The 57,702-nt window shown below is 34.7% G+C and overlaps 5 protein-coding genes across 6 annotated transcripts; 2 read left to right on the top strand and 3 right to left on the bottom strand.

The window, feature by feature from the left end:
• Positions 1–14,451: 14,451 nt before the first annotated feature.
• Positions 14,452–19,162, bottom strand: BOR4 (HCO3- transporter family). Of its 2 annotated transcripts, XM_078978454.1 has the most exons (14): positions 18,957–19,162; positions 18,742–18,847; positions 18,525–18,607; positions 18,224–18,416; positions 18,010–18,148; positions 17,742–17,907; positions 17,485–17,651; positions 17,233–17,406; positions 16,702–16,797; positions 16,501–16,617; positions 16,092–16,414; positions 15,733–16,012; positions 15,506–15,643; positions 14,452–15,074 (listed from the first exon to the last, which is right to left on the bottom strand). In XM_078978454.1, the coding sequence occupies exons 1-14, from the start codon at positions 18,973–18,975 to the stop codon at positions 15,042–15,044; spliced, it is 2,034 nt and encodes a 677-aa protein (XP_078834580.1). In that variant the 5' UTR covers positions 18,976–19,162; the 3' UTR covers positions 14,452–15,041. The 2 variants fall into 2 exon arrangements, 1 of the variants encoding a protein (XP_078834580.1); XR_013676589.1 differs by lacking the exons at positions 18,525–18,607; positions 18,742–18,847; positions 18,957–19,162 and having other exon boundaries at positions 14,452–14,856; positions 14,977–15,074; positions 18,224–18,423.
• A 4,244-nt stretch (positions 19,163–23,406) lies between these two features.
• LOC145030016 (uncharacterized) lies at positions 23,407–26,670 on the bottom strand. The gene is made up of 7 exons (XM_078978460.1): positions 26,112–26,670; positions 25,560–25,695; positions 25,311–25,392; positions 25,047–25,225; positions 24,652–24,789; positions 24,417–24,556; positions 23,407–24,063 (listed from the first exon to the last, which is right to left on the bottom strand). The coding sequence occupies exons 1-7, from the start codon at positions 26,227–26,229 to the stop codon at positions 23,843–23,845; spliced, it is 1,014 nt and encodes a 337-aa protein (XP_078834586.1). The 5' UTR covers positions 26,230–26,670; the 3' UTR covers positions 23,407–23,842.
• A 2,781-nt stretch (positions 26,671–29,451) lies between these two features.
• LOC145030029 (putative histone H2A variant 3) lies at positions 29,452–30,774 on the top strand. Its single transcript, XM_078978467.1, has 2 exons — positions 29,452–29,755; positions 30,329–30,774. Exons 1-2 carry the CDS (start codon positions 29,636–29,638, stop codon positions 30,623–30,625), a joined length of 417 nt encoding a protein of 138 aa, XP_078834593.1. The 5' UTR covers positions 29,452–29,635; the 3' UTR covers positions 30,626–30,774.
• A 32-nt stretch (positions 30,775–30,806) lies between these two features.
• Positions 30,807–33,896, bottom strand: LOC145030023 (alpha/beta-Hydrolases superfamily protein). Its single transcript, XM_078978465.1, has 7 exons — positions 33,259–33,896; positions 32,784–33,091; positions 32,073–32,708; positions 31,858–31,986; positions 31,560–31,763; positions 31,105–31,305; positions 30,807–31,017 (listed from the first exon to the last, which is right to left on the bottom strand). The coding sequence occupies exons 1-7, from the start codon at positions 33,527–33,529 to the stop codon at positions 30,904–30,906; spliced, it is 1,863 nt and encodes a 620-aa protein (XP_078834591.1). The 5' UTR covers positions 33,530–33,896; the 3' UTR covers positions 30,807–30,903.
• A 12,159-nt stretch (positions 33,897–46,055) lies between these two features.
• Positions 46,056–48,582, top strand: LOC145030034 (caffeoylshikimate esterase-like). The gene is made up of 2 exons (XM_078978474.1): positions 46,056–46,895; positions 48,004–48,582. Exons 1-2 carry the CDS (start codon positions 46,071–46,073, stop codon positions 48,451–48,453), a joined length of 1,275 nt encoding a protein of 424 aa, XP_078834600.1. The 5' UTR covers positions 46,056–46,070; the 3' UTR covers positions 48,454–48,582.
• The last annotated feature ends 9,120 nt before the right edge of the window (positions 48,583–57,702 follow it).

Consider the following 57,702-nt stretch of genomic DNA (forward strand, 5'->3'; position numbering starts at 1 on the left):
GTGATGCCAGCTTTCAAACAGACAGAGACAACTTCCATTCTCAATCTGGCTAGGTGTTCATCTTAAAATGGAGGAGCGGTAACCTGGAAAAATTCCAAACAAGAGACAGTGGCTGATTTTGGTTGTAAATCAGAGTACATAGTAGTGAGCGAAGCATCAAAGGAGGCAATTTGGTTGAAAAACTTCGTTGGAGACCTTGGAGTTGTTCGAGCAACTAAGGAGCCAATGGAAATTTTATGTGATAATGAAGGAGCGGTTGCCTTAACTAAGAAACCAAGAGATCATGCTAGATCAAGACATATCAATAGAAAATACTATTTCATCAGACATAGGGTAAAACAAGGTCACCTCATCGTGAAGAGGGTATCATCATAGGAGAATCCTACAGATCCCCTTATAAAGGGTCTGAATAGGGTCAAACACATTCAACATGCTAGGAGTGTTGGTCTAAAAGATGATATTAGTTTCAGTAGTTAGATAATTAGTTGAAACTTGTAACAAAGTAAAAGTAATTGACTTTTGGTGATTAAATAATAGATAATTATTTATGAGTTTGTTTACTACATTTTTTCAATTTTTTATTATTATGTTTCATTTTTCATGTTTTACTTCCCAAATAATTCAATTATTCAAAACTCCACAGTCAGTCATACTTTTGGAAGTAAGTAGTGAATTAAAACTGTAATGAATTGAATTGTAGATTGTCTAAAGAGTTTTAGACATAGCAATGGTATTGTTGCAATGTTCATGAGTACTTTGAAATGGAGATTTAAGTATTGGATTAACCCACACTCAGAGAATTACTTCACATAATTTATCACGAGTAATTCTGAGATGATTATACCTTACAATCTTGAAATGAATATATATATTAGTTTTTGTTTACAAATAAGTTGTGCATTGATGGTACGTAAACGCATCAGTAAATTGATGTTATAAAATGTAATATTGTGCATGATTTGATGCATAGATGGTGCAAGCATATAAGTTAGAGTTTATTTGTTCCTGTTGCCTTAACAGGAAAAACAATATCATTGGGTCCCTCGGTGATTTGGTGTTGACTTATAGTGTCGGCCCGGACTAGGACTTAATGGATGTGTTCGATTAGATATTCTATGTCATTACAAATCAGAGATCGGGAAACAAAGTATTGGACAATGAGATTGATTCTATTCTATATCTCATTTCCAAATGATGTCTTGTAGAACAGAGGATTATATGATTGCTTATCTTAGGACGTGTAACTGACTGGGTCAGAGTTCGATAATGACTTTTGGAAGTTACAATTTGCTGACTAATTTAGAAGTTATACAGACAAGTATAGTTATAGACTTATCCAACTAGGAGACTATTGGATTAGGTGTCTAATCTCATAATTATAATTGGTATGAACTTGAATTGATATTAACACAGTCATTTTACTTTGCCCTCAAGCCTAGCAATTGGACATGATATTTTTGGAAAGAGAGAGAGAGATTTATTTATTTTTTGGTTAATAAATTGAAATGAATAATTTATTAATATATTATGAAGATAATGTATTAGAAATAGTAATATTTAATTGATATTTAATCAAAAGTTAATTGGAATTAATTTGCGATTAAAAGAATTAATTGAAAGTGCATGGACTGAGGTGTATGTCTCACCCCCAAACCGAGATGGCGAAAACGTTCGGGGGTGGAGGACATCATGTATAGTATAACATCAATTACATCATAGTAATCAAAGTAAACACAACCATTACATTGAATATATAATGTATTTACATCTGTTTGATACATAATTTGTATACAACAAAAGTATAAAAAAAGTATAAAAGACGCGACTCTATATGCTCTGTCTTCTCAAAAGCCTGTGGGTATACCTATCTAATGGTTCCCTGAGAATACAAGCGATTTTGAAAGTTTATCAAAATTTAAGTTAGTAAGTTCATAAGAATGTTTTTGTAATGAAAACTTGTCTTTGAATATGTGAAAATGTTTGTGTGTTTCTCAAGAAAATCCAATATTTTCTTTAGTATTGAAAAACAGTCTTAGCCCTAAGGCCCAAAATGAAAGTTTGTTACTGTGTTCTGTAGTGGTATATGAAAATGTTAGTCTATATGCCTGGTTACACCAGGTGTTTTGTATAGTGTGTTATGTATGAAAACCTTAGTTTGAAAACCTAGCTACCACCAGTAATGTATATTGTGTTCTGTATGAAAACCTTGGCTACCACCAATATGTATAGTAGTTTTATTACTTAAAATAAAACCATGTATTTGTATTCCCTGGAATCATCCAGTGTAGTGCGTAGTAGTTCTATTGATAAAATAAAAATAATGAAGAATGAAAACCCATAAACATATGTTTAGTTTATATGGTTGTTAGTTTAGTATAACCATGCTTGATATGACCTAGTGACCTCTACGACACTCTTCAGGTGTCAAAACGGTGTGATATTTGTCACTAACTGTAGCTTGAAGTTTAGGTGTGGGATTGTCAGTCCCGATTAGATCTATTCACAAATCTCACGCTCTCCCTCCAGGAGACTCTGGTTATACTATGGTAGGATTTAATTTCGCACCCTGAAGGGTACAATTGAAGTAGTGCCTCATAACCATGTATTAACTAGTTTATGTGTAGTGTTGTAGTGTTCTCTTATACTTGAAACTGTATGTATACTTGTAGAGTAAAAATAATTATACTTAAATAATTATTTAGTGTTGTACTCTTGTGTTTAGAAAATAGTATTGTATCTCATAAACTACATTTGTCATAAGTTATATGTTTGTTAATGTATAAGCTCTGGAATTGATAAAGCCGTGTGTTGAATCCCATACTATACCTATTATAGTTTGCATGTATGTTATGTATTTAATACACGTATTATCCTGAAAACTTTCCAATTATGGTTGTAAGTTGAAATTTTCCCTTATGCTCAGCATGTTACACAAGGGATAAAATATCTAAATATTTTATAAAGCGTAATGATCTCTTGGTTATATCAATTGCATAAGTTTTAATTCTGTTAAAATCCTTTGTATAAGAACACAAAAAATCTTTGTGTTTAGCTTGTATCCCCCCTAAAACCGTTAAAAATAGTAAAAGCGTAGGGGTATGAACTCACAGTTGATTACGTGCACGTGATCGACAATAAAGCCAGAAAGATGACCCTCGAGTTGGAGTATGCGGAATTTAAGGTATCCTAATGATAATTAAACACATAATTGTATTTTAATTAGCGAAACCATTAATTAAAGTGGTAGAAAACACTTGTTTTTGGGTTAGGAATGTTACCAAGACTTGTTTAAAGTGGAAAAGAGGTTTTTCAGCGAAGGTTCTCGGCTCAAGGCTGCTTTCGGTTGGGATCCAGGGTTTACGGCCATGAACTGGGTTTGCAGCCCTTGAAGATATGAAGGCTATTCTTGGTGTTCTTAAGGAAAAACTTGAAGATTTAAAGGTTTGTTCTTAAAGATATGAATGTTCTTAGGAGGTTCTTGGGAGCAACTTGAGAGTGTTTTCGGGTGAAAAAGGTGAGAAATGAAAAATCTCTTCGGGAAAATCCTTTATACCAGTTGGGTTTGCGGCTGCAAATGGGTTCTTGGCTGTAAACGGTTTTACAGCCCAAGGGGTTTACGGCCGTAAACGTGTGGCTGGACGAGTTTGTTGATTTTTCGAGGGAAATCTTGATTTTTCGAGTGTTTTTGGTTCAGAAAACTTATATAACCTCTATTTATATATTTTAGATTATTTTCCAACCCATAAGAACTTAATGGAACAAATAAAATTCGAAATTTTATTTAATGAAAATTGGCTTTTGTTGAATAGAAAGTATCGGGTTGTCACATCATCCCCCCATTAGAGGGAATTTCGTCCTGAAATTCTTTCTAAAATGAATACAATTATGGACTAGGGAAAGAGCTGCGGATACTTCTGTTGCATCTGGCATTCTCGCTCCCAAGTGAATTCGGGTCCCCTCTTGGCATTCCAGCGAACCTTCACTATCGGGATGCGACTTTGCTTCCTTCATTTGACTTCCCTATCCATGATTTCGACTGGCTCTTCCACGAAGTTAAGACTCTTGTTGATCTTGATTTCATCGAGTGGAATCACTAGAGTCTCATCAGATAAACACTTCTTAAGATTTGACACATGGAAGACGGGATGAATGTTGCTAAGCTCTTGGGGTAACCAAAGTTTGTAAGCTACGAGACCGATTCTTGTGAGGATCTCGAATGGTCCAATGTATCTTGGATTCAGCTTTTCAAAGTGTATCATGCCCTTCCAGGGTGAGACCTTCAACAGAACGCGGTCACCAACCTGAAACTCCAAGGGTTTACATCTTTTGTCGGTGTAGCTCTTTTGTTTATCCCTAGAGGCTTTTAGCCGTTCTCGTATTTATATGATCTTTTCGGTGGTTTCTCGGATAATTTCTGGGCCAGTGAGAGTACTATTAGGGACTTGACCTCTAGCTAGCTTCGTGTCACCCACCTCAGCCCAGCACAGAGGGGATCTTCACTTACGACCATAGAGAGCTTCGAATGAGGCAGCCTTTATGCTAGTGTGATAGTTGTTGTTATATGAGAATTTGACTAGTGGAAAATGGGTATCCCATGACGTGCCAAAGTCAATAACGCATGCTCTCATCATGTCTTCAAGGGTTTGAATGGTTCTCTCATTATGGCCGTCAGTTTGAGAATGATATGCTATACTCATGTCCAACTTAGTTCCATGAGCCTTCTGGAGTGACTATTAAAATCGTGAGGTGAATTTGTTATCTCTGTCCGAGATAATGGATACGGGAACCCGGTGTAGCCGTACTATCTCTTGGATATAGGTTCTAGTCAGTCTCTCCATTTTGTATGTGTGGCAGGAAGTGGGCGGACTTGGTCAGTCTGTCAACAATTAGCCAAATAGTATCATGGCCACTCGGGGTTTTAGGCAACTTGGTGTTGAAGTCCATTGTAATTCTTTCCCACTTCCACTCAGGTATTTATGGATGTTGAAGTAAACCTGAGGGATTTTGATATTCCATATTAACCTTGGCGCAAGTTAGGCACTTGCCGACGAAGGTAGCAACTTCTGCATTCATGTTTAGCCACAAATAGAGCTTTTTAAGGTCCAGATACATCTTATCTGAACCTGGGTGAACAGAGTATCGAGTTCTGTGAGCTTTGTTCATGAAAATCTCCCTGTAACCACCGAACTTTGGGATCTAGATTTGGTTCATGAAGTAGTATACTCTGTCTCCCTTGATCTCTAAGTTCTTCTTGTTGGATTAGTGTCTAAGTCCATAACTATATTTTCTATGTACTTGACCTGGTTGTAGCATGGTCCTTTTAGGTTGCCTTCACCAAGGCAACTTGACTGGATGGATAATAGAGAAAGAGGTTATTATGGTTTATTAATGTATTATATGAATAATATATTAAATGAGAAATCATATTTGTTTAATTAATATTGGTCAAGAATTAATTAAGATGTAATTTTGTGAACAAAAGAGATTAATTAAACTAAGGGGGCTGGAATTGCAATTATAAGATAAATGCATTGTGGGCTAAGGAAACCCTAAAGATAGGGAGTGGATGAAATCCTTATGGATAGCCTATAAGATTTCGTCCAAGGAGGGTTTCTCGATGATTCTCATGGGCTTCTTAGAGCCTAAGCAACTAGATGAGATCTTGGACTAAAACCCTAATTCCTCGCCTACCACAACCCTAAGAAGAGTTCAAGAGCCGAAAATCAACTCTCCCCTCTCTCTCTTGCCTTCTCCAATTGTTTTGGTGTTTGTGATCTATTAGAGGCACACCGTTTGAGGTGCTAAGGTTCTCAAAGGCTCAAGGTCTTCAAGAAACAATCAATGGTAACATTCTAACTAGTTTATTAGAGATGATTTTGATTTTTTGATATGCTAGATTAGGGTTTTGCAAGTCTTGGACAATTTTTCATGTGCAATTAGAAAAACTAGATCCAAGCATTAGGGTTTGCATGAACACCATAGGAATGTTGTTTTGCTTAAAACTCATCAGTGGTATTAGAGCCTAGGATGTTTATTCTAATGTATTTGATGCAAAGTTTATTGTTCAAAGCTGTAAAATTCGTTTTTCTGTTTTTGACCAGACTCACGACGTGACCAGAGAAGGTCACGATAGGTTGTAAACCTCAAGTCGTGTGCTAGTGATGATCGATAAGGTTTATTCTTGATTTGTTCTTGAAACTTTTCAAGACCATTAAGACTCCCACTGACTTCTTGACATATAAGATTCTCTTGTCAAGAAACATTTCTTGACAAATATTCAAGAGTTAGTGAAGCATTTATCAAGACAAAACACTTCACACAATTGGTCCTAGTTGGTCTCTGTCTTATCCAAGACAGCACAACTTACCAATTTCAAATGTGCAAGAATAAGAAAACTTTTCCAAATTCCACATTTGATGAGTGTTATAAACCTACTTAAGACTTTTCACTCAATGTCACAATCTTGACTTTAAGACTTGATATTGGAACAAAGTATGATTGGCTTCTTGATTTAACCATTTCTACAATACTTGATTCCTCTTCTTAGACATGCAGTTGCACTAAGACTCACTTAGAGGATCTATTGAGACATGGTTCTTAATCTTATCATAAAACACAATAAAAGGTACTCTCCCTTCTTCCTAGAAAAGAGAAACTTTTATCTTTCTGCCTACTTGATTCTTCTTTATTCGTTCTACTATTCATTGAAACTTTTTCAATCAACTCAGAATTATACTTAATCTTATAAGTATAATCATATTTACTAAGCTTTAGTAAATCATGACGAATATCTTTGTCACTCTTGTGGTGGACTTGATCAACACACAACCTTGTGTACTTGATCTCCTTGTCCTTTAATTGACACTTTGCCAAAGAATTAGTCTAAGTTTCCCAAATGTGAAAGTTTTCCATTCATCATACAATACACATTGCATGATTCCAAGTTTCTGTCCAATTGAAACTTGGGCGATGAGAAAGTCTCCCTATTTGGTACACTTTTGACATTTCCATAATTAAGAATCAAATCCATTTTGCTAATAATAGAAGTACATGAACATCAATTTTTCATATATTTTATTGTAAGGATAAATAAATAAGACAAAATCAAAATTTATTTTATTGCGGAAAAAATTTGTCCTTACAATGTAATTCAATTGAAAAACTATGTTATTACATATTTCTTAACAATCTATTCTAACTCCAAGTAGTAGCTTAAGAATCCATTCTTCAAGTAATGCGATCGACATCCATTTCTTCATGATTAGATCCAGCTCACTTCTTTTCTCAAGCTTCCTCTCTTTTCCTCGATCCTTCAAAACATCAAAATGTAATCTTATCACATCATGTATTAAGAATCTAGAATAGGAACTTAAAAGAGTTAGTTAATGGATTTTACCTGAAGCAGAGCCATACGTCTTGACTCTCCCATCTCTTAGATCTCTCAGGTAATTAGGGCAGCTTCGTCTCTAATGCCCCTTCTCTTGGCAATAAAAGCAAATAGACTCCTTTGGCACAACACATCGGACAATCACAGACTTAGTTCTTTCTGGACTTCCAATGTTGCCAGTGTCCATTGAAGTTTGGGAGTTTGATTCACTAGACAAATTTGCTTGACCAGCACGCCAAATCATTGCTGATTCAGCAGCTATAAGCAAATAGGTGAGATCAATTAGGGTCACGTCGTGGTCCATCATATAGTACTCTCTAACGAACTCACTATATGATTCAGGAAGTGACTCACTTGAAATCTCGACACCCAACATGTTTAACCTATCAATGTATGACTTCATCTCTAAGACGTGCGCACACACAGGTTTCCCATCTTCGTGTTTACTTGCCAAAAGGGCTTGAGTGAGCTTGAACTTTTAAAGCCTTTGAACTTGTGGGTCAGGGAGAATAATTGGAGGAGGTGGAGGAAGTGAAGCATGACTCTCATTTCCTTGATCGTATCTCGGAACGTCATCTTCATTTGGAAAGCTTGTTCCAAAGGATTTGGGAAGACCATTGTAAGATTCAGACATCTACAAAACGGGAGAAAATTCAAGTTGAGTTGATTAGAATTCTTGATGCAACACCCAAATGAAACATCAAGCTAGGATCCAACACAATACTCTACAACCTAGAAGAGGGATGCCGTAATCTAGTTGCAGAATGTCTGAAGGTAGGTAAATGACGATTTACCAATTTCCACCATGAAAAACGAAAAAGAAGTTTAAGTTTTAAATGAATTGAAACTCCTAGATCTTTTGAGATTCATTGAACTTTTCAATGGCATGTTTAATCGCGATTATGCCCTACTATTTGTGACTGGGATGCCGAGGATCACAAACAAGGTGTAAATAACCATACGAATCACATGGTGCACCCAATGTTACTATCACCTAATCAATATGCCGGTTAGCCACACACGCTCCATTGATCTATGACAAACATCGAGTCACCCTTCGCTACCAATGTCATCCCCAAATTAGTGTGCCGGTTAACCACGCACGCTCCACTAACGTTTGACAAGGGTACGAAGTGTAATTCCATGGGTTAGCATACAATTTCACATTTTGCCTAAAGTAACTATGATTTGGGAATTTGAAAAAGCATTTAGTTACTTTGTACTTCATTATACTTATAATGGAAGGTTTCTGTCCTATCCTACCCGTTCGGCTAACGACCCTCCACTAGTCAAGAGTGCGGTGGGTAAGAGTGGATACCCATTCACTCGCCATTTTATAGGCAATTTCCTTAAACACCCCTTATAGACTAGTTTCGTGAATGAGGCCTACTAACGGTAAGACTGACTTTTTAGTTATACATATATAATATTAAACTTTTAATGTTATATATAGTATAAGGGTGTATTTTACACTTTTAAAATACTAGGTGGTTTAAATTATACTTTTAACTAACCAAAATCATTATGGATTTATCAAATCTCTTTTAATTATACACTTAATTAATTTAATAAAACCATAAGGGTTTAATTTGAACTTTTTCAAAATCAGGGTTTTGGAATTTAGACTTTCAAAATTAACTTTTAATCAACAATTTAAATTCCAAAACTTGAGGGCAAGTTTTGAAACTCTTCAAAACAATTAGGTTTTAATCTCACTTAAAATTTTCGAATTTAAGACATTTAAATTAAATTTTAAATATTAAAACTCTTGATTCAATAATTACCATAAATTAAACAATTAATTTAAATTATTAAATCACAAGGGATTATCTAGATCATGAGGATAATTACCAATTATACATCTAAGATATCCTAATCCCTTGAATCCCTCTCTAAATCTAGAAAATAAGGGATGGGATAATTCAAGATCTTTAATTACCATATTTAACAATTAAAAGATAATTACAAGATATGGGATTATCCAAATCCCTAAAATTTAGGATCTAACCATGGGGAAGGAGGTAATTTCGAAATCCAAGGGTTGGATAACCCTAGATTTCAAAATCTTGGAGGCTAAGGAAAGGATTTGGGAAACCCTAGCAAAAATCGCCATCTAGGGTTTTGCAACCCTAATTCGAAAATTACCTAGCCTTTAGGGTTTATTAGCCATAAACCCTAATATGTCAAGTTCACAAATTTGAATAAAAGCTAATTGAAAACAAAAACCAATGGCTCTGATACCACTGATGGGTTTTATACAAACAATCCTATGTGTGCATGCAACCCTAGTATTGGATCTATGTTTTCACTATTAGTTATACAACTTTATGAACACAAAAAGAAACCTGGCATGCTACTATAATTTTCGAAATTCATATATAAAACTAGAATACATACCTTTTGTTGTTATATAGCAATAACAACTAGTTCCTTGAATTTCCTTAGCTCTTGAAAGCAAGTACCACAAGTGTGGTACCTCTAATGGAGTCACAAACACCATATGCAACTTGGATGAAGAGGAGAAGTAAAGGAGGCACCAAAAACGGCTGGAAACCCTAATGGAAGTGTTGTGTACGTTTTTGGGGCCTAAGGGGTCCTTTATATACTAGTGTGGGCTTCTAGGGTTTCAGTCAAAACCCTAATGGACAGCTTAAACTCTAAGCAGCCCATGGAACCTTCTGGACAAGGCTATGGACGAAAATATGATGGGCTTCCATCATAATTTCGTTCACCCCTTATTCTTATAGCATTCCTTAGCCCAATAACTCAATTATCCAATAATTGCAGTCCAGTCCCCTATATTTAATTAATCTCTTTTAGCCACAAAATTAATTCTTAATTAATTCTTGACTAATATTAATTAAACAATATGATTTCTCCTTTGATATATTATTCTCATAATATATTAATAAATCATATTTAAACCTTAATCTCCTTAAATCATCCTACATATTGCTATGGTGAAGGCAACCCAAAAGGACCATGCTCATAATCGGGTCAAGTACATACCAAAATAGTTATGGACTTAGACACTAATCCAACATACCGTTAGCTGACCTCATTCACGAAACCGATCTATAAGGGGGTATAAGGTTGTTGCCTATAAAATGGCAGTTTAATGGGTGTCCACGCTCACCCACCGCTTCCTTGATTGGTGGAGGTCGTTAGCCGAACGGGTATAATAGAGCAACTAATTCCTCATTAAAAGTATAATGGATAATAAAGTAACTAAATGTTTTTATAAAATTCTCAATCTTAGTTACTATAGGAAAAATGTGAAGATGATGCTATTCCATGAAATTACACTTTATACCCTTGTCAAGACGTTAGTGGAGTGTGTGTGGTTAACCGGCACACTAATTTGGGTATAGCAAAGGTGGCAAAGGTGGATTCGATGTTTGTCATAGATCAATGGAGTGTGTGTAGCTAACCAGCACATTGATTAGGTGACTGTAACATTGAGGGCACCAAGTACATTTGCATGGTTATTCACACCTTATTTGGGATCCTCAGTATCCCAGTCACAAACTTGAAGGGCATATCAAGATTTAAACATGCCATTGAAAAGTTCAATAAATCTCAAAAGATCTAGGAGTTTTCAATACATTTAAAACTTAATTCTTTTTCATTTTTCATGGGTGAAATTAGTGAATCGTTATTCACTTACCTTCAAATTATTTGTTGTTTAGATTACGACATCCCTCTTCTAAATTATAGATAATGTTGTTGGATCCTAACCCTAATTTCTCTTTTGGGTGTTTAATTGGGGATTCTTATCTAATCAAACTTTATCTCTTTTCTTTTTGAGATGCCTACCTCGAACAACAACGCTTCCGGCTCGAACTCTTCCGGCTCATTCTCACGCATGAATTTGTGTGGGAGGGTGATTTTCGATGGGACCAATTTGAATGATTGGATCTGCAACATTCGAATGGTTACCCGCCAGGAGGACAAGGAGTATGTCCTTGATAATGATCTGAAAGAAGTAGATGTCAACACTGCTACTCCCGAGGAGATTGCTGCCTTTGAGGCACATGATAGTGATGCTACGAAAGTCCATTGCATCATGCTCACGACCATGACTGCAGAACTCCAAAAGTCCTATGAGGACTTTTATCCCTATGAGATGCATCAGGATTTACTAGACAGGTACCACCAAAGTGCCAGGTAGGAGAGGTACAAGATCATCACTTCGATGATCACTACCAAGATGAAGGACGAAGAGTCTGTCACGGCTCACCTGCAGAAGATGCAGACACATGTCGACTGGCTACTGAACTTAAATGTTAACTTCAATGAGGAGCTGGCGATCGATATCATTCTTCATTCCTTACCTCCTTGTTACAACCAATTCCGCATGACCTACTACATGAACAAGAAGGAGGTCACTTTGAGCAAGCTTCAAGGCTTATTGAGGACTGCTAAGAGCAACCTCAAGGACAAATCTGTTGCATCAACTCCTGCTGCCGCCGCCCTTATCTTGGATATTGGGAAATAGAAGGGTAAGAGGAGGAAGGCTCCTTCCATGAGCAACCATAAGGGAAAGTCCCATGATGGTACCTCTTCTAGTGGAACCAAGGTTGGTCCTGCTGCACCCTCCACGAACCCAAAGGATGCATAGTGCTACCATTGCCATGACAAATGGAATTGGAAACGAAGTTACCTAAAATATCTACAAGATATCAAGGATGGGAAGATCAAGTCGTCCTTCACAGGTATTTATACCATTTGTAACGCCCGTAGACCCGGGCTAGTCAATTTAGAGATGATAAACATCAAAAATGACTTTTTGATGGAAGATTATTTATAAGGATTAATCTTAACTAAGTTATAGTATATGTTACAATGATTTCGTACATATAAACAACGCCAAAATCTGAGTTATAACGAAGAAGTTATGACCTGCCGAAGTTTCGCGACAGAACCGGCACGATACAGCGCGACGTAAAAAGTGAATTTACGATAGAGCGATATTTAGCCTTACTGATCTAAACAAATTTTGTAGATTTCGTTAAACCGAGAACATGCATAAAATGAACGCCCAAATCTGACTTCATATGAGGAAGTTATGATTTTTCGAAGTTTCGGCTTAGCAGTGTACAACCCGAAATTCGAATATAAGATCGAGCGATATTTTTCCGAAACAATCTAAACAAGAATTGAAGATCTCGTTAATAGTAGTCCAACGGTGAAAAGACAGACGAAAACGGACGACAGATGAAGAAGTTATGAGTTTATAACGGAGTTTTCCTGTCCCGACCTACTAAAAATAATATAAAAATAATATAATAAAAATAAATTCAAAATTAGCCGACATAGTTTAAATTAAAGTTGTAGATCTTGTTTTTTTACCTACGTGTCGATATAAAGAACGTCGAAAACGGAGCTCGTATTTGAAAGTTATAAATTTCTGAAGTTCGGGGCGTGAACCCCAAGGTTGTGTCAGAGCTCACGAGGTGAGAAACATAACCCCATTATTGATGTCGGGTCATCCGTTGCACAAGATCTTCCGAGATTACATATCTGGACAAAGGATCATCCACCAAACCAAGTCATTCGAAATCTCAACGCTGGTTTTCAAAACTCGTTCTGCTACTAACATCCAAAACAAATGTTATTTCTCAGCATTTATCTCAATGGTTGAACTAAAATCCATCAACGAAGCATTAGAACATGCTAACTATAGAATTTTACTTCTTTTATCGGTATACATTTTACAAAGGTTTATCAAACTTTCCTTGCCTTTTTAGGTATTAACGAAGGAAGGAGTCCATGTAACAAATGAGTTGATTTATTTCTTCCACTTTGTTAAGTTTCATATTCGTGATTATAATCTAAATTACATTTTTATTTTTTTTGGAAGTAGCTGTTAAAAATGGTATGGATTAGTTAGATTTGTTAATGATGAAAAAGATACAACGGTTTTGATGGTTAGTCTTGAAAAAAATAATTTCATGTGGGGGATTTATTTACAAATTGACCATTTTTTAATTTGGGATTTGAAGAAAATACAAAGCTACCAATCTGTTTAAGTGATGGTCATATCATTGCTACTGTATATAAAAACTCATGTTGCTATATGCCCATTAAATCCTACCATTCATTCATGATTATGTGCAATTGAACAATAGAAACATTCATATTATTCTCACCAAATCACGAAAAAAATAATTCTACTTCTAGTAAAACTTACTCATATTTACATGTCATTTAAACCAAATCATTTTAAATTAGGTATGTAATCCCTTATAATTTGGAAAACGTATATGTTGGTGCTACTTTTTGGGATAAATTTGTTAAATTTATAAACTTACCGACTTCATCCCTTAAAATCAGTATTGTCATACCATTTAGGACATTTGAGATGCATGAAGGTAAATTAGTAATGATCTTGATGACAAGTTTATCTATTGGTTATATTTCTCTTTTTAATGTTATCTGGAATTGGCTTATCGTGAGTCTAACTGAATGTAGTAAAAAAATTATGTTGCTATTATCACTATTTGCAATATTTGTAACTGATTGTATCATATTTTTGTGAAATACAGAAAAAGCATCAGGTGCCACACAATTTTAGGAAGTTATTAAGTTCAAGGCTAAGAAGGCTTCTTGACACATGGGGTCTTCCATTTTTTGGTTATAAATGCAGTAAATAACATTGTACTTTGAATTTATAGTTTTTTTTTCCTTTTTTTAAAAAAAAAATGGTTTGTTTCTTTTTTTTTTTTCAAAAAAGAAACACCAACTAGCAATGTACTTTGAGTTTTATGTTGTCACTTGAGGGGCAAAGTTTTGATTGGTCCTTCCATAGTTGTTGGTATATGAGGGATATTCATATAATTTTACGTCTTATGATCTTATTTAAAATGACATTTTATTTTCTTTGAGTCTATTTCATTTTTTTAATTAAAATTACATTGTTTGTTTTTACTATGTAATTCACATTCAACCTATGAAAAACATGATCACCTACACTAGTTGATTATTTCGTTGTTATAAGCTTTATTTTGTACCTTCTAATTTTTCTTATTTTAGAACACTTCTAATAATAGATTATTAACCTCTAAAACAACACAAAAGGTACATATATAAATACAATTGTACACAAATGTGACTATTCAAGAAAACATTTGCACTAAAAATGGTGTATTGGATTGCAACTTGCAAGCACCACCTTGAGTGTATACGTAATGTTAAAGAAACCAATCCCAAGCTCCAGTTTCTCAAGGTTGGCTATAAGATTTAGACCTAATTATGATTTTATGAATCCAAAACTTATAAATGCTAATAGGATCCACATCTATTAATTGTTGGTTAGGCATGTGTAGTACTATTTCATGACATTGTTGATTAGGCTTATGTGCCATATAAGTACTATTGCTTACACTTTCTTTGAACATCCTCTATATATAGTTCTATTTCATCCAACTCCTGCTAGTTGTGCATAATACCCCCCATATATAGTAAATCTGGAAGAAAAACAACATACAAAGTGCACGAGCCTTGAGCCTTCATATTATAAACTTCATCGAACCCGTTTCAAACAAAAAATTTGTATGTAAGCAGCACGATGGAGGGTTGAACCTTACGTGGGTCTAGCATCATTAGTATTGATTGTAGTTTCTTTGAGCATCATCAATAGTTTTATTCTGCCTCACTCGGGCTGGATAACATCACCGGGGTAAATCTAAAAAGAACACAAAAAATGCACTATGCTTTATGTTAAGTTTTACTTTAAATTGTTTGGGATCCAAATGGATCTTGACCCGACCCGACCCGACCCGACCTGGCATGACAAACTGAAAAATGCGCTAAGGTTTATGTTAAGTCTGATTTTCAATATCATCAATAGTATCTTGATTTTAGTATGACGTGTGACTTATATAGATGGAAAGCTCTTAATGGGGCTCCACTCGTGATGCCAATTTTTCTGTTTTGGCCTTAGATTTCAAGATTCTCCAATTTATGCTCATTTCCCGTTTTAATTTATTTTTTTCTATAGTTGTAAAATCTCATGCTTTCCTTTATTTCCGAAAATCACATTACCGAAAAACAATTTTCATTTCTCATTTTTCGTTTTCAGTTTTCATTTTCAGTTTACAGTTAAAAAAACCATACCTGGGTTCGTTTATCTTCGTTGAAGCTAAGATTTCGAATCTTGATCTCGCCTCTATTTGTAGTCATTTCATCTAATATTTCAGCATGACACACCGTCACTTCATCTTCATCGTTCTTGCTATCAACACCATCGATTTCCTGATTATATATTCATGTATCTTCTCATGAATTTATAAAATAAGAAAAAACGATACGCTAAGTGAGAAACATCATATGAGCAAACGTACCCTAAGACTAAAGCTGGTATGTCGTGATGGACCACCCACAGTTTCTTCATACTCGGCTGCATCCAGTTCACTCAAATGATAAGGGTGAAACAGCTTTGGTAGAATGTGTTGTCGTATGGTTATCAGAAGGAAGAATGGAACAGGGAAAAGAATCCCCGCAATAGGTATCCATGTTACACCGAAACACGTAAGGAAATACACAATCTGGAAGATCGTGAACATGACAATGGTTCTATATGGCACAGATTCAACAAAAGAAGCATGAACCCTTTCAAGAACCCTGACAAATTTTGATAACATTGATATAAGTAATAAGGATGACTTGGAATGCAAGAATGAAATGTTAATTGTTAACTCACTTGTATCTTCGACTATGGGGAACGAAAATAAGCAAGATTCTTTCCCAGAATTGGTTTCCAGGAAGACTGTCGATGGCCATGTAAGCAAAATATCCCCATAAAACCGATGTGGGTATCAATTTTATTAAGGGCATGGCACATATAGACACTGCTAAGAGAATCGACTGTAGAAAGTTGCTGACCCTTTGCTCATTGACACGAACAGGTAAGTAGGCATCGATGTGTTTCTCAGGATCAAATTTCTCCTTCATGTTTTTTCCTTCGATTTCTACATTCATGACTGCTTCCTGCAAGTCTCGTAGTTCTTTAACTATTACATTTGTCTGCAATGAAACAAAACCAATTGAAAAGATTCAAGGAGATCGAAATTGAAGATAATGCTTGTACGAATAATAGATGGAAATTTTACAATTGGGGAGTTGTCGATTTCTATGAACACGTTTTGCATCTTGTTGTACATTTCAGAATTACTAGCTTTCTGTTTTATGCTTTCATTGGCACTCTCCACCATCTTCTTTTTGATAAACTAGAAGTAAACCATTTAAAATCCATTAGTGAATGCAGAAATCAAATGTTAAGGAATAATTTTCCCCCTTAGATGATCACTTACCTGTCTTTTAAGAACTGCTAGGCTTTTAGAGTGCATGGGGGACTGAGGCAAGACACCATTTGACGGGGGTAGTCCAATTAATCCACAAAGCAATGTCTAGGAAAAAAGATTAAATAATACAAGAAGTTAAAGTTTGAGGGCTAACAAGGGTAAGGGGTTGTTCCTTTTTTACCTTAATGAGCTTAACGGGTTAAGCACTTAATCATGACTGTTTCTTTTATACTTAATATGGACAGAATGACTTAATGGATTAAGGCATTAAGCATAAATTACTTGGCTTAATGAATTAAGATGCTAATCATTTACCTATTTTTCTTTCTTTGTTTTCCCTCCCAACTTATCTCACGTCCATGAATATTGTGAATGACTGAAATCTAACTTTTGGTATGTAAAGGCAAAATGATCATTTAGTTTCATTAAGACGGTTTATTTAGTCTAGAAAAAGAAACTTAATGGGAATTAAAAGAAAAAAAAAAAAAAAAACAGCCCCTAAATCAAGATCCATAATAACAATAAATAATTGCTAGGTACCATAAATCCAAGTAGGAAAACGTCATAATGATAAGCTGATGGATTCTTGAGACTGAATTCTTTTTGTTGAGCCAATTGTGAAGCAACACTATGATCAAAGAAATAAAGCCCGGCTATCATAACAGCCGGGATGAAGGCAGCCAAGATATAAACCGGAGGAACCTTGCCCATGTCCTACAAGTCATTATAAGAAACTAAATATTATGCTGCAAAAAAATCCACCAAATTAAACAGAAATTTGCAAAGATGTACCTTGATTACAGTCCAATGGTATAAAGATTCAGAATCCCATAAGAGTGGGCTTAAGAGCCTTCTTGGAACACCAGATGGAATTTTGCTTGGTACACAGAAAGAGAGTGCTGTCCACACTACAACCATCAATGGAACCCCATAGTCTGCTATGAAGCTTCTAACACACCCTGTATTGAGTATTAACAACAATAACTAACCACATGTTAAGATGATATAGAAAATAGCTAAGCCACCAGGATGCAATAAACTTGATATACCTGCTCCATACATCCAGGATCTTGCTCTCCTACTTCTTAATGCAGTGTATAGAAGTCCAAACGAAAATATAATACCAAGCAAGCCATTAGTGTAAAGCCACTGAAATTGATCTTTGAGTAAATTTGGTTCATCAGATTTGGGAGTTTTGAACTCGCTCACCAGTCCCTAGTCAACAAAACCAGAATTAGTCTAAAGTCTAAACAAACTTGAAATATTTTCTCAAATTATCATCATCGGAACCTTTTTTTTTTCTACATGGCTAAATACCTTGATGGCCTCTTGAATGAAAAGTACAGAAATTAACATCCCAAATGTTTCCCCTGCAATCCTCGTGAATCTAGTGATAATAGCACAAGCGTTGAAAATCGCCAAAAGAAACAAGAGTAGAGCTGTCCATGTGCATACCCTACAAAAGTTGTATATACATTAATTGGTATCAACATATTCAAAATTGGAAGATGAAAGAATTTGTGAATATTACCATCCTGCCCAAGCTAAGAATAGTTGTTGACCCAAATCTTGCCTTCCTTTAGCAAAATTATACAAGTATGTATACATTATGATTGTAGGTTCTGCAACTCCAAGTATAAGAAGAGGTTGACCACCAAGAATAGAGTGTATGATGCCACATATAGCAGTAGAAGCCAAAGTCTCCACAGTGCTCAAGCTTCCATCTAGATATTATATATATGTAAAAAAAAAAATGATACTTTTGTTGATATACAAAAACATAAATGTTTTTATACATGGAGAGTTAAAAGATGGTTAAGAAAGTGTCGTGCCTGTATCTCTGCTAAGTTGCTCTCCAAAAGCAATGACGGGAAGTGCAGAAGCAAAGAAAATGTAAGCTGTTGGAGCTAATATCCTACAATGTCATTGAAAGTTCAGAATCGATTAAAAGGGTAGTATAATTTTCTATATGTTGATGGAAAATTAAGATTAAAAGATAGTAAGTGTATTGAAATGAACATTTAGATCAGTTAAGTATATATAACTTACCCAATTCCGGACTTAATACCATCAATCCAATCTTGTTTGTAACACGATGCTCTTCCTCTAATGTCCCTTGCTATCCCTCTGAATGGAGATTTCATGTTCTCCATTCCTGATATCATTGAAAAACAATCCCATCAGTTTTTACTTTCAGTAAAACTATATATAAATAATAAAATAAAAAAAGAAGATATTGTTTTATCATCAGATTTCATGTTCACCATTCCTAATATCATCCATAATATAAACAGTAGGAGCAATGAGTTTAGAAGTTGGAAAATTTCAAGGCAGAAAGCTCCTTCTTAAAGCGTCCGCCATGCGCGGATAGGTCAGGATCCAGTGCGCACAGCTTCACATTGTTACCGTCTACAACTGGTCCCAGCCAATAGTTAACAGCCATTTCTTTGACGACGTGCGAAGTGGAAACTTTCAAACCCTTTCGCCAATAACTTATAAATTTTGTAAACAAGAGACATACATTTCAATTTAAATATTATGTAACAAATTAATCAACTCTAGTGATACAAGCAAATTTTGGGCCCTGTGCAAATAAAAAAATGAGGCTTCATTGGGCCGGGCCTGTATACCTAGAAAATTAAACAATTTTTAATCAACTAATTTTCTATGTAACAAGTTAATCGATTATTAAGGTGCTGTTTGTTTTTTCTGAGGTAAAATGTCTGCAGTCTGCGGACCACATCTGTAAACCTCTGCAGTAGAACAGGTGGACCAAACGTCTGCAGTCTGAAAAAAGAAGACTGTTTGTTTTTTTAACATCTGCGAGCTATTAAAATAAACTGAAATCTAAATAAACTGATTTTTTAAAACTTCAAAGCGAATTTTTTATATATTTTTATGACTTTATTATAAATATATAACGAATCTAGATCAACTTTTATGTATTATTATATAAAAAATAAAAATAAAAATGGTATTAATTCATATACATATTTGATAAAAACCAACAACTTTGATTGCAAAGTTATAACTAAACATTATAATTAGTGATCAAAGAATTTGATACATAAATAGATGGAAATAAACTTCGATTTTTTCAAATAAATCTATTAAAAACGTACGATAAATATTTTCTCGAGAAATTGATGATACTCTATTAAATAAAGTTTTACAAAATTTTGGCAAAAAAATATAAGAATATATTATGATTTTTTTTTTCATATTTATATAAACAACTTCAACGACTATTATTATAATAAATTTTTATTTATAAATTTGTTAAAAATATCATGTTTGTATCGTCAAATGTTTTTTTTTAAGTTTTGTAATTTTTTTTTCATATTGTTTATCATTAATAAAGTTGGAAAAAATATAAATTAAAAAAAAAAACTTAAAAAAAATAAAAATATATATATGTTTTTTTAAGCTAGAAGATGTCTGAAGATGTTAGAAGACTCTGGTCCACATCTGCGCCAAGAAGAGGACGCGCAGACATTTTTAGGTCTGCAATCTTCAAAAAAACAAACAGTCTGCGAAGACTAATATCTACGCGTGGTCTGCGCGGCGCAGACAGAAGACGTCTCGCAGATCTGTAGACAAAAAACAAACACTACCTAAGTTTTTGTACGTATAACAACTTTTATTATAGTGGCAATAATGGATCCAGAACAAAAATATTGGAGTCCGTAATATAATTAATGTAATATGAATGGTATTATTTTAAAATTTTAAAATTAAAGTATTTATTCTAAATTAAATGGTGGGACCACCAGGATCAAGCCTTTTGTAATTATTTTTCTTCTTTTTTGCTTTCTCTCTTCCGATACGAGGTTGTGTTTCATTCTTTTTTTTAGCTGGTATCATCTTAACATTATCGTCATATAAATCAATACAAAAGGTTATGGTCCTACTTATTCATTTGACTTTTGGGAGTAGGAGTTTTTATTTTTTATAATCTATGTAAATTTCTTTGTAGAGGAAAGTTTAACAGTAAACACATACATAAGGCTCGAAAAAACACTATAGTACATATATTTCTATAAAAGAAATTCCTATATGCAATCAACTCTATAAAATTTAATGGAACATATATAAATATTTATTTAAGAATTATACAACTTTTTCATTTTCCCCGTTAAAGGGTTCAAAGGTCATTGAACTTCAAATATATTAGATTTCATCTAATGAATGATAATGAGGCTTGCTGCCTCATTCAACTCTTCCATTGTTGATATTCTAAAGTTTGTTGCAAAAATCAAAGTTATTTAGTCTTTCACGTCTGAAAGAAAAGTCTTACTATTTTTCTATGTATAGAAATTTATTAGATGTCTAAAATAAAATTCAAACTTATAATCAGTTTGATCTTCTAATGTTGTAATCATGGAATGCTTGTGACCACATGACTAAATGTATAATGTCTATTGTTGAAGATTACAAAAGAAAAAGAATATTGCTTTTGGAAATCTTTCCCATTGTATTTGAAAGCAACTTATCATTATTTTTGTATAAAGTATGAATTGTTATTAATAGATGTTTCATAATGGACAAGTTTATTTTGGTTAACGAATCCAAATAAGTACTTAATTCTTATTAAAATGAGCCTAGTTGATATGGTCACAGTAATATGTGGTTTTACTAATCAACTACTCCGCACATAATAATTTTTTTGTCGTACACAATAATTTATACTTTGGATGATTATACAATTTGTATATTGTACAACCTATAATACATAAATTGTTATGTATAACAAAAATTTATTATGTATATTGGAATACATTATGGACAACTTTCCATTGGTTTGATCCATTTAGCTCATATAGATTATTTTCTTGTGTATTGGAAAGAAATATAGATAATTATGTTTCTATTTTAACTTTTAATAGATAAATCTAATGTATATCACACATTCTTTCTCAAAATAGCAACATCAAAATACCAAAGAAAGGAGTAAATTACATGAATGGTCCCTATGGTTTGAGTAATTTGCGCGTTTGGTCCCTAACTTATTTTTTTAACTCGGAAGGTCCCTACTGATTGTTTTTATTACGTGTCTGGTCCCTATTGTTTGTTTTTATTATGCGCTTGGTCCCTGTCATACCTAAAAAGACTATTATTTAAATAGGAAAAAATAATGCAGTACGTAAGGTAAGGTGAGAAGGGTGAGATTAGGGGTGTGTTTATTTAAATAAATTAAAAAATAAAGGGAAAAATAGATTTTTTAAGTAAGATAGGGACCAAGCGCGTAACAAAAACAAACAGTAGGGACCTTCCGAGTTAAAAAAAATAAGTTAGGGACCAAACGTGCAAATTACCCTAAACCATAGGGACCATTCGTGTAATTTACTCCAAAGAAAATTGACAACTTAGATTTATAATCGGTGGTAGTCATTAATTCCAAAATATTTGGAGGATAATTGTTTTATGGTTCTTTCCATCGTTCAAGTTTGCAATATAACAACAAAGAGGAACTATCACCCAACTGAAAAACTTGAAGAGAAAATGTTCAAGTTGCAAAGTTAGCAACTTGATTAAAGTAAAAAGCTTTTAGGAAGAAAAAAGTTAGATTTGTACAGACTACAGAATATTATATGTCGACCCCCGGTTTGGGCCATGTGGAGAGTCGATACCCACTTGTATAGCAATCACCAATTGTTGTTTGTTTAGAAACAAATGAGACAAGAGGGGCAAGCCAATCCAAACAAAATATCCATATCTTAGTTTGACACATTGTAGGCCTAGTGAACTGGCAGTAGGCTATATTTTATTACCATGATCCATATTTTCTGAAATATAATAAGTGGGCATCATTTGTTATCCGGCTCGATCATTTAATAAAATCAAAAACAAATTTTAAAGATTCTGTTTTTTAATTACATGTAGTTTTTTTTTAAACATATATAAAAAGACATTGGACATTGCATATCATTTTGGGTGATTTGTATATAAGGTATGTTTTTTGCCGATAACTAGAAACCACAACTTTTATTTGTGTAGAAGTATTCAATAAAAATAGTTATTTAAAGTATATAAAATGAAAGTTTAGTTTTTACCCACAATTGAAAATTTTTAGTTCAAGTTTTCTCTTAAAATCTAAAAGTTATAAATTATTAAAAACTCTCAAAAGCTAGTCATGGAATATCACTATAAAAAATCACATCAATTTATCATCATATTCTTAAAAAACCAAACCAGCGAGCGTGTTTGACACAGATCGTTTGAAAACTTCTAGCGTTTGATAAAATGCTTCATGTTGAACAGAAAATATTGTTTGGCACCATAATTTTAACGTTTAGTTTAAACAAAACGTTTCAAATCCAAATGTTACTTCATATAGCGTTTAACAAAACGCTACAGGATACAAGCTATCTCCTACCTGCTACCAACTAATTTTACTGAACATGCCCTATGTCTATTGTCTCAAAACGGTTTTTTTCGGTTAAAATTTTTTCTCAATTTTATTTTTGTTCAGTTTTTTTACACTCCCTATACAAAAACTTTGAAACATCATCACCTAGCAACAAGCTTGGCATTCTGTTTTTATTGCAGAAACACAATTACAAGCAACATTCAAAAAACTGATCCGACTATTTTGGTGACTATAGTCGGTTTCGTAAATAGCTTTATCACCCAATTCTTATCACAGATAACACAGCTATAAGTCTATAAACATAGATGGCGTATTTCTTTAAACGTTTTAAAATATGGAACCCGTAGACCAAAGTCAACAAATCATTATATTCAAGAAAGATCTTCAACAAAGGAGGGTTGTTCACGTGCATATCTTCAATCGATTACACACAACACACAATACAATCTGTTTTGTTCTGTCCTATGTCATCCTTACTTTCAAGGCACTGGATTAAAAATTCGACAACTTTTAGACCAACTAAGAGAATGACAGAAAACTTACTAACTATTTAAAGCAATCATAATCGATTTGAGACGGGATGCAACTTTCAACACATAACCCAATTATACGTATAAAATCACAAGAAAAAAAGACCACGGAAGGAAATCAAACCCTGTGTTTGAAGGAGGATACTCAACTTTCAAGTGATTCAACAAAACATATGTTACTACTGGTTAGATTAATAATATAACCTGAACATGAACATGAAGATGAACATGAACATGAACATGATTCTTCTTAGTCTTTGTTGGCAACATGTAAATCCTCCAGCTTTGATGCAACCACTTCAAGGGGTGAAGGTGAAGAGTGCTTGTTTGGGCCATTTAAAGCAGTTGTGGGTGTGGGTGGCTGCGTCTGCCATATTCTTACGGTTCCATCTTCTGAGCCGGATGCATATGATTCACCTCCCGGTGAGAAGCGTACAGAATGGACCGGACCATGGTGACCTTTGCAGATTGCTACAAACACAAATAAATAAATAAATAAATAAAACAATGTACTCTAATTAATCTTAACCTTTTTATCCCACTATCGCTACAAACACAACAAACTTTCATTGTCTTCTCTTATTATAGCATCATACTTTCATTGCTTTCTATTATATCATTGTACTTCCAATTTTTTTGTTTTGAAAAAAATCTACCCAATTATAACTCTGTAATTTCCATTTGTTATATCTATCCAATTATAATAGCGAAAGTTCATTTGTATTTAGATGAAATTGTTAAAATGCTAGATTTTTCAATGTACAATGTTGTAATAGGAAAAAAATAAGATGATAAAAACAACAAAATGTAAGAAATTTGCTTACCAATCTCTTCGCCAGTATTAAAATCAAAGAGACGAATCCACATGTCTTCCCCTCCAGCAATAAACTTATTACCAAACTTTGGTTCCAATGATGCTGATTCCACAGTACATGGCATATCATAGCTTTTAACCAGTCCAAAACTAAAAGCAAAAAAAAAAAAAAAAGGATTTTAAAATTTATGAGATATGTATTTTTTACAGATTATAGAAATTGAGAGAGTTTATTTACAACTTACTGATTTGCATCCCAGAACTTGACACTAGATCCATCTGCAGTGGTAATATAACGTCCATCTTTACTTACTTCAGCACTTGTCACAGATGATTTTGTTTCTAGTGTATGGACAATTTTGCCACTTCTCACATCCCATAGCCTAAATATTTATTACATGTGTCAAAATGGCCAGATTTGCTCAAAACATATAAAGTTTTAGGGCAGGTCAATGCAAGTTGATTTGACCCATTAACACTTTTTTATTCATTTTTTGAATTTTATTAGTAACTTCTAGGGCAAAAATAAAACATTATTTTTTGCAATCAAAACCACAGAAGTTCCCAGCAATTAATTAACCATTTTGACCTAATATATCCAGTTTCATAACAGTTATGAAGTATTGAGTTAATTGCATACCTTACACCTCCTGAATCAGAGCAAGAGCTTAATATAGTTTGGTCACTATGAAGCCATGCAACCGTCCTCACAGATCCAGGGCTAGACTTCTCAACTTCCCGTGGGGGTGCATCCGGACGATTTAAATCAAATATACGAAGTATCTTCTCAAAACCACCCGTCAGAAGAAGATGTGTATCCTATATATTAAACAAGATTTGTTATTTTTTATATTATTTATAAAAACAAAAAAAATCACGTTTTTAGGTAAAAATATGAAATTACCTCGGAGAAGGAACATGCCCGAACAATATGTTTGTGGTCAAATGAGTGTAATTCATCCCCAGTTAATGCATCCCATATTTTCCTGCAAAAAGACAGATCAATTATATTAAAAGCATGTTACAATTTCAATTTATCAATAACAAGTACAGAAAAATTCTTTTTGAAGTGTGCATTCTAGTGACAATAATTATTGTTTCATGATCTTTTATACCATATACAAATTAGATAAGAAAATGTTTGACTACATACGCAGTGAAATCAGCAGATGCTGAAGCAGCACGAAGGGCGTTAGTGTCCAAACAGCAACTCCACACTGCACCTTTATGCCCCTCAAAAGTTCCAATCCAGTCCCCAGTCTCTCCATTTCTAAGCATAGGAGTGGAATCTGGAAGACAAATCTATGATTGCTTAAAACAAAGGTTTGTGATGTAATTTCACATTTATCACAGTAATCAACTATCTTACAAGTTAGTAACTTACAACTACTTTTCACCTAAAAACCGATTAGTTTGACCCTCATAATCAGAAAAACAAAACAACAACCAAATTATCAAAACACTCACAACTGATATAAGCCTCCTAGCCATTAAAGATACTATAACTATACTATAAAAGACAAAGTTATGATCATTCAACAACAATAACATGTAGGCATTTAAGAACAAAAACTGGAATCGAGTTTCACTTAATTACAGCATGATCCTTTCAACATTTATATTAGAGCAATGAAGTGAAAGACAGATGTATTTCATAGAGCAATAATATCATGAAGCAAAATACAGAGCTCAAAACACGACATACCCTTGCTGGCACTGATGAGGAAAAACCCATCTGGAGTAATCGGGCTGTAAAACAAATCCACCACCGGGCGAGAATGACCATGGCATACAAGAGGGACAGCCACTTTCTTCTTATCCATTATATCTCTTAAATACTAAAACTACACAAATTAAAACCTAAAATACGATCTTTTTTTAGTTTCAAACCCAAATCACAGTCCTCGATCCTAATTCTAGAAATCAAGGACTTATAGCCTATAAATCGACAACTGACCTACAAAAACTCGCACAATTGCCTGAACAAAATGTCTGATGTTCGTATCAATAAACAAAATCTTACAGAAATACTTTATAATATACGTGTAGAATACGAGGTAATGACGACAATCAACGCAGGTGGGAAACCTAATTTTTGAAGTTCTGATCGCTTCTGTCTGATGAATCCACACCTCCTAAACCCAACATCAATGGAGAATAGATCAAACTATTTATGTGAATCAAAACTAAGAAAAAAAGGAAAAAATATATATAATACTAAGATATTAAGATATGCGTATAGAGGGCTAGGCGCAAGGCTGCCGTTGAGGCATTGCCTGAATTTATAGTGTCCAAGCTCGGGCTTTTCTTTCTCGGTGATGGTCCCTAATGTTTCATGGCTGTGTCATTAAACCCCCTTAACCTTTTGAGTATCCATCTATAGTCCGTGTTTCTTTTATTTACAAACATACCTCCTGTCTTCATCTATAATCAATTAATCACACTAAAAAGTCGATTTGTCTTAGAGAGGGGGGTCGGGAATGGATTCCCCCGCATCCACTGTGTCTCCCTGTTTTTCGAGATTTTGGGGATGAGGCTCACCTTTAATGATGATACTATACAACATTTTCAAGATTGTGTCGTGTACCATTCTCATGCCCATCTCCTAATTGAAATCCTCGGGGCTCGAACTCTAAACCCATATATTAGGAAGCTTCTTACCTAGTAAATCACTATGTTCATGGTTTAATTTATGTATTATATAATGATATATTGATTTGCATACTCGTTATATTTTATTTCATATATGTTGTATCCCGTTATGAATCCAAATCACCATAATCATTTATACATAAATTTCAACATCTTTATAAATGATTATAAATTTTTATAATAGGTCACTATTAACATGCATTGCATAAAAGAGAAAGTGAAAAATTAAATTGAATTGTATGACAAATGTAAAAGAGTTTATGTTAAAACAATTTGCAGTTAATTTTAAATAACATAATACAAAATGTGATAAGCATCTAAACACTTTGTATTACTTCTTAACATATTTAATTCATTTTATTAATATCATCTCCCTATAGTTTACTCGTTGAGCTTCTTAACCATACATTAAAGCTTTATGAGAAAGTGTTTGAAACTAGAATAAGACAAATCGCATTAGTAGCTAAAACCCAATCCAGCTTCATGCCTGGGAGGTCCACGACTGAGGCAATCCATATATTTAGATGTCTTAGGGAGAAGCTTGAGAAAGAAATAAGGGCCTTCATATAGTGTCTAACCTAAAAAATCCATGTGATAGTGTTCCAAAGGAGACTATCTGGATGAATTGGGAGCTATAAAGGTCTAAAGGTGTTATATTAGGGTCATACACAACATGTGTCCGAACTACAGTTAGCGATATAGAGTCTTCCCCTATCGGAATTGGGCTTCTCCTAATTTCGTCACTTAGCCCTTACATGTTTCCCTAACTATGGATGAAGTATCACACGATATGTATGGAGAAGTACTATGATGTATGCTTTTTCATGCGATATTGTATAGGTTTGCATAGACTATGATTGAGTTAAATACTAGGTTGGACACCTAGGGAAGGGGTGTTAAGAGAAAAAGGACTTACGATCAACACAAGTAAGATTAGGTATATTAGGTGAAATTTTTTATGGGGGGAGAATGGAAAAGGGGTAGAAGTTTTGTATTGATGAGCAAATCCTACAACTGAATGAAAGCTTCAAGTACCTGGGGTTTATGATTCATATGGATTGGGTGTTGAGGATAATGTTACTCACCGTATTAAGGGAGGATAAATAAAATGGAGAGTAGACATTAAAGTCTTATGTGATAATAAGGTCCCATTGAAACTTAAGTGGGGATTCTATAGGGGTTGTAAGGTCGACTGTGTTGTATGTATTTGAATATTGGTCGACTAAGAAGGATCATGAGAGGAAAATAAAAGGTTGTTGAAATGAGGATGTATAGTGGATTTGTAGTAGAACCCTATTGGACCAAGTTCCAAACTTGATTATTAGAAACTCGTTATGAATGGTGATAATCAACGAGAATTTAAAGGAAGGAAGATTGTGGTGATATGGACATGTCTGTATGAGATAACTAATTATTACTATTAAGATGATGGAGGTAATTATTATGGGTGGGGAGAGGATGAAAGGACTCCAACGAAGAAAATGAATAGAAAAAGTGATGTTAGACCTGGAGGAGGTGGGTCGTTATGAGGACATGACTTCAAATAAAATGGTGTGGACACATATGGTCATAGAGTTGAGTAGTATATGAATAATCCTACGAGTTTAGCCCTTGTTTGTACCTTTAGTCCTTCAAGTGGGCTTTTGTTTGTGCTGGATGTGAATCTGACGCTTGTTCCCTCTTACTATATACATGTATCTGCTAAAAACTATTCAAAGTCTGTAATTAGTGTTTTCTACATGCTTTATTATTATAAATTTGCTTAAATTGCCCGTACATGTAAACCTTTCACCTTTTAGGGTGACCTTTGTTTATGTTTGCATCCATATTTCAATCATTTGCTTTCCATCTTGTTATATGTTGTATTTGATATTAATTGATCGCGATATTATGTCATGTGTTTATTCCATGTATTATATCTATTGTTTGCTTAAGTGTCATATATTTATATAATTTACACATGTCTACCATACCCTCCTTATATCTATATTTACTGTTTATACCTTCTTTTTCTTTAGTCGTTTTATTTTTCTTATATGCGAGATGGCGGACCAATGTGTGTTATGAAGAAGATCTTAGTCAACAAGACACATTTAACTATTTTAATTATTTAATTACTCGTTTTTATTTTTCTTTTATGAAAGATGACAGATTAATATGTAAGAGTCTTAGACACACAATTTGACCATTTTTTAATTGTTTGTTGGAGTTTGGGAGTAGGTTTGGCTGCCCACCATCTTATCTCCCATGTACTTTATTCTTATGAGACTCGGGTTATGTTGTTGTTGTATGACTAATATATCATAGAGACTTTTTAAGAAGATGGATCAAAATCGTATATTTAGTAAATAACAAGGACTCAAGTGCTATATACGAACATATAATGATATAATTCAACAATAGAGTCCGATCGTCTTCCGATTCTTCGAGACCCTCTTCTTTCACCATCTCTGTACATAAATATCTCAGTCCGTTGTACTCGAACTTGCTAATCGAAAGACATTAATCGTCCCAGAGAGATCCAGCGAACGGAAACGCTAATTCGGCCGGAGGATTCCTTATTCAAGTGGCGGGAAAATGTCGGGAAAAGGAGCAAAAGGTCTGATAATGGGGAAAGCATCTGCAGTGAATGGATCAAGCAACAGAGATAAAGACAAGAAGAAATCCGTCACTCGCTCTTCGCGCGCCGGTCTTCAGGTCACATCTCTCTCCCTTCTCTCTCTGTATGTGTGTGTATAACATATACCCAAAACAAACACACGCAAACGTATGTATGTATATCAAATGAATACTAGTGATTACTGGAAGTAAAATACATTTTCGAAGACTCTGTTGACCTCATTCCAGTTGTAATCAGTAGCTGCAGAGTCTGAGATCTAGTCCGATGAGTTTGTCTACGCGAACTGTTTTTCATGAGAATCGATCCGTTCATCTCCGACACGGAGGTTGTCTTGCGATTTTATTCAAAATCAAGTTAATTTGACTTTTTACACACTTCTAACACTCTGTTCTTCTTACACACGATCGAAGCTATACGAATGGTTTTCTTCGCAAAATCCAAACACAACTGTGTAGATATGCATTAATGAATAGTTATAGACACGTATCTGATCTCGATTAATTTTTGTAGAAATACTTCTTTGCTTTCTAAAAAGAACAACGGTTAAGTTTTTTCACATCAAAGTGGTTTTGTTAAAAATATATTTTAATTATAGTACTTTGCTATACTATTTGAATGAGTTAGTGATTCGATGATTTCGATCTGTGCAGTTTCCTGTGGGTAGAGTTCATCGTCTTCTGAAGATGAGAGCTATGTCTAATGGAAGAGTTGGAGCAACTGCTGCAGTCTACACAGCAGCTATACTAGAATACCTCACAGCTGAAGTGCTTGAATTAGCTGGAAATGCAAGCAAAGATTTAAAAGTGAAGCGTATAACACCAAGGCATCTGCAACTTGCTATCAGAGGTGATGAAGAGTTAGACACACTCATAAAAGGAACCATCGCTGGTGGTGGCGTTATTCCTCACATCCACAAATCACTCATCAACAAATCCTCCAAAGAGTAAAGTGTGTCACCTTATATGTATTTCCGTTGTATCTTTTTTTTTTTTTTTTTTTTTTTTTTTTTTGCTGTTTTCAATGAACTAAGAACCATGTTTTGAAGATTTTCATGAATCTAATTTCAAAATTCAAAATCTCATATTCACAGATTTTATGTGATGTAGTAAAAGAAGCTTAAACCAGATGAGTCCAAAAACTAGATTACAATAAATAACAGGAGAAAGAACCTTTTGAGGTGTGAAATGAGTTACAACTTCTATGAATTTTCATGTATAAAACAAAACTATTTATCTGCTTTACTTAACAGTTTGCTGATGAAGGGTAACATTGCTGCAAGCAGCACCTTTGGGCACTCCTCATGAGGCAGATGACCACAACTTGATATTGCAACTAGTGTCTGCAAAAATATAACATTTGATTATTTTGTCATAAAACTATATAAAGAAAATTATAAGGAATGGTGCTAGATTTGTTATATACTCACAGAATTTACAAATTTAGATGACATGGCTTGAACAGATTTTAGAGGTACAAGGGCGTCTTCAGCTCCTGCAATGACCAAAACCGGGGTGTCTTTCACTGCTTTTACTAATAAGGATGCATTTTGCTCTGAGAGGACTGTATCAGATGATAATCTACCAATTTCATACAAGGCTTCATCCCAACCTTCTACACATAGTGGAGCCTACATCATAACTCCCAATTAGAATACCATAAAAAGATATACGCCTAGTATGCAAGAATTAGCATTCCAGTTTTACTGGTTTGTTTATTATAGCAACCTACTTTTGTTTCTCTCTATTACAACATCATATTCTGAAAATTTCACCTAATTATAGCAATGTCATTTAGACATTGTGCCATTTTCATTGCTATAATATGGTAAAATCTTCAAAGTACAATGCCATTTTCAAGGTTTTATGTTTTTGTATAATATACCTTGTAGAGGCTTAGCACATCGGTTGTTAGCTTGGTAGCATCATACCATGCTCTTCGATTAAAAACTTGACAAATTTCTGTCCGAAGTAGAGAATGAACCAAATGCTTCTTTCCTAAAGAAGTGCGCATCAGTATTCTAGCCAACCCAGGAACCACTTCTCTTGACAAACTTACTGTCAGCAAAACCACCCCCTTAATTTCCACCTGTAGAACAATTTGCTTTTCACTAATCTCAAAACTTATAACTTAATAAAAAAAACAAAGATTGTTGGCATGCATAAATTTTATATAAGCTTACATCAACAGAGCTTAATGATGACTGGACCCTTTGTGCTGCCTTTAATGCGAGCAAGCCTCCATCATCATGACCAACAAGCACAATGGAAGAAAGCCCAATCTCTTTACAGAAAGAAATAAGCATGTCCACCTGGAAATTATTTTGAATACGAAATTAAGATAAAACTCTTGTACTGTGTTTGGCATGCACTGGACTGAGACTGATGTGGACGTTACCTGGGTATCAAGCATGTAAGGATTGGGTAATTTATTAGCCTCCCAATCCTCTCGCCTTGGTCTAGAGGTCAAACCCCAACCAGGACGATCAAAAGAAGCAACAATACAATTCACCTGTCGAGATAACAAACCCATTACATGCCTCCATGAAAAGACTCCCCCTCCAAAACCATGCACCAAAACAATCCCAAACTGCCTATTAACTTCACAAACTTTTTGACCAAATCTATCCTCATTAGTTCCTTCATTATCTTCAGAAAATACAGGGGAACTCGTGCCATCTAGTAATGGAGCGTAAAGAGAAGAATCTTGAATTTGAATGCTATAACTCCTTCGAAGATGATGTTGTGTCTTTGAAATTGCACGTAAAGATGGATTTTCAAGAAGAGTTGTAGAGGATAAAGTGCGAGAAGGTGGAGTAGGTGTGCAAAGTTTGTAGTGGATGCTCAAATCATTCCAAACCATGAATAAACTATCCACATCAGCTAGTAATCTAACTGGAAACTCTCCATGGCTATGACCTACACGTTTTCTTCTGATTTCATTGTCACTTTTCTGTGCCCTGTCAGCAGCAGGAGTTGAAGATCTTGAAACTTTAGCATAACCGATTGAAAATAAAATTTGGCTCAAAAACACCTGCGTTGTTAAGTAGAAACAAAATCATTCAAAAAAGATGCATATATGATCATATAAGTTACTATTATAACGTACCGATTCAGGATCAACTCGGTTGAACATGAGCTTCCTTCGAGCTCTGCAACTTGTTCGATAAGCAATAACAGTATGACCAAGAGCAAAAACAACAGATGATAAGAACAATACATGCATTCCCCATGACCTTTTCAGATGAAGCCTTTGTTTTGAAAGAGAAGATGAGGCTTCAGCTTCAAGCTGGGAATTGACTGTGAAGACACACGCTTTAACTGATAGAACAAGTACTGAGAAAATGGAGCATAATGTCACTGTTCCAAGATATTGGCCATGTGAGAGCACAGGGCCATCGTACATCATATAAACACCTACAGTCACAAAGAAATTTTAGATAAAGCTCTTCTAGTTTCTAACTAAAGTTAAAAGTTCAAGCTCGTGCTGAAAACAGCAGAAAATAATGCAAAATGCATAGTCATGTATAATGTATTGATGATTAGGAATGAAAAAAAATGCAGGATTAATCAAAGTTGCGTACAGGTGATAATGAGAGATCTGATAGCGGAAACCACAGGAACGTCGATCAATGAACTTCTGAAATCGTATCTACGCAAATGTTCCTTGAAACTGTAGCATCTAAAGCAGGTAAAGCTCGAAATTAGAACAGAAGGAACCAATATATCACCAATCGCAACCAAAATTGGAAGCCATAGGATCAATAACGACGCCAGCATCACAATTAAGAAATGTAGTGTCCGTATAAATCTCCGTATCTTCTCAAATGATCCTCCCTTTTTTCCGGCAGCCATGGTTGTTCGAATTTCTCAAGTTTTCTCTAATTATGATAATCGTTGTTTCAGGTAGGTCCAGGAGTGTTACGAGATTGAAGAACCAGAAACGTGAAAACCCTAGCCGATGCCAGAACAAACGGCGGCGTATCAGCCATTTGACGCTCGCCGGTGAATTAATGAACGTCCTCTCTTTTCTCCTATGTGTCTTAAGGTTTTAAATGGAAAAGAGTGTTATATCCATGGCTAGGGTTTGGTAGAAATGCTTGAAATCTGGTAGAAAATGGAAAAAAGGGAATCTGAAAAAGCTTCGTGTTGTCTATGAAACAGAGAGACGACGAAGTCTGGTAAATTTCGACGGAGGAGCTCTTTTGTTGTGATTCTCGTTTTCCAGTGAACCGGTGCATATTTTTATTATTAAAAAATTAAAATAATATAATAAAAAGAATATGCACTTTATGTCAATTTTTGTTGAGATATTCGAAGGATGTCAAAACTGAAATCCAACGTAGAATCGGGTATAAAAGATTGTGATTATAAAATCAAATAAACAAGATCTTATAAAAAATTTACATAGTTATAAGTTTAAAACATGAAAATGCATTTCCATATTGGTTGATCGTAAGAACATATCATGACATTAAGATTTTACAAAAATGACAACATTTAATCATTTACGATTCACAAAGTGTAAAAAACTGGTAAATAGTACGGACCGATTGGCAGTTGGCTAAAGATTTTGATAAAATGGGATTACATCGGATTATGTTTTTACGATCACGATATGCCAAACTCGATACTACTACTATCTATATCATTTTTCAGAGTTACAATAGTAGGATCTAGATAAGTATACACAAGTATTTCGATATAACCATAATTTGTTTTTGGATCTAACAAATGTCCACTTATTCCATCAAAAAGGGTCCATGAGTTAGTGTGTAACATCCCAAAATCACAATAAAATTTTTTATTTTTAATTTAGTAAAATCATTATTTTTTTAAAAACAACCAAGTCAAAAACAAAGTATTAAATAAAAATATCCCATCATCATAGTGTAACAAAATCTCCCAAACATATCATCGAAGGATGTCACACATTTGCTTTCTCCCGATCATTTGAAGTACCTGAACCATGAAACTTAAACTATAAGTCTAAACTTAGTGAGTTTTCCCAAAGTATCACACACAACCAATACAGATAACATAATGCATATATGAGCCTTCAGTCTGACTAGACCAGCTCGTAGGCCTACAACATATCTGGACCGCTCTTCGGGCCTTCGGCATGACTGGAGTGCCTTACATGCCTTCAGTTTATTCGGACTAGCATAGGTATCTTCGCATTCAACACAAAGTAGGACCGCCTCAACCTAACAAACCATAACATGTCGATCTATACAATAACAATCAATAATCGACAACGCATGTAATCATACAAATCTACCAATCGAACGCATACTCAATGAACACAGGTAATCATACAGATTTATCAATCTATCATATACTCAACATAACATCAATCCAATATATAAGGATAAATAATCCAGTGTGCCGACATTGGTGCTTTCGACCAACAAGTACAGTCACAAAAACTCACCTTACAGTCTAAAAAGATAGTTAAACACATCACGTCTCTAATTGTTGACTCTACATGTCACTTATATAACAAACAAAGATCTAGTCTCAAACTACTGCTCAAAATACCCCTAAGTCAAACTTGTTCAAAATCATGGTCAAGGTCAAGGTCAAAAAGTCAAAGATTTCCTTTTAGGTTGTGTACGCACAACGTACTCCCCTCTACGCCCAATGTAGAGGGTATCTTGCAAGATTACAAGCTTGAACCCTAGTACGCGCAGTGTACCTCCATGTATGCCCAGTGTACCAGAGTTAAACCCAAACTTTTCCATTAAGATCTTGTTTCATTAAGCCAAGCCACCAAACTTCATATCCATGTAAAATGGGGCGTCTTAATGGATAAAGTCTCTGACTTTATCTATTTTCATGCATTCAAGAGGGTAAAAGCTCAAACTCTTGGTCCCAAAGTTATCCAAAATCCCAAAACTCTTGCATGGCTCAAAGAGAATGCCAAAGCTCTCATTTTTATGAATCTATGAACTCAAAACTACATGACATGTACCTGTAGTAGCTCATATTCCACTAGATTAAAAAATGAGACCAAAAATGTACACAAACTCTAAACTAGCAAGATCTAAGCAACTTGCTCATCAAGATTCGAACTTTATACATCCAAATGATGCTTAAGGGTGAGATACTTCTGGATCTAGATAGTCTTGAGCTTCCAAGGTGGTTTCCTTTCCTTTTTATCCTTCAAGAACACCACAAAGCACTCTTTCATGCTCAAAATGCACACACAAAGAAATTAAGGTTTGCTAGGTACGAAGATCCATCAAGCAATCCCCATTCTTCAGTTTGGCACTCTTCTAGACCTTTGTAAGTCTCCAAGACCTGATTTTTATCATTTAAAGCTGTTAGATCTTGATTTTTGTCCCTTTCGTTCCTTATTCTTGAATGTTGCAATGGTTGGATCTCATAAAGTTTGCAACTTTATGAATCTACAGGTCAAGGTGACCTAGTAGTATCTTGGATCTGGTATATAATCAGGTTTTGATGTCATGCATACAGATTAGTCATTTTGACCTAATATGACATGTATGTCTAAAAAGCACCAACCTTTGGGATGGTTTAAGTGTTAGAATTACTTTTAGAAAGGATAGACTTCAGACCTTAAGTATTAAGGGTATTTTGGTTAAGCCCTTGCATTATCAAGCTTGTAATTTGGTTTTTTGGATCTTTTTGGTAGTCCTAATGGATAACGTTGAAAAATTTACCCTTCTTAATCACATTTTGGTCTAGATATGAGCTTTGGAGCTCTTGAAGTAAAAAAGGCAGTTGAATGTATTAAGTTGTTGGAACTCAGGTGAACACAATGTGTTGGCTAAGGTTTTCCCAACTATTTGGATGCTCACAGAACACAGCGTGGCCAAGGGGAACACAGCGTATTGGGTCAACATGGACTGTTGACCTTGACCGTTGACTTTGACCAAGTTGGACCTTGAGGGTATTTTGGGATCTTAATTAAATTGGTCACTTGATGTAGGTATCGTGTAGGGAGTTGAGATTCGGAGTCGGGCCTCACCAATTATGTTCAGTTTGCGTGGTGAGTTTTTATCACTATACTTACGGGTCGAAGGCACCAAGACCATCCCTTTTATATTGTTATCCCGGTCTATCGTATGATCGTATACTATAGTGATCTGTTAGATCTGTATATGTGATCTGTTAGATCTGCATCCTGGTAGATAGGATGATGATATGCTTAGTGATCTGTTTGATCTGTCTGTTTGTTTACTAACTGGTTATCTGTATGCTTATCTATTATATGTGCACATGTTTAGTCGGTGGTTGAGGCTTCACTGCTTTGTACGTAAGCCAACAGGTCGGGGCATTCCAACCCGATGGTTGAGGGCCTAGGGTATTCCTTATTGAGGATGATTGGACTCATAGTATGTTAGCATTCCAACCCGATGGTTGAGGTCCTAGGGTATTCCAACCCAGTGGTTAATTGGATCCATAATATGTTGGCATTCCAACCCGATGGTTGACTGGATCCATAGTATGCTTCTTTTATATATGTGTTATTTGCTGTGTGTGGGTATTTTGGGGGAACTCACTAAGAATTAGGCTTACAGTTTTGGGTTATGTTTCAGGTACCTCAGATGATTGCGGAAAGGCGAAGGCGTGATCGTGCACATCATCGTGTTTTATTTTATGATTTTGGGAAAACTCTGATATTAAACATGTTTTGAAAACTATTTTGTAAGCAATGATGATGTATGGGTTATTTTAAAAAGTTTAAAATTTTCATGAATTTTATGGACGTTACACAAGGCGTTGATCACCCAACGAGTCGCAGGAGCCCTAACTATCCATGAATCCAATAGAAATGTCAAATCCGGACAAGTTGGAGGAACCAAAGGAGATAGTACTCAAGGTTGTAACGGAGGTCAGCCAAGGGGTTGTACTTATAAGGAATTCATGAATTGCAACCCCAAACCCTTCTACGGAAATACAGGAGTAGTAGGACTGAATCATTGGATCGAGAAGATGGAGTCAGTATTTGAGATCAACTTTTGTGTTGAAAATTTTAAAGTTAATTTTGTTGCTTGTACCTTAAAGGATACAACATTGTCATGGTGGAATAGCCATTCCAAAACCAAGGGTATTAGCACAACGAATGCCATATCCTAGAATAATCTAAAGCAACTAATGATTTATTAGTACTACCCTATAGAGGAGATGCAAACACTGGAGCAAGAGCTCTGGAATCTTACCATGCAAGATGAAAACATTGCAACTTATACCAACTGTTTCAATAATCTTGCTATTGTCTGCCCCAACATTGTCACTCTGAAGCACAAAAGGTAAAAAGGTACATATGGGGATTAGTTTAACCTATTCAAAGGTTGGTCATTGTATCCAGACCAACTACGTATGATAATTCCAAGTGGTTGACCTTTAACCTCATCGGTCGGGAAACCGGCCAGGGCACTATGGTCCTGAAAGTTAACCTTCCAAAGTCTAGAAACAACAAGAGGAAGTTTGATGGTGACTCATAGCAACTAATAAGGAGAAAACAAAACTTAGGGAAAGTTTACCTAATAACCATCCCATCACCCACTCCACTAAGATAGTATGTTGGAGATATTCCTTTATGTATGGAGTGCAACTATCACCATGAAGGTGCATGCAGAGAGCTAATCTTTAACAACTGTAGTAGGAAGGGCCACGCCGATAAGTCCTATAGGATCCCGACCCACGCCACAAACCCGAGAATTAGAAATCGTAACTGTTATAAATGTAGAGAAGATGACCACTTCAAAAGAAATTACCCTAGATTGGCAGATCAAAGAGGTAACACTCGAGGAAGAGCATTTTTCATTGGCATGAGAGACGCTACCCAAGATCCACTCCTAGAAATTGGTACCTCCTCATCAAATAACTTGCGTACAAACAAAAATGAGGATATAATTTTGTGAACACTAGATTTGAACACTCGTTAGAACACAAAACTAGTAAAAGCTAAGAAACATATGTTATTAATTATTAGGAGGATATATAGGTTACATGATTCTAAAATTAAATAGTTTTAGAAAATATGATTTAGCTCTATTACGCAACTCTTGTCCTAGTCTAACCGTAGTAGGGAGAAATCATGCGGTCGAAAATCTGCTTAATTTTAGTAACATGTAATAGTATTCGCCAAATTATCAAATAACATTAAGTAGAACACTCGGAATCCCTTGAGAATTCTAAAGCGAATGGTTTTGAAAACCCTTCAAAATGTCATAGGGATTCTATATCTATCGAGTTTATGTTTCAGTAAGTACTTAATTGATGTCACTATTACTCTATGATCCAGTAAGTACTTGACTGATGTCAGAATCACTCTATGTTCTAGTAAATACTTGACTGATGTCACTATCACACTATGTTCCAATAAGTACTTGACTGATGTCATTACCACTTTATGTTAGGGATGAGATTTAGAACCGGAAAACTGGATCGGAACCGGAATCGGACCGAAACCAGAACCGTTAGAACCGGAATATATAGAACCGGTTCCGGTTCCGGGTTTAAAAAGTGGCTTTATCCGGGTAATCTGGGTTTGGGTCCATTGGGTCCGGGCAAATCGGGTCTAAAAACCGGAACCGGTGTTCGGAACCGGAACCACTTTTAGGACCGGAACCGGTTTTTGTGAAACATTTAAAAAATGCATATCTCATTCGTTTCAACTCCGATTGACATGCGGTTTTTTCCAACATGTAGTTTAGAGTTTGTACATGACTTTAGACTATAAATTTGTCATTTTTAGTTTTATATTCATTGACTTACAGTCCCCCAAAGTCGAGATATCAAAGCTGGAAGTTTTTAGTTTTTTGGTTTTTTTGTATTCAATGAAAGTTTTAAAACATGCATATTTAATTCGTTTGAAGTCGGATTGCATGTGGTTTTTTCCAACTTGTACTTTACATTTTGTACATGAATTTAGACTATAATTTTGTCATTTTTGGTTTAACATTCAATGATTTACAGTCCTCTGAAGTCGGGATATCAAAACTGAAAATTTTCAATTTTTCAGCTATTTGTTTTTGTACTTTGTATTATGTGAAAATGTTAACACATGCATATCTCATTCATTTAAAGTCGGGTTGACATGTGTTTTTTCTAGATTGTATTTTAGAGTTTGTACATGATTTTAAACTATAATTTTGTTAATTTTGGTTTCACATTCAATAAGTTACAGTCCCCCAAATTCGGGATATCAATATGAAAATTTTCAAAGTTCAACCCACTAAGTACTAAGTAATTACAAAAAAAATTCTGGGTTTTTCAGGTTTTCCGGTTCTAAACCCACTTTATCCGGTTCCAACCTACCCACTTTGTTATTTCCGGGTTTTTTGGTACTAGACCCACTTTACCCGGAACCATACCCGAAACCGAACCGGAACCGGTTCCTATATACCGGTACGATTTCCGGTTCTACAAAATCCCGTTAACCGGTTCCGGGTTTTTCGGGTCCGGATCCATCCGGACCAGATTTGGACCCACTTTCATCCCTACTTTGTGTTCCAATAAGTACTTGACTGATGTCACTACCACTATGTATCATAAAGTACTTGTTTGAGGGAACTATCACTATGTAACCAAAATCGGTTCCAAACGTCATTTTAGAGGAGAACCCTAGGGAGTCGATTTACACTCTACAAAACTAAACTATAAGGATAAGCATAGTACTTAGTTGTTACTCTGCCCGAATTATCCTGAAAAAAAAACTATGTGTGTGTGTGTCTATATATATATATATATATATATATATATATATATATATATATATATATATATATATATATATTGATGGGTTTTATACAAACAATCATATGTGTGCATGCAACCCTAGAGTTGGATCTATGTTATCACTATTAGTTATACAACATTATAAACTCATAAGGAAACCTAATATGCTTCTAGCAATTTCGAAAAATCACAAGGAATGATGAAATACATACCTCTTGTTGTTATGTTGTAATAACAACTTGTTTCTTGAATCTTCTTGTCTTTGAAAGCAAGTACCACAAGTGTAGTACCTCTAATGGCTCACGAACACCTAGAGCAAATTGAGAGGAAAGAGAGAGAGATAGAGAGAGAGAGAGAGGAGGTATGAAAGCAAGTACCACAAGTGTAGTACCTCTAATGGCTCACGAACCCCTTTTGCTTAAATTTGTTTGATTATATGATACATGTTACCCTATGGTAATATCATAAACCATCAGATCATGACTGTTGATTTTATTCATCCAGTGGTCCAGACCTGTGCATTCTTGCACACAATAGTTAGTAAAAACAATATATATATATATATATATATATATATATATATATATATATATATATATATATAGGAAGTACAAGTCAAGGCAATCCCGAAATATAAAATTTATAAAAAATCTGACCTCGTATAAATTAGTTATGAACTTTATAAAATATAAAGTCAGCCGCGCACAAAAAGTTACAACGTCAAAAAGCTAAAAAAAGTATGATCGACTTATAGCTAAAGTCACCAAAAGGAGAATCGTGGTACTCCTCGAGATAAGAACTATGAGAAAAATAATGTTAAAATCGGAGTCCATACGAGAGATATATGATATTCGCAAAATCATTAAAATGTATAAAAATAAAGGCTAAAAATAAAGTCATAATTAGCCAATGCAACCTAATGCAAATTTTAATTACTCGTCGATAGCTACGCGTGGATATAAAGAACGTGGAAAACGGAACTTGTATGAAGTAGTTACGGAATTTACAAAATCCACGTTTTGCATGGCATGCAGTACACGTTGGGTGCACGACATGTGTTTCTAGAAGGCGACACGTGGACCGCCAGGAAAGTGACACGTGGCACCCTAGACACCATCCAAATCCACACCGCGCACTCCCATTTTCACAGGGCGCACTCCGAAAATTTTGCATACAACCCCCCCCCCCCCCCCCCGCGCGCGCGCGCGCGCGTCGCCGCCACTTTCACACAACGTTCTTCCTCTCTTTCTCTCATTTATATCTTCGAAAATCTCTATAAAACCCTTGGGAATTTCTATATTTATATATTTTAGCTATTACTAAGCTATACTTTCGAGTCCAGTCGATCCCAAGCCCCCGACGCCACCAACCGCAGTCCTAGAGTCTAGTAAAGCACGCTTCAAGGGTGAGTTCACGATCCTATTTTCCAAACCTTTTCGTTAGGAATACATGTTAAAATACAAATATTTCATAATTATTACTAATTGTATAATATTAGTTAGATAATTATGCTCATAACATTAGGATGATATTGTGTCATGTAGATACTCTATCCAACTTTTAGAGATACCATCATGCTTAGTTGTTATGTTGACTCACATTGATAGAATAACATCATACATAGTCATTAATGTGACCAACTCTCTAGGAAAACATTATACTTAAGTTGTTTCTCTGGTCAAATCTCTAGGGTAACTTAGTAACTAGCCATTATTCTAGCCAAATCTCTTGGATAACATTATACCTTGTCGTTATTCAGCCAATTTCTCATAGATAATATTTACACTACTTCGTCGTTATGTTTGACTCAGACGGATAATAGTAATATATTATGTCGTCGATCACTACACTCAACTCAAAAGGATAATAGTAGTATATTATTTCGTCACTACACTCAACTCAAACGGATAATAGTGGTATATTATGTCGTCACAACACTCAACTCAAACGGATAATAGTAATATACTATGTCATCACTACGCTCAACTCAAATGAATAATAGTAGTATATTATGTCGTAACTACGCTCAACTCAAATGGATAATAGTTGTATATTATGTCGTCACTATAATCAACTCAAACGGATAACAGTAGTATATTATGTTGTCATTACGTTCGATTCAAACTGATAATAGTAGTATATTATGTCATCACTACGCTAAACTCAAACAGATAATAGTGGTATATTATGTCGTCACTACGCTCAACTCAAACGGATAATAGTAGTATATTATGTCGTTATTACGCTCGATTCTAACTGATAATAGTGGTATATTATATCGTCACTATACCCGACTCCAAACGGATAACTGTAGTATGTTATGTTGTCACTCAAATCGAATAATGGTTATATCACCACTCTTGCCAGTTGGCTCTACTAAGATTATCTATCTAAATAAAATTATATTAATTATAATTATACAATAAAACATTGAGATTCTAATTACGTCATAAGTACACAGTTATGTAGGTGAAGGTTGGACTGTATCCAACTAACCTACATTAAGTTCAATCTCACTTAGCCTGCTTTTAAAAGCACTTATTTCCTTAAAAATAATCCTAAGAAATGGATAAACTAATAGTATATAAGATGAATAAGAATTTTAGAAGCCCTAGTAACGTAAAATACTATTTTCAAAGCAAAGAATCAAAATACTTTTACAAAAACTTGACAAAGTGATGTACAAAAAGTATTTTCAAAGTACGATATACAAAACTTATAAATTAACCAACATTATGTTAACCTTTCAAAACCACATGTATTCGTAGTAAACGGTGAGATGGAATATTACACTCTCAAAAGTAGCGATTGACCGATGAAGCTACCGAAGACTTAGTAATGTTATAGTTATGCCTAACTACTAAGACACATTTTGTATTAGAATTTTTAGTATTTTAGAAACGAATTATGATGTAATATTTTCCGCCGTCATCCGAAGGTGTGACTGGTGGCAAATCGGACAACTTGTCGTGTTTTTGTCTAACACAACACGACACGATGTCGTTTTTTTTAACTAACACGAAACGAACCAATTAAAAAACGAAAACACGATACGACACGATAAAGATAACATAAAATCACGAAAACTTTATTTAATTAACACTTAATCATATATAACACGACAAATGTTAAATCATGTTTGTACAACTTGTCGTGTTTTTATCTAACACAACACGACACGTTGCCGTTTTTTTAACTAACACGAAACGAACCAATTAAAAAACGAAAAACACGATACGACACGATAAAGATAACATAAAATCACAAAAACTTTATTTAATTAATACTTAATCATATATAATACGACAAATGTTAAATCATGTTAATTTCATGTCAAATTTTGAACACAAATACGATACGCCATCGTGTTTTTTATATTTGATACGTACATGGATTATATTTTCAATTTCGTTTGTGATTATAATTTTTTTTTATCGTGTCGTCAATTGATGCCTCTAACTTAAACTAAAGTTGGAAAAAAATTCAAAGATTTAAATTACATAATTATTCTTTCATTGATTCCATAGCAACCAAAATATTAAAAAAAGTACAAAGTGGTAATTGAGTTTGAAAAATTTTTAAAAACGAATAAACTTTAAAAAATTGTTGGAGAAATATAAAATTGTTTTTAAAGACAACTTTTTACTACCTTCAAAAAAGAGTTTTTAAAATATTTGTAAGTTTGTTCACCTAAAATGTCTATAAACTTGTTCCATCATTTAAAAAAAAAAAAAAAATTATCAATTTATAATTTTTTGCTACAATAGCATAAGGTAATCCATTTTTTTAGAAACTCATTTTATTATCGTTATAAATTAATAAACACTTTTATCTAAAAATGTTTAATGTTTTAAATCCAAACAACCCCTTAACCCTTTATTTTTTCCTTCATACCCCAATGTGCCATCATTTTTTAAATATTTATTAAACTTCAAAACTACTCATTTGATGTTGATGTCTTGTTGTTAAGTGGAGTGATCCAACGAATTGTTACTGAAGTTCGAAGGCTCTTGTAATGATGAAGTGAATTGACTATTTCTAAAGCTTTTAAATTAATAATTGGTTTGCATTTTTGGTAAAAAAAATAATGGAGGTATTTAAAGATTCACATGTTGTTGAAAGAATATATAAGCAACTATTGCACAAAACTAGCAACTCAAAACATAAAGGATGGTATTGGATTCTTTGGTTGTTGTTTCACCATATTTATGAGTTCAGACTTTCACAGAAAGATTTTTGCTTTAGAAAATGTTATGTGAGATACTAAGACAGATCCTTCAGTTTTATGTTCTTCAATGCCCTCTTGATACCATATTTCCTTCAATATATTCTTCTAAATCATTTTGTACAATGTATGTTTACATAATTTTATTGTTTTATAAATTAGTGTGATTTTCTTGAGGTTTGGACTAGCAAATCCTTAAATACTAAGATATAGACTGAGAAATCCTTATATGTAAAAATGGAGTATGGGAAATCCTTAGATACAAAACTTAAGACCGATAAAGAAGGAAAAACTAAAAAAAGCTGAAAAGAAGGTCCAATAAACAAATATTGGGATGGAAAACAAACATCTTAAAAGCTACACTAAAATCCTCTATCACGAAATCATTCAGGGAGGAGGTTTGCTTTATTTTCTCTGATGGTGGATATCTTTTGTTATATGATATGAGCATTTAGCTAGCTTATTGACTACAACATTTGACACTACTATGCTTATCTCAAAAGTCTAATTTAGCAACACACTTTGATACGATGTATGTATTTATTTAGCTCCATTATCACCTTTAGCTATTATTGTGGGTCTTTTTAGCACAAATTTATATATATATATATATATATATATATATATATATATATATATATATATATATATATATATATATATATATATATATATATATATATATATAATGGGTACATGGTAGTGTCATAATAGTCCAACCATATGCCCATTTTAGATATAAAAATTAATCCTAGTTTACCCATCAAGATGGGAAATCCCTGACTTGTTGGATAGGGTACCCATGGGTACTCGAACTTGTGGATCAACTTTTTGTTTCTAATTTTTGTTTTCTTATTATATTTAACTATTAAAGTTATATTATTTTACATAACTTATTTTTCATTTCGATCTCTTATATAATTGTATACATAAAGTTGTGTACAAAGTTATAAACGAAATATGAACTCTGGATTTTATAGTATTTATTTTAGTTTTTATGTATTGTCATATATTTAATTTAATTTATTAAGTATTATTACTTTTAAAAATATTATATATATTATTATATATATGTTTAAAATATAACACACTTGATGAATGAGTTTTATAAAAGATTTCAATTAATTGAATTAAATTAGTTAATTGTTTTTTTTTATGAAAACGATCAATAATTAAATGATATTTAAATTAACAAAATCTATTTAACAAAATTAACAAGAATATGATATAGGAAAAGAAAAAAAGTTATACATAAAAAAGTGGAGATGGTCGAACAATTAAGAAAGAAACGTCAAAATCGTCCAAAATACAGAGATTCCGGTCCAACGTCCGGTTGGGGGTTGGTAGTATTCAACTATTCAATATTCATACGCCAGCCTTTCATAAATTGTTTCACCATTTCATCACGTCCCTTTATTTTCTCACTTTCGTAATCGGAGACGAGTCACAACTTCCACGATGGCTCAACAACTACTCTGGACCCCACATAAATCATTCTTCAACGCAATGCTTTCATCAGGAACACCCCATCCGTTCGTGGTAGACCCGCGTAGTAGGTTTACCAACCCCCTTCACCGGTCCAATGATTCGCACCCCCACCTAAATAACTCCATCAACCCGGTTCACTTTTCCAATTCTCCATCGACTTACATAAACAGCTCCGCTTGTTTATCTGCGTGCTCAGTTGTCCAAAAGGGGAAAGAAGTCCAACGACCACAACAACCGTCGTCGTCAACCATGCCGCCACCGCCGAATCTTTCTCCATTCCCACCGGCGACAACTTTCTTCTGGGGAGAAACACCTGAGGAAGAATTCTACAAATCGCAAGGAGTACGTAACTCAAAATCCTACTTCGAAACACCAAACGGGAAACTATTTACTCAATCATGGCTTCCATTGGACGAAGATCAACCGGTGAAGGCCGCCGTGTTCATGACTCACGGTTATGGATCCGACACCAGCTGGTGCTTTCAGAAGATCTGTATTGAGTACGCCAAGTGGGGATACGCTGTTTTCGCCGCCGATCTCCTTGGCCATGGTCGATCGGAGGGACTCCATGGATACCTCGGCGATATGGACAAGGTTGCTGCGGCGTCGTTATCATACTTTCTCAGTGTTCGCCGTAGCGAAACCTACTGTAAACTTCCGGCATTCCTGTTCGGGGAATCAATGGGCGGCATGATCACCATGCTTATGTACTTCCAATCAGAACCTGACACGTGGACCGGTTTGATCTTCTCAGCGCCTCTCTTTGTCATTCCGGAAAACATGATTCCATCCAAGGTAATGCACTACCACATTCATCGTCTTAATTTCAATTTCGATTGCTTCAAATGCACATGGAAAATGATGATGAACAAACTGGTTGAAGGCACAAACTGCATATTTTTATGATCCATTAGTAGAAAAGGTTGCCTATGAAGTAATTTTCATTCGTATTCTAATTATATAATTATTTCTTTCCACGCTAAATTGAAGTTTTTTAAAAACACTAATATACCACACCAAAAAAATAAGTTATTAAAGAAATTGGCATATAACATATTGATACTTTTATTAAGAGAAAATAATTGTTAGAATATTATAATAACAAGAACAATACATTTAAACAATATATTTCGCATTTGATTAATGATTATACTACCCTAAAGCATTTAAATCTGATTATTTAATAAAAAATTATGATATTATCATTTAAGATGAAGACTAACCTCATTACTAGGAACTAGGAAGTCTTACGAAAGAGAGTTGCACCTAACCCACTTACACGCTCATGGCACCTAGTCGTCTATTCCACTTAAAAAAGAGTCCAGCCATTAATGACCAATGTAACGTGATGTATATTTTATATGTAAATCTAAGCAAGAGTCGACTTCAAGTTCATCACGTTTACACTAATTTCATTTTCTGGGTCAACATAATATAATAAAACATGTGATATTTGATTTTTCTAAAATTTATTGCTGTTCAAATTTCAAAACACTAGATAAATGGGCCTAACAACTCATCGACCCATGCATAAGGCATACCGTGTGGGATGTCCGGTCTGCTCCATGGTCCATAGTATGCAAACAAATCACCCCAAAGGCCTAAAGAATGCACAAATAATGATTATATAAATTTGTTAAATATGTATTCAAGTCATATTTTTTCCCTTTAAATGTTTATATAAATAAATAAATTTTAAAACATATGCAAAAGAATGGCATACATGAGGTACGTGAATTAAAGTAAATTTGCAAATAAATTGATTTTTTTTACTGTTTACATTAAGTAAAAAAAAAAAAAAAAAAACATTTACCATATTAACTAAGTTCATCTTGTTAATTTTTTAAAGCATATAATTTGTGTCATGACTGTTAAATCTAAATATGTTTTTAATGAATTGAAGCTACATTTAACAATGTACGGGTTACTATTCGGGTTTGCGGATACATGGGCTGCCATGCCAGATAACAAGATGGTGGGAAAGGCAATCAGAGATCCCGAAAAGCTAAAAATAATAGCTGTAAATCCGAAACGGTATGCAGGGAGGCCAAGAGTAGGTACAATGAGAGAAGTTGTGAGGGTAACAAATTACATACAAAACAACTTCCACAAGGTCACAACTCCTTTTTTGACATTACATGGGACCGCAGATGGGGTCACATGCCCCACCGGGTCCCAGATGTTGTACGAGAAGGCAGCGAGTGAGGACAAGGCTTTAAAGATGTACGAGGGTATGTACCATTCGTTGATACAGGGGGAACCTGATGATGCTGCTAATCTTGTGTTAGCTGATATGAAAGCATGGATTGATGAGAAAGCCGAAAAATATGGCCATAAGAGTAATGGTAACTAATTGGAAGTAAAATAATGTTATCACGAATTGTGACTAACTAGAAGTAAAAAAAAAAAAAAAATTATCACATTGTATCGTGGAAACTAAACATTTGATATATAAACTCTTTGTTACCTTTTTATTTATGCATTTTTTTTGTGTGTGTGATACATGAATTTAGTTTTGAAAAGATTCAAAACACTCAAACATAATTTAAAAAACTCGAATTGTTTGAAAGATTTAATCATAATTATACTCGATAAAACGAGTTTGTTTTGAGTAAATTATACATCAAAACTTGAAGATAAGTAAATACATATAAACATTTTATTAGGACTTGAAAAAACCCAAAAGCAATTCAAAATAAATTTCTTTTAGAAAAATCTTCTTGTTGTGTATTTCAAGCTTGTATTTATACTCAAACTCAATAGTGTTTGACTCGATGCATAATTTTGATTTGATTTGATTTTTTTTTTGCATTGGTGTCAAATGGTCAAATTGCATACAAATTGTAACAACTTTGATCAATATTTACATAACGTACATTAAGCGTTGTTATCTTAGGTGATGTAATAATTTTATGCTAGATAAATGGACCAAATTTTCAAAATCTTTTATTTAAGAATTATCATTTTTTTTTTCTGAAAGCCTGTTGAAAGTTTGATCAAATAGGTGGGCTAAAATTAAAATTGATGTATTGATAATGATTTTAACTGAAGTGCTTTTACTATTTTTATGCAACTTATTTTTATTAAATCTTTCGGTTTGAGATAAAGCAACCTGAATAAAGAAAATAGTTTTTTCCTTTTTCTCTAGCTTCCATATGAGAGGTGACAAGAATCACCAATTATCTTCGATCTTGTAAATTAGAATTGTTAATTTATGTCCTCTAAAACAGATATAATATGAAGTACGAATGTGACTCATGCTTTTGTTTTAAAACTAATTTATGAGGAAGATGTTAGATTCTCACATGTGATGAGGGGCGATTTGGGAAAAGAAATGTGGGTTTCAGAATCTCGAGGAGTATATTCAGGGGTAAGTAGACAGTAGTCGTGGATGAAGCTATACCGTTCCATTACCATATCCCCATGCCCATCATCCAAATATCCAATCTTTCTCCACCAAAATAATGAAATATCAATCCATATAATCGAAATAATTAAAACAAAAGACTGTTAAAATTATGAAAATAAAGAATTGGAATATCGGATATATAACATCGGTTTGGTCTCAAAACCGTAATCTAACTTTTACTTATTTATTTAAGTTTATATCTAGCGAACTTAATTTATCAAATAAAATATAATAAATTTTAGAAAAACTCAATATATTTTCATGAAAATTTTAAAATAACAACATTACTTTTAGTATGTTCAAATCTTATATTTTTGAAATTTTCTAATTTAAAACTTTGAGATCGAAAAACCTTAGATAGACAAAAATCCATTATATTAGACAATTTTTAAAAAAATAAAAGTTTTAATGTACCAAAAATAATAATAAATATGATTTTTTTTATGTTTGGATGAAAATAGATTGAGTTTTTATGATGTTAGAAAACCTTAAATAAGACTTTCATAAAATATATGAGTTTGAATGTACTAAAATAAATATTGTTTTAAAAAAAATAGATGAAGATATGTTGGTTTTTTTTGAGCTCATCCCCTCTCCTAAGGTTTTGAGCCTATTTAACCGGCACAAACTCCTAGGGTTTCGTCACCCTCCAAAAGTTCATTGTGAAACCATAGTCTCTATTGTTTTGAGCTTATCCCTTCTCCTAAAATCCATTTTTGATGTTGTTTTTGTGTTCTTGAGTAAAGGAAATAATAAAGATTGGTCATAGGAGCATAACACTTGAAGTAGTTAGTCTTCTCTACTATTTTGGACCTTTGTAGGTTTTAAAGATTTAAGATTTATCTTATTTCATCTATAGATCTAGGAATTTGTTGTGTTTTTTGGTTCATTTTAGCATGTTTTGGTCCATTTAGGTTTGTTTCATGTGGTTTGAAGAACTCCAAAGCTCATGGATGATGTTTGGGTCCAAATCTGATCATTTGATAGAGTAAAGAGTGCATGTAAAAGCTCTCTTTCCTCCATGCATGAAGATGAGTGCATTTTGGACGCTTTATTACTAGATCTTGCTTGTTTGGACCATCCAAATGGATAAAGTTGGAAACTTTATCCATTAATACGCTAAGAATATTCAAATATGAGAATTAAGGCTTCTGACTTAATATGTTAAGTCATTTATAAGGTGAATTTGGCCAAGGACACGTGACAGCCCTAGTAAACCGACTGTTTTGTCTTCTTTTGAGCGTAGGGAGCCCTTGACCCAACATGTTGACTTTTGGTCAAACTTTTTGGGGTTGAGTTATAGATCGAGTATGGACCTCAATTTAGTTTCTAGGTGGTTTATGATAGTTGTTTATCTTTATGAGACTGTGAGATTGCGGTTGTTTGCATCATGTGAATTTTCTCTTTATACTGTATGTGACATTATATGTTCAGTGTGATTAGTTGTATGGGTATTGATAAAGTATGGTTATGTGTTAGGTTGATTATTCTATTTTTTGGTTATACATTGATTTTATGGAATGATGGCTATGTATCTACATGCCCGGTAGAATGGAAGTTGGAAGTACAACAAGTATTGGGGATGACGGTTATGTGCTTATAGACCTAATGAGGTGTTAAATATGAGTTGCATATGGTTGGAAATTCTATAGGTCTATGGGATGATGGTTTCGTAGACTATAAGCTTGGTTTGTAAGCCTTATATGTTTAATGTTGATATGTGGTACTTTGGTGAACTCAGTGAGTTTTGTGCTTACAGATATGGATTAAATGTTTTCAAGTTCTACATCTCGTAGTAGGAAAGCTCCAGCTTGATCGTGACACATACACATCTCATATGTTTATGTTTTTAGACTTCTGTTATTTCTGATGATTTTGATACAAAGATTTTCACATGTTATTGTTGGATTAGTGTCTAAGTCCATAACTATAATTGGTATGTACTTGACCAGACTCGGCATGGTCCATTTGCGTTGCATGGCATCAGAACATTTGGATAGACTGTTTGTGAGGTGAGGACATTTGTGACATATTATTATATTATAAGTTCTAATATATTAATATCAAATCATCTTATTTAATTAGTATTGATCAAGGAATAATTTGGACTTAATTTAGTGATCAAAAGAGACTAATTAAATATATGGGGATTGATTGTGTAAATCATTCATTCTTATATATGTGGGCTTATGATCCATGATTCCTTATGTTGGGTTTAGCCCATGTGGTGATCCATGGATACTCCATGGAGGTTAAAACCCATGGATCATAAGGAATGGGTAAAGTCATGGGTTACATGGTGTAACCCTAATATGCACACTATGTAAGGACCCCTTTAGCTCAAGAAATTGGCACTAGTGATACATATATGAGGGCTAGCCGATTTGAGCATGAGTGTCTTCTTCTCGTGGTTATTCCATGTGTTGGTGATGTTGTGTGAACCATTTGAGGTGTCACACTTGGGGTACTAGGCTCTCGAGCTACATGGAGTCAAGCTACATCAACAAGGTATGTATTTCTATCTAGTTCATTACCCAAGTATCAATGCTTTGTATGCTAGTTAGGGTAATACCTTGGAATATTCATATTTTCATGTATAATAGAGAAAACATAGATCCAAGGTATTTAGGGTTTCATGTACACTTAGGAGTGTTAGAATGTTCAAAACCCAACAGTTATGTCTTTTAGTTTGGGAACTATTGGTATTTCATCTTTATGGGGAATGGTTGTTTTATTTGTATTTTAAAAATAAAAATTTGGTTTGAAAATTCAAGACGTTACATTTGTCCAAAAAAAATACAAAGTAAATTACACGAATTGTCTCTTTGGTTAGGGTCAGTTTGTGCATTTTGTTTCTATATTTTTTTACACTAAGACCATATTTGAAGGTTCGTTTGTTGCGTATTTCATCCTTGCTGTTAACGATCTTTAATTTTTACTATTGACCCATAGTAAATTAACATATTTACCCTTTTGCACATTTATTATTATTATTGAATAATTTTTTGTACACTAAATGTGCCTAATTTGTAACGTTCCAAAACTCAGAACCAAAAATTTTGGTTTTATAGTAAATAAACCATCAACCAAACCTGTTTGTCAAACCATAAAACATTCAGAGTAAACCAAATAACATCCCAAAAGTACATCAGAGTCAATAAGTGGAAAAATCATTGTGTGTGCAATGCGATCATCCCGAACTCTTCCCCTTCGATTTGGAAGTACTTGAAACACAAACTGAAAATCATAAGCACAAAACTTAGTGAGTTCCCCAAAATAATTCATAACTTACATATCAAACATACAATGGGCCATTCCCGACAAACAATGGGCCTCGCCCGGCAGCGAGCCCCGCTCGGAACAGATATGTTTGTTTCATGTGATGGACCTTGCCTAACACACCCATCAGGCCCCACCCGACATACATACAATACATACACACATACATGGCCACACAAGCAACTAGCATACTGATAACAATAACCCATGGGTCGACATTACTGCTTTCAACCCGTTAAACACTGGGAGAAGACTCACCTCAAACTGCTGAAAATCAAATAAATGCTCAGACTGTTAATCCGGGAAATCTCCACACTAAATATAATAAAATAATACCCTAATTAATAATTAGGTCATAAACCATAACCGAGATTTAAATTTACAATTCTCGACTCCAAGGATAAAAGACTATTTTACCCTTCCTTAAATGGCCCAAACTAAGTAGCACTCAACGCTCTAAAATGGCCCAACTCCATAAGGTATTCAAGGACCAAAAGTGACCCGAAATCAAAGGAGGCCCACAACATGGAGTACGTCGCGTACCCAACTCATACACTTCGCGTATGCATGTTGACCCAAAGGCGGGCTGTTGACCCAGTACTCGCGATGTACTAGGGAGTACGCCCGATGTACAGGCCAGAGTCCCAAAAGTTAACCTAGGGTCTTAATCCCTTAAAACCTTAATGTGCAAACCTCATATCTACTACTAATTAAGGTTTTAAACCATACAGTTGACAACTTTACTAACTTGCATGGCTAAAAAGGACCCAATACCAAACCCTAGGTCCAAAACGTCACACAACCGCCAACAACTCAAACATGGATGAACTTTCACTTCCAAGATTCTATTTTTATGACTCCATGCATTCCTAAATGCCAAAAATGATAGCTCAAATGGTTTGGAGTAGCTCATACTCTATAAGACCATGGTTTGGGGACAAAAAGTGCATAAACATGAACAATATGAGATCTAGAACACATAACTCCAAGGTGTGAGCTTGATACCTTCTAAGGATGCATAAGAAGGTGTAGAGTCTTGATCCAAAGCTTGAATGCACAACTTCTTCTTCAAGGAACTTTCTTCTTCACCAAGAACCACCCAAAAGTGTTATAAGAGCACAACAAATCTCAAGAACACTCAAAAGAGGGCTAGGGTATCGTGGGTTATCTTCTAGGGTAAGGAGGCTAATAAGGGGGAAGCCTCAAGCTCCATAATGCTGCTTAAATATGGTCCAAAACCTAAATATTATGGTTTGTCCCTGGGCCGCGTATGCCGACATACTAGAAGTACGCCCAAGGTACTCCCTTCTTCCCAAAAAGTTTCACTTTCACCCCCTTGGGACCAAATTTGCAAATAAATTTAATATTAAGGGTCAAAATAAGAAATTCTTTGGAACTAAGTGTTATAATTCTTCCCCACTTGAATTAGACTTCGTCCTTGAAGTTTGTTGTCGCAAATAACTTTGGGTAATGCTCCCTCATCTTGTCTTCGGGCTCGTACATCCATCCGGAACCCCTACGGTGATGTCACTGCACCTTCACCAAATCCACCACCTTGTTTCGTAGAGTCTTTGTCCTCTTGTCAAGGATATCCACTGGTCTATCTATATAATTTAGGCGAGCATCCACCTGAATGTCCTCTAAAGGAACCACTGTAGAATCATCAACCAAGCACTTCCGCAGTTAAAATACATGAACATTGTTATGAATATGACTGAGCTCCTCTAGAAAATCCAAACGATATGTCACCCTACTCACCGGGCTAAAACGCTGAAAGGACCAATATACTTGGAGCCTAAATTTCCATGCTTCCTGAATCGAATGACACCTTTCCAAGGTGACACCTTCAGGAGTACCATGTCTCCGACCTGAAAATCCAAGTCCGACCGACGTCTATCTGCGTAACTCTTATGTCGACTCTATGTGATCTGAAGTCTGTCGCATACCTACTGAATCAATTATTTCGTCTTCAGTACCACATCGGTACTCCCCATAACCTACTGACCGACCTCACCCCACATTATCAGGGTCCTACACTTTCTCCCTTAGAGCATCTCAAAAGGAGATCGATCAATGTTAGCGTGGTAACTATTTTATACGAAAATTCCACCAAAGGAAGATACGTATCCCAACTACCACCAAAATCTAATACACATGCCCGCAGCATGTCCTCCAATGTCTGGATAGTTCGATCACTCTACCCATTAATCCGAGGGTGGAAAGTCGTGCTGAAGTGCAGACGAGTACCCAAATCCTCATGGAACCTCTTCTAGAACGTGGAAGTAAATTGAACATCCCCCTCAAAGACCACAGAAAACGACATTCCATGCCATGCCACTGCCTCCTGAATGTAGATTTTAAAACTTTAACATTCATCTTTATCTATCACCATAGATTTACATTCCAAGAATTTATTTTGTCTTTCCTAAGTCTTTTATCTTATAAACACTTTCCGAGTCAAGGCAAAAGAGCCTTACATAGTCGAAATGTAATCTCTCATGATTAAGTATGTCTTATTCAAACAATATTAGGAATATCACTATAGTTCCCACTAGTTCTTAATAAACATAGATGTTGTCTTAATTTTGATATAAAAGCATACATTGTGTTTTCATATTAAAATGATGATTCCATGTTTACTTTATATCCATAAATGGATCTTAAGGCTTACATATTCTGTTATGATAACATATATTAAGAAAACCTCTAGGCTAAGCTATATATACATCTTCAAGTAGGTGTCTATTAAGGAAAACAGGTTTTCTTGAAACTTTATTTGTCATATCTCATAATTAGAATATGCAATTATGATAAATAATATCATGGTTGATTTAATCATATCTACTTGAGAAAAGGTCTAGTCATAGTTATATAAATGAGTATGAGTAAATCCTTATTAAAATTAAGTCTTGCTAAATGTGTATAGACCTCCATGTATATATTTGTTCTAAAAGAAATACTTACTCCTTGTAACATCCCGAAATTCAGGTAAGCTTTCAAACCCTTATTCTTTTCCAAGTTGTCACATTTAGCCCTTAAAAGGATTAATGAAGCAAATGAGTACGTTGCGCGTACTCATGCGCCTTATTTGGACGCGAACTCGATGGCGTATGCTGGGCGTACATTGGGCTACACTGGGCGTAGTCGGCCCATACTCAAAACCCTAATTAATTGTTGTGCACTATAAAAGGGATGCTATAGTCTTATCCTCAGCCTCCATTGTCACATAGAGAAACCCTAAGAGAGTGTTCCTTCATCCTAAAGCTTGTGAGTGTGTGATTTGAGCTATTTGCTTTTGTGTGTTAAAGAAGAAGAAGGAGAAGTGCTTGTGGAGATCAAGGCTTGGAATCAGGACTTGGATCTGAGATCTACAGAGAAAGGAGTTCCATTTAGAGGTAAAAAGTCAAAACTTTCCCTTTATATTTGAATTAGTGTTCATGAGACATTTCTAGGGTTTAAGTCCCAAAGGTGGAGACTTTATCAGCAAAAAGGATTCCAAGGACCTAGATTTATCCCATTTAAGTGTTATGAGGGTAGTTGATCCATAAAAATCTTGTCTTGGTCGTTACTTTGGAGTCATGCTAGAAGTAGGAGCCCAAAAGTGTTGTTTATGGAATGGTTTGGGTGTTAGTGACTCTTTCAGCCATGCAAAGGCTTAAAGTTACCAACTTTAAGCATTAAGAGGATTAGAAGTGGTTAGATCTATGATTTGGACGTGTGGCTTAACCGATTAAGACCAGAATGAAAAGGAAGAGAAATTTGGGAGTTACGTTGGGCGTAATCCCAGTACGCGCAACGTAAGGGGCCGTGTACCCCAATTATGTGAAGCCACCGGGTACGTTGAGCGTACGGATCTGGTACGCGCTGCGTACCCCAGAAGGTTGACTTTTGTTGAATTTTAGGGTTTAAGTCAAAGTTTGGACCTTTGGGCCATTGGAGGGGTAAAATGGTCTTCTACCATCCTGAGAGATCTTAGGAACAGATTTATGCTGATTTTGAGAGTTGTACTGATTGGAGAAACCACCTTATATAATTAGGAGGAGGTTAGAGCAGGATTCCCGAGTTCGAGATTTATCGAGATATCCGAGGTGAGTCTTCTCACTATACTGTACCTGGAAGGGTACCTATGTGTGACCGGAAGGTCTTGTATGCTAAGAGATATATGTATTGTATGCTATAAGATGTATGTTCTATATGCGTTATGTATGTGATATGTATGCTATCTATGTTATGGGCCGGAAGGCATTATGATGTGGACTGGAAGGTCGTTATGTTATGGGCCGGAAGACAATAGGATGTGGACCGGAGGGTCAGGGAGTCATGGACCGGAAGGTCGATACGGGTAGGTCCGGAAGGTCTACCGGGTTTGGGACGGAAGTCCCCTGAGACACATGGACCGGAAGTTCGTGTAGAGTGTGACCTCGAAAGGCGTATGTGTGTAAGTGGTATTTTGGGGAACTCACTAAGCTTTTATGCTTACAGTGTTTATGTGTAATGTGTTTCTGTAACGACATAATTTTTCAAAACAATTTTTTTATTTTAAAATGTAACTTCATTCAAGACAAAACCATAAAATCTAATGTAACATTATCATTATACAAAACATATCAACTCCTAAGATCAAAACACATCCAAATTCGTCTGTGTGTGTACGAGTCAAGCCGACGCCTTCCCGCGATCATCACTGGTACCTGAAACACATTACACATAAACACTGTAAGCATAAAGCTTGGTGAGTTCCCCAAAATACCACATACCACACATATGCCTTTCCAGACTATAGTCTATGGGATCTTCCGATCCAGCTGTCTCAGGGGACTTCCGTCCTGGGTTTCGGTAGACCTTCTAGTCCTACCCATATCGACCTTCCGGTCTGTATCCTCTTGACCTTCCTGTCCTTACCATACATATCAT

The sequence above is a fragment of the Lactuca saligna genome, chromosome 1 (genome assembly GCF_052625555.1).
Source record: "Lactuca saligna cultivar CGN05327 chromosome 1, ASM5262555v1, whole genome shotgun sequence".
In the NCBI taxonomy this organism is placed as follows: Eukaryota; Viridiplantae; Streptophyta; class Magnoliopsida; order Asterales; family Asteraceae; genus Lactuca; species Lactuca saligna.

Coding starts and splice junctions, on each gene's coding strand:
- BOR4 (XM_078978454.1), bottom strand. Junction 18,417..18,524: donor GCAACTTAGCAGAGATACAG/GCACGACACTTT, acceptor TATAATATCTAG/ATGGAAGCTTGAGCACTGTG. Junction 15,075..15,505: donor ACGAAGATAAACGAACCCAG/GTATGGTTTTTT, acceptor TGTTCTTTTTAG/ATTTACCCCGGTGATGTTAT.
- LOC145030023 (XM_078978465.1), bottom strand. CDS start 33,529: ATGGCTGCCGGAAAAAAGGGAGGATCATTTGAGAAGATACGGAGATTT. Junction 32,709..32,783: donor ACCGAGTTGATCCTGAATCG/GTACGTTATAAT, acceptor TTAACAACGCAG/GTGTTTTTGAGCCAAATTTT. Junction 31,018..31,104: donor CATCTAAATTTGTAAATTCT/GTGAGTATATAA, acceptor ATATTTTTGCAG/ACACTAGTTGCAATATCAAG.
- LOC145030029 (XM_078978467.1), top strand. CDS start 29,636: ATGTCGGGAAAAGGAGCAAAAGGTCTGATAATGGGGAAAGCATCTGCA. Junction 29,756..30,328: donor CTTCGCGCGCCGGTCTTCAG/GTCACATCTCTC, acceptor CGATCTGTGCAG/TTTCCTGTGGGTAGAGTTCA.
- LOC145030016 (XM_078978460.1), bottom strand. CDS start 26,229: ATGGATAAGAAGAAAGTGGCTGTCCCTCTTGTATGCCATGGTCATTCT. Junction 24,557..24,651: donor AAGTTCTGGGATGCAAATCA/GTAAGTTGTAAA, acceptor TTTTGCTTTTAG/TTTTGGACTGGTTAAAAGCT. Junction 24,064..24,416: donor TAATACTGGCGAAGAGATTG/GTAAGCAAATTT, acceptor TTGTGTTTGTAG/CAATCTGCAAAGGTCACCAT.
- LOC145030034 (XM_078978474.1), top strand. CDS start 46,071: ATGGCTCAACAACTACTCTGGACCCCACATAAATCATTCTTCAACGCA. Junction 46,896..48,003: donor AAAACATGATTCCATCCAAG/GTAATGCACTAC, acceptor AATGAATTGAAG/CTACATTTAACAATGTACGG.